At 35.5% G+C, this 72,089-nt stretch overlaps 4 protein-coding genes across 6 annotated transcripts; 1 reads left to right on the plus strand and 3 right to left on the minus strand.

The window, feature by feature from the left end:
* Positions 1-43,907: 43,907 nt before the first annotated feature.
* Positions 43,908-45,139, minus strand: LOC141685726 (uncharacterized). The gene is made up of 2 exons (XM_074490814.1): positions 45,133-45,139; positions 43,908-44,344 (listed from the first exon to the last, which is right to left on the minus strand). Exons 1-2 carry the CDS (start codon positions 45,137-45,139, stop codon positions 43,908-43,910), a joined length of 444 nt encoding a protein of 147 aa, XP_074346915.1.
* A 104-nt stretch (positions 45,140-45,243) lies between these two features.
* On the plus strand, positions 45,244-45,866 carry LOC141687271 (histone H3.2). The gene has a single exon (XM_074492478.1). It carries the CDS (start codon positions 45,318-45,320, stop codon positions 45,726-45,728), a length of 411 nt encoding a protein of 136 aa, XP_074348579.1. The 5' UTR covers positions 45,244-45,317; the 3' UTR covers positions 45,729-45,866.
* A 583-nt stretch (positions 45,867-46,449) lies between these two features.
* LOC141684399 (uncharacterized) lies at positions 46,450-52,289 on the minus strand. The gene is made up of 4 exons (XM_074489331.1): positions 51,693-52,289; positions 47,955-48,238; positions 47,526-47,753; positions 46,450-47,256 (listed from the first exon to the last, which is right to left on the minus strand). The coding sequence occupies exons 1-4, from the start codon at positions 52,156-52,158 to the stop codon at positions 46,774-46,776; spliced, it is 1,461 nt and encodes a 486-aa protein (XP_074345432.1). The 5' UTR covers positions 52,159-52,289; the 3' UTR covers positions 46,450-46,773.
* A 3,181-nt stretch (positions 52,290-55,470) lies between these two features.
* On the minus strand, positions 55,471-59,903 carry LOC141682647 (uncharacterized). 3 transcript variants are annotated; one of them, XR_012559875.1, is made up of 7 exons: positions 59,449-59,903; positions 58,131-58,286; positions 57,907-58,035; positions 57,130-57,246; positions 56,939-57,025; positions 55,756-56,386; positions 55,471-55,667 (listed from the first exon to the last, which is right to left on the minus strand). XR_012559875.1 is itself a non-coding variant. In XM_074487358.1 (7 exons), exons 1-6 carry the CDS (start codon positions 59,809-59,811, stop codon positions 55,838-55,840), a joined length of 1,389 nt encoding a protein of 462 aa, XP_074343459.1. In that variant the 5' UTR covers positions 59,812-59,902; the 3' UTR covers positions 55,471-55,667; positions 55,834-55,837. The 3 variants fall into 3 exon arrangements, 2 of the variants coding, with proteins under 2 accessions (XP_074343459.1, XP_074343458.1); XM_074487358.1 differs by having other exon boundaries at positions 55,834-56,386; positions 57,142-57,246; positions 59,449-59,902; XM_074487357.1 differs by having other exon boundaries at positions 55,834-56,386; positions 59,449-59,900.
* Positions 59,904-72,089: the final 12,186 nt, after the last annotated feature.

Genomic DNA, 72,089 nt, shown 5'->3' on the forward strand with positions numbered 1-72,089 from the left:
AGTTCTGCTTTAAGTTTACCTGAATGGGCATGGGCAAAGGAATCTACACCAGGACAATTTGAGGTGTCTTTGGTCAAACAATTAATAGCTATTCAACAGGCCCTTCAGGAAACTTCAGATGCTGGTACCAAGGCTGTTCTTCAAGCTCACCTAGACTCTCTACATCTAATGAAGATCCAGCACTTAAGACAGAATTTCAGTGTGGATGAATTGAAAAGAGATATAGCTGAGTTAAAGACCTATAACTTTGAGAAGCTGGATTCAGTAATGCCATATGGTACCATGCAAGATCTACTACTAAGATTGAGGAGAGAATCAGACTCTGAAAAGAAGCTAGCCAAGCCGAAAAACAGAGTTCAAGTTATTGAAGATTCAGTGGTTATTCTTCTTCAAAATCAACAGACTCAGACAAATCTTCTCATGCAACTGGCTAAAGCACAAGGCCTAACTCCTCAACTTGATGATAACAAAAAGGGGGAGAGAGAATCAAGTAAGGGGGAGAAAGGACCAACAGAGGGGGAGAAACTTCAAGTACAAATCAGCAAAGTAATTGTACCTTCAATTACTATCTCCAAGCCACCAGTTGCAGATGGTATAGATCTAATTAAAGCAGCAGCAGTAAATTTGAAAGTTGCTGAAAAAGGAAAGTTGAGTTTGATCAACTGGGATAAGATTGATGAGGAGATACAGAAAAAGTTTGAACTGGTCAAGGAGCCAGTTAAGTCAGCCATCCATCACTCTCATGTCAAGCCAATCAGTATGAATGAGATGAGCATGAACTATCTGGAGAAAGGACAATCTTCCTGCATCAAATCACAAAAGGCTGAAATAATTCTCAAACCAAGGGCAAATTATCCAAAGTCATCTTTGAAGAATCCCCTGGACACTGTGTATGAGACACCAAAGCCTGATGAAAAGAAGCTTCTGTCAAGATCCATTATCTTCTATAAAGATCCAGCTGATTCAGCTTCAAAAAGGAGAATTACTAAGATATTCAGAAATGGAAAGGAAATTTGTGTGGTAGCTGGACATCCACAGTTTGCTCAAGCAAAGAAAGAAGAGAAAGCAAGATTAAAGAAGGAAAAGAAGCAAGCTACTCTAGATGCTAAGAAATCTAAACAAAAGAAAGAGCAGATTGTCATCTTGGCCAAGCTATAGGCTGTAAACTCTTCTCAACAAATTCCCTCTCAACCATCTGAAGCTGCTGAATCAAAGAAGAAGATTAAAGAACAGAAGAAATCCCCAAGAAAGAAGGAATTGGCACAAAAAGGAAACTGGATGTTGTTGACAAGGAATTGGAAGATCAATTTCCTAAGGAATCCACACCAGCTAAAACTCAAGCATCAAAGCCCTCTGTGGTATTTGAAGACATAAGGGTGGTGGACCCCTACAGGAATATACATGGAGAGCCTATTGTGCCAAAGGATGAGCCAATAGAGTGGGATAAATTACCAATTCCTGACTTCAACTTGCCAATCCCTACCAAGCCAAAAAGGATAAAATCAAGGGCAGTCAAGAAAGTGAAGCTGTCACCTCTCAAATCCAAGTTAGTAGTTAAAGCTCAACCCAAGGTCAACAGGGGAGACTACTTGTACTTGTGTGACATCAAAGAATTCTCAAATCTAAACCTTTATCTGGAGGAACTGGATGAAGTAAGGGCAATTGATGCATACAGAAACCTACCTGAAAGGTTGGTGTTCAAGTACAAAGGAGGAAGGGAGATTCAGTGGCCTCTTCACAGGATACTTCAAGAAAGCCAAGCTGTGTTGATCAAAGTCTATTCATCCTTCAAGAAAAACTTTGGGTTCAATGTAACTACAAGAAGACGAGTATTGAAGAAGATTGAAGAGCTGAGGAGTGTTAGAGCTAAAGATGCACTCCCAAAGACTCTAATCATCCCATACACAGGGAGAAAAGTGCATCTAAGGCCCTACTGGCTGATGGAATTCATGGATGACAAGGGTGTGAGAAGATTCTTCAGACTAGAGGACCAATTGAGTATCTCTAGCAATGAGACTCTCTTGGAGATGCAAGAAATGCTAGATCTCTCAGAATCTGATGAACTAGAATTCCACAGGCAGCTCCAGAATCAAATTGAAGAAAACAACAGAAAGCTTAGAAGAAGATCCAGACCTTCAAGAAACTAGAAAAACCTGCTCAGGCTAGAGGAGCATCTTGAACTGACTATGAGCCAAACCTTGTACATTTTGTTTAATTGAAGCACTTTCAGTTTTATCTACTTATCTTTAAAGATATATGTTTAGGATGTTTTGTTATCATCAAGTATCTCTGAATTTATGGCTACAATTCCAGTAGACATAGATTGGGGGAGATTGTTGTGAATATGTTGTGTACTTGATGATCACTTAAACAAAACATCTAAGTAGATTTTACGTAGTGAAATAATGTAGCACTCGACGGATAAGAATTATAGTCCCGACGGATAACTCATTATAGTCCCGACGGATGATTAACTTATAATAAGTTTGTAGCACAGTGATGTATGCACCTTTGTATAGAATCTGTAGTAGCATATAAGTCATGTTGACTTTAACTAGATATGCAGAATAGGTTGATTAATTGTACATAAGTAATGTCTTGTAATTCTGTATAAGTGAAATGAAGTCAAGTGCCAAAATAGCTACCGACGGATGATTAACAAAGCCTTCGACGGATGATCAAATGACTATCGACGGATGTTTAATATAGCAGTCGACGGATGATCAATTAAGTCATTGACGGATGATCATATCAAGAATTCAAACATCAGTTGAACAGTGAAAGCTGACACACAGCCGTCGAGTTGGATACAAACACATTGTGGAAGCCCATTAACTGGGTAATAGAGAACGAAAAGCAGCAAAGATTAAGACTGTTAGATTTTATATTTGTTCAGTCTTTTTGACTTTATAATCTTGGTATTATATAAACCAAGAGAGTAGAAAATAGAAAAATGACTGAGATAGCTGAGAAATAAAAAAAACAGAGAAATCTTTGTAAGAATAATCTTTAGCATTTCATGTATTCTCAGCAGTTCCATTTGTAAGCAGCTGTGGGCATTTCTGCACATAGAGTCCTCTCGATATATTATATATATCTCTGGTGGAATTGTTTAAATCCACCAGAAAGTTTTTAAAGACTCTTGTTTTTAATTACTTGTGTTTTGATTCATTTAAGTTTATATTCCGCATTGTGCTAATCCAAACAAATATATCAATAATCGAGTTGAATATTTTTATTTCAAGAAAAAGGTTCAAGAATTCCATTCAACCCCCCTTCTGTAATTCTTGCTACATTGTTAATGGACTAACACAACTCCATTTTGCTGTGAAGTTCCAAGATCAGAAAATTCCTGCTTGATTCCATGGTCTTTGCAGAACTATTCCATAATCAAATTCTTGAACTCAGTGCCTGTTAGGTCACACACACACTGTAGAGGGGGTGAATACAGTGTATAGTACAATCAAATCGAACTTTAATAACTCAAGTAACAGAAAACAAACTTTATTGAAACAATAAACTCTGTTACAGTATGGAACTGTTCTCTCTCAGTGATGAACAAATATCACGAGAGCTGCTAGGGTTACAATGAATAATCTTCTCGATTGTGATAACACTTATAGTGTAAACCCTATGTCTATGTTTATATACTACACAGTTACAAGATAATCGCTAATTGATATGGAATATAATTCTGCTTCCTAAAATATATCAATCAGATATCTTTTCTTCCAAGTATTCTATTCTTCATAGAATTCCTTCTTCATGCATATCTCTTCTTATGTTTGTCTCGATCTTCTATCATTTAACCAGCTGTTTTCCTTATCTAAACGTCCTTCAGTACTTAAGTTATGATATCCATCTTCTGATGATTATCTCCTGATAATATAAGTACTGATATCCTTAAGTCCTAACTTCCAGTAAGTACTGATTTATCCTGTTTAAGTAAGATCTGAAAACTAAATATAAATCACATTAGCCATGACATTATCAAATATATCTAACAATCTCCCTCAACTTGTAAATTAGCATAATATACAAGTTTAACAGATATTTGATGATGTTAAAAACATTAAGTACAAATGCATGAGAATTTGACTAGATAACTACAACTTACAGTCCTTAAAGCTTTACCAATCTTTAACTTTTGATAACAACTTCAGTCTGTATTCATATCAAAATTTAAGCAGTTGTAGATCTTGACTTGGCTTCATCTTCTGATCTCTCTGATGTCAGGAGTTGTTCTGAGATAGTTCTTCAACAAACATCTCTCAGCATATCTGAGTTCATCAATCATCCTCCTTTTAGCATCTTTAAGTTCTGCAGTATCTTCACTAATTTGAAAGATTGCAGCCCTGAGATCATTAATTCTAGCTTTCTTTATGTCCTGATCCAGTCTGATCAAATATGCCTTGTCAGACTCAAGATTAAATTCCACAGCTCTGTAACCCAGAAAGGTAGTTATAATCTTGGCAGTGTTGGGCTTCATCTCAACTATATCACCCTTGTGATCTCTGTACTTTGGAAGATATGTGCTGTCAGACTTAACAGAATAAAGCTTTTTCTGTCTCTGAACCTGATTCTTCAAATAGTTTGCAGCACTTTCTGTTATTCTGTCATTCACTTGAAGTAAAAATAATACATGCTCCAGTTCTTCAAAATACTTCAGTGGAATGGCATTTTCCCTTATATGATAAACCCTACCATCTGTCATGAAGTACAACAAGATGTGTTCTTTCAAGTAGGTATGGTAAACCATTTGTACAGATTGCAGTTGATTCAATCTCTCAGGAGTTGCTCCAATACCTGGTTCACTTAAGGAAGTTGGATCATTGGTAGTGTTTTGTATTCTTCTTTCATCAGCACTTCCCAATCCAGTTTTATCTCTTGCTTCCTTTCCAGTAACCACTCTTGCTTCAAAACCACTTGCAACAGTCTTCAAAGGTTGAGTCTGTTTGGCTTTAGTGAATCCTGGTAGGAGTTTCTTTGAAGTAACATGAGCAATGTCAGAGGTTTCCTTTGATTTATCTTCTGATATCAAGTTAACTTGAGCTATGTCAAAGGTTACTTGCTTCTTCGAAATATCAGAACTAACTATCTCTTGACTCTGAACAACTTGAGTCATGTCAGAGGTTGTCTTAGAAACTTTTCTTGAAGTCAGAGCAAGATCATCATCTTCATCAATAATCTCTTCATTCACAGGAGGCACATAAACCTTGATAGGTTCACCAACTTTCTCTTTGCCCTTGGACCTTGGATCTATCTGCAGTTGTGATTTAACCATGGTTGCTTAAGGATTTGTTGTTTCTTTTATCACAATGCCTTTGAGTTTTGGAAGTTTCTTTTTACCAGAAGCTTCATATTTAGATTTGACTTTTTATGATTTAAGTCTGGCTTCTTCTTCCATTAGACCCTCCAAGTCCATTTCTGGATTTTCCTGAAGAAATAACTGTCTTGACATTTCTTCATCAAGATCTAAAAGTTCATCAGAACTTATCCTTTTATCAGTAGCAGAAGTAATTCTTTTTCCAGCATCAGAACTTGTCCTGTGACTTGTGATTTCAACTTTTCTTGATGAGAAACCTCTACCTTGACTATGACCTCCACCCATTCCAGAGTTTCCTTGGTCATCTTTTTCATCATCCTTCCCCTTCAGTGTCTTATCAGTTTTGCATTTGGACTTAATTACTTTCTCCCCCCTTTTGGCATCAGCAGGTAAGAGAAGAGAGACAAGCAATTCCACTGAGGCTTGGATTTCATTAAGTTGAGATTGCTGAGAAGCTTGATTTTTCAAAATTTCATCAATATGAGATTGTTGTTTCTCTTGAGTCTTCTCAATATAAGTAACTCTATCAAAGGTAGGTTGAAAGAATTTTTTCTTATCAAGTTTCTGAACTTGTTCTTGCTTGATTAATTCTTCCTGAATTTTATATAAATCTGCATGAGTAGTTGAATGGAGACCTTGTAGATGTTTAGTACTCACTGCAGTGACTCGAAGCTGTGTTTTGAAATCATCAGTAATTAACATCTCATCAGCTTTTGTTAAGTGCTCAGCAAGATGCTTTGCAGATGGAACACAGGTAACTGAATTCCATTCCTTAGTCCACTCCTGTCCTGCAGGAGTTTCACTCCAAGGCACCGGTGCTTCTCTTGTAACAAACTTCTTAACGAATTCACTTTTAGGAACAGTTTGTTGAGGTGCATGTCCTGAAGGACCTGCTTCATCAGCATCTGCATTTGGAGCAGCATCAACAGTATCATCAGCATTTGCAGCATCAGAACTTACAGAATCAGATTTTTCTGATAAAACAACAGTATGAGAAGCAATTGAGGCTTCAGCATCATCCTCTAAGTGCTGATCTGGTTCCAAGTTCTGATCAACAACCATATTCTGATGCTCACCTAAATTCTGATCATCATCTAGATGCAGAGAAGGTGTAGTTGATAATTCTGGAGTGTGAATAGCATCAATAACAGGTGTTGTTGATGGATGAATTGTTGTTGGAGCTTCTAAGTAAAGTACCTCAGGCACAACCAGGTTCTGAATATCAAGTTCAGCACTTGTGCCTGGATCAACAGGAGATACAGTCTTTTGAACAGGAGACATAGATGGTGTGTTGGCCTTTTTTGTAGCAGCTTCATGAGTTGGAGTCAATGAAGAAGCAGTGGCTTGAGCAAATTCTGGTTCTTGTGAGATCAGAGATTCCTGATCTCCTTCCTTAGCTGTTGCTTCCTCATCATCTGAAACTGGCCTTTTAGCTCTCTGTTTCTTGTATCTCTTTGAAGGTGGAGATTCCTTGGGAGGTTCAGCAGAAGTCATTCTTCTAAGCCTTTTGAGAATCTTAGATCCCCCAATTCCAGAATCCTTCTGAGAAGGAACTTTCTCAGCTTCTTTGACAACATGTTCTGATGTAGAAACCTGGTCCTCACTATCAGACTCATCTCTCAAAACAATCCTCCTTCTCTTCTGAGGTGTTTGAGGGACAGTCTTTGTCCTATTAGGCTTGAAAGATGAAGGCTTCACAGTAGGTGCTGAGGATGAAGGTTGAGCTGTTTTTAAAGTTGAGAGATATGATTTGAGATATGTTCTGAGGGATGGTTGAGGTATAGATGTATGAGTGGTATGTTCTGATGGTTGCTGTGGTGTTTGGGAGGTGGTGGTAGGTTGGACATCAGGATAAACAGATCTATAGGTTTGAGGATCAGAATTTACCAAGATCTATTTTACAGACTGAGGAATCTGTAAAGGTCTAACCACCTTTTTCTTAAGGTCAGCATTTACCAAGTCATTAAAGGCTCGTTTTGCAATTTTGAAAGGTGGATTTAAGTCAGTGGTAGGTTGGGGTTCATCAGCACAACAAAAATTATATATAAGCTGACAGAATCTAGCAAAGTAGACAACATTCCTATCCTCTGTCATCCTATCCCCAATAAAACCTATCACAACATTTGCAAAATCAAAATGAGTTTGGTGAATGATAGCATACCCGATGTGCTGACTCATTATAAGAATGGCATCAAAGTTGGAACACTTATTCCCAAAAGCTTTAGTGATGCAGTCGAAGAAGAAGCTCCATTCCTTTCTAATATGAGCCCGTTTCAACTGCCCAAGCTTTGCCAAACTCTGCTCATACCCCAAACTAGCCATTAACTCTTAAAGAGCTGATTCCTCCGGGGTTGAAAAAGTACATCCTTCTAGTAAATGTAGGGCCTTGCGAATTGTACCAGGAGTTACCACATGTGTAGAATCATCCACTTCGAAAATAATACTGGGAGTACCATTTGTACCACCATTATCAAAGTGCCCAGTCCGCCAAAACGTCAGAACTTGTTGGCTTGAAAAGATTGAAGGTTGGGTCAATGCATACCCAATTTCACTGTGTGCAAGAAGATCTTGCACAAAATGCAACTCAGACGGAGCTTCAGCATGATCAAGAATTGCAGCATAGTTATTTGGAACGAACTTAGCTCCATCAATGATCAAATCCTTAGGTGCCATGAGAAAAATTGAAAATTAAGAGTTGCCTGTTAGGTGTTTGAGAAAATGTCTGTATGAAAAACCAACGTCAGGAGATGAAAGAGAGTAAAAGCAAAGAAAGAGAGATAAAGTGTAAAAGTAAATAAAAGATTGGAAAATCTTCTCTCTGTCTTACTTATACTTGAAAAAAAAATATAACCGTTGGACACCTGTCAGACATGCAGTAATAATGAATAGTTAATGGGCATGGGAAAACAGTAATCATTACTTACCCACTTGCAGTTTTTCAAGGAAAACCCGTTCCACTTACCCAGTAATTCCATTAATCGAGGTAAATCAGTTTTAATTCAAAATTGAAACTGTTCCCACTTATTCAATTATTTTTCACTGCAACACCAATATTCTGAGAAGAAATTCAAGTATGAGAATGACCAAAATTAAATCAAGTAAATAAGTACTGATATTGTAAGATCGGAAATTAATTTAAATTAAAATGGAAATGGTCATCAGAATATGGATATATCAGGATTTATCAGTGCATTAAAATTACAAACATCTCAGAGACAAAAACTTGCAAAAAGTAGAAATTCCATTAATATATTAAGAGAATACATTCATGAAATTTAAATTACAGAACTTTACGAGATTGTCCTAAGATTCTAAACCTAACATCAACAGCCTTAGTCCTAGCTGAAGAAGCAGGGCAAGGATGACGATGAAGAAAAATAGGAAGAAGAAAATAAATTATTTCTTCTTCCTACTTTCTACAAAAAGAATAGCGAGTCTGATGATTCGCTCTTGCTGGCGAAGAGCTTCCAGCCTTTCCTCCTCCAATCGCTCCAGATGGCGATGGTAGTCCATGTAAAAGAACAGGAGGTGGGTGAGAACCTCCTGGGGAATCGAGTCCCAAATCTCATCAGGAATGGCAGTGATGTGCCATTCCTGTTGCCAGGCTTCACAGCTCAGCTTCATGTTGAATGTTTCATAGTTCAAAAACATGTTGTAGTTGACCATGGTTTTGTTGGTATGAAGAAAATGAAGGTGAGTTTGTGAGAAAAGAATTGATGTGTAGGCTATTGTGAAGTGTTTGTTTATATAGGCAAGAGAATGCCAGGAGACGCAAGGAAATTTAATGCTGACAGGTAGAATTAATTTTACCTCGTCTCCCTAAACTTGGAAGAAGAAAAACAGTCATTGGAAAGGTAAAGCAGGGTTTAATGCACACAAGAAACAAGTAAGAATTAATGTGCATGTACGTGGACCACTATCCCTAATTATAGTGACTGTTAAAATTCCGCCTCAATATATTCTGATTTAAAATGAGACTGTTTTTAGATTTTATCCACAAATAAGTCAAGTAAAGGATCAGAATTTAATATCAGAACTTAGACTTATATCAGAACTTAACAGTTATCAAAACATGATTTCTTAACTCGAAAAATGAATGCCTATCTTTGTAATTTTTCACACAAATTCTGATATAGATTCTTCAGAACTTAATCATCAGAACGTTCAACAGAACTTGTCCTCATAATTTATGCAATGTGACACATAAACTGTTCATCTAAAATAACATAGATCACCACAGTAATTTTCATCATTCATATGGAGTGTTTAGTGTGTGCATTAAGCTAAATATCAGATAAGGAGTAAAGTCTGAGTCACTTCAGTATATCTTAGAAATAAGGCATAACGAAAACTTTACTAAAAATCTGTCATTATTTTGAAACCTACTATTGAATGAGTTCATGCTTGAGTCCACCTCAACTGTTTTGTGCTAATTTTGTGCATCTTTTTAAATTCCATTTTTCAGTGGCTTCTCAGTGTAAGTGAGTCACGACTGTTTATCAGAATTTATGCTATTATCAGAGTATTTCTCTAGTAATCATAGAGTGTGAAAAGTCACCAAGAAAATATTTTGCTTTTCGGATGCATATTACTTAATACCAGCAATGCACTTGGGTCGTCCCTTCCACATTATTACTCTAGACCTCAAAGGAGTACCTGATTTTATTTTTTTTTCTTTTTCCTTTTTATTTTGATAAGTGAGGTTTATCAGCACTTAGTACATTCAGCAGATTTACTAACATCAGAACTTAACAGATGAGAAGCATTATTCTAGTTTGTGACTTAGTAATAAGATAGACAAAGTAAACTCAACTAAGCTCAATATCAGAATTTGCTTGTGTCAATGGATTTCCACATAAATAATTACTTCTAACATGGGATCTCTAGTATATTGAAGACTACTAGGTCAGCATCTAGCACAGGTATCCTTATAGGATAGAGTAGTTACTTAAACAGACATATCACTATCAGAGTTTAGAAAGTCACATCAGACACCAGTCAGTACTTAAGCAATTTTCAATTAAGCACAGAGCACACAAAGAGAGTAATTTCTGTAAATACTGATCATAAAGTCTAATGCATCAGAACAAAACTAAGCAGATTTAGAGAAAGAACCTGAAACCATTCCAAGTTCATTTACTAATCTTGTAAAAGTAGCTTCACACAGTGGTTTTGTGAAGATATCTGCTAGTTGTTGATCTGTTGGAACAAAGTGCAATTCCACTGTACCTTCATCCACATGTTCCCTTATGAAGTGGTACCTGATGCTGATGTGCTTTGTCATTGAGTGTTGAACTGGATTACCTGTCATAGCAATAGCACTTTGATTATCACAGTAAATTGAGATTTTAAAATATGTTAACCCATAATCCAGTAACTGATTCTTCATCCAAAGAATCTGTGCACAACAGCTTCCTGCAGCAATGTACTCTGCTTCTACAGTGGATGTGGAAATTGACTTTTGTTTCTTGCTAAACCAAGAAACCAATCTGCCTCCAAGAAATTGGCAGCTTCCACTTGTGCTTTTCCTGTCAATTTTGCAACCTGCAAAATCTGCATCTGAGTAACCTATTAGTTTAAAATCTGATTCTCTGGGATACCACAATCCCAGATCAGATGTTCCCTTAAGATACTTTGTAATAACCCCAATTTTTGGAAATTTTTGAAACCCTTATGAATAGTGTTTTTGCTGAATGAGAAAACTTTTCATGCCACACTATGTAGGGGTTCTGATATGGATATTCTGAGATTTTATTAGTACTTTATATGGGATATAAGTGTATGTAAAGATCGTCAGAATCCAAATTCAAACACTTTGACTTTTCCCGGAAATACGCTAGATACGGAGAGAATTGAGTATAAGGTAACAGGATAAAAAGGATTTAAATTAAAGGATTATAATAGAGGATCATAAAAAGGAATATAATGTATTGAGAAAGGTTAAGGGAACCTAAGTAATAAGATCCCGGGTATGATCCTTCAAACGATAAACGAAAACGAAAGTTAAGCGAACTGTATAACAGATAAGCGGTCATTAGGCAAACAATTAGGAAGTTAATCAAAGGGATTAGAGAGAGTGATGTCACCCAACCAATGAGAAGAGGACAAGGAGGGAAAGATGACATCACAACATGACATAGGCATGACATGGGAAGGAAGGAGATGTGGTGGATTATTAACCACACAAAATCAAGGTTAAATTGGTAATTAACCAAAAACAAAACAAAACCAAATCAACCAAGCCAAATAATTCATTCTTCATCAAAACAAAAAAGAAACCAAGGCATTATTCTTCAATTGCTCTCGGCTTTTTACTATTCCAAAGGCAAGAAAATTCAAAATCCAAGATCAAGGCTTCCTAAATTGGTGAGTTAATTCCCTAATCATCCTTATGCATAGTTAGGGCTATATCATGAGTTTAAGCCATCAATTCTTTCTCAATCTTCTTCATTAAATCAATGAAGAAGACAATGAATAGTGTTTTCAAGTTTTTAACTTGAAATTTTTCTTGTTTTCCTTTAAGATCCAAGCATCCCTAAGACTTCTCAAAGCTTCTTAAGGCTTCCTAGCTACTCCCACCACTTCAAGGAAGGTATATCATCTCCAAACCCTAGATTCCTATGTTTAATAAGATGATTTTGATTATTATGGTGATATTCTAGCTTAATGTTTGTGGTTTAGAGTTTGGGTTGAAGTGGTATTGAAATGGAATGGTAAATCTTGTTGTTTTGGTTAAAAGAATGTAGTATAGTTAAATTCAAGCTTAGGCATAAGTATGAATGTTAAAATTGAGTTGATTGGGGCTGTTATGATGTGATAAGGATGGATGTTGGTTGTATAATTGATTTGAGGTTGAATTGGGATGGTTTTTGAATGGTTTAAAATTGGGAAATCGCGTAAACATAGCCGTCGTAACGTCCGATTTTCTTTAGACTGTTTTTGTGCATAACATTAGGACCCGAGAACCCCCTGCTATATTATGACCATTGCCATGTCTAGATAGCTCGTGTTACGAGCTTCGTTTTGATATGTAGTTCGTTCGATTTCGATGCACGGTTTAGGAGAAACGACCGTTTCAAGTAACGGCGTTTCGCGAACGAAACTTTTCCCCTCGCCTTACTTTGAAACATAGGTTAAAGACCAAAAAGGGTTAATTAATGTATGAAACATTTATGGTAAGTGTGTTAGGCAGTTGGTAAGACACTCGCAAAGGAATCGCCTTAAAACTCGTAAAGGTTAAATTATTAAAAATGGTGGAGCCGAGGGTACCCGAGTGACTTAAGAGAATCAGTAAGCGCAAAACAAGCATTAGAGTCTAAGTTAGTTAAAGTATAGATTTACAAGTGACTTTAGTTTAATTCCAACTTACTTGTTGCTTATAGGTTACCAGACTCGTCCCGAGCCATTTGTAACCCCCAGTCGCTCAGGCAAGTTTTCTACCCGTTATACTGTTGTTGTGATATATACATATGTATATGCATTATCTTGTGATGATGCATGATGGTTAATTAGCAAATTCTTGCGATATATTGCTGCATGTGATATGGTATATATCCATGCCTGTTTCGTATTCTTGATACATATATCTGTTGATTCAGTTGATAATACCTATGCTAGAGATAAGCGGTATTTGAGTTTACCCTTAGTATAGGGGATCAAAAGGTGAACATATTTCTAAACCGGGAGTCGATGTTCCCGAGTATAATATATATATATATTTTTATATATATATGGTTATAGTCTTCAAAACTATTAATGGAATAAGGTTTATTCGATAATTTTAAGTTTATTTTATTATATGAATATTATTTCGAATATTCATTCGAGGGCTTATGACTCCTTTATTTTATTCTATCAATATTATTTATAATATTCATTCGAGGACTTATGACTCCTTTATATTATTTAATGAATATTACTTGAATATTCATCTGAGGACTTATGACTCCTTTTATTTTATTTATTGAATATTATTTTGAATATTCATTTGAGGATCTATGACTCCGATTATTTGCTGAGATATATTCTTTATTTTATTAAAGAATAAGGTGTCGATAATCAAACTTATTTTTGATTATTCAAATAAAGATAGAACTTTCGTATAAGTATATCTTTGGTTATTTAATACTCCTTTCAAGTATAAGTCTTACAACTTCTACTTCAATTATTTGTATAAAGATTATTCTTTATGGGAATATTATTTAAATAATAATATTCAGATATTTTCTAAAAATATTGGGACTGATTTACTTCATTAAATCAGCATTACTCCAAACACTCTTTAAAGTGTTTTCGAGTCTTCAAAATGATTTTTAAAGGTTAGAGCGGATCCCAAAACTCATTTTTATATTTAAGATCTTCCTTTTAAAGGGGATTTAAATACTCGCTCAAAATCTGAGGGATCCGGATCTATGGTGTATTTTATATTCGCAACAAGGTTGCAGTTTTGGTAAATGAATTGATTACTTACCTAACGTTCGGGAAGTAAGTCCATCTATTGAGTCGGCATAAGCAACATGGGCTCAGTGGGCGTCCATGATAGTGTAAGTGGCTCAGTGGGAGTCCATCAAATGCATAAGTGGCTGAGTGGTAGTCCAGCATAAGGTCCTATTGCGACCAGGGTGATGACCAGTGGGGAATTCGTCCATCTACTAGTAGAAAAGGTTACTTATTGGTATCTTTGCCTGATCATCAAGATATCAGGTTTATGCCAAAATTCTTTCCTTTCCAAATTTATTGGATATTGCAATTATGTTCATACTTTACATGACAGAGGTTTTCAGGAAACGTATGTATATATATAGGTGTATATATATATCGGGACTTAATGAAGTATATCATAACTTCATTTCCTTCAAAATATTTCAAAGATTGAATCTATACAAGTCTTATCTTGTAGTCTCATCAGTGTGATGAACTTTTGAAACTAATTATAACTTGAACGGTGGTAGTTCAAGTAGTATTTGGAAAAGATATAAGTATATTGGAGTATCTTGTAACTTCATCTTTTAAACTTATATCTAGTAAATGATTATCTTATGCATGATAAAGATTTCAGAAAAATGTTGAGACAAGGTTAGATATATGAGATCACCTTGCAACGATATTTTTATACAGTTATACACTGGAACTCTGTGTGTATTATGCATGGAAGAGGACTTCCCATATTTTGAAAAGTATATGTGTATATATATACTGAATATTTTGCGTCGCATTAAGATATCAACTTGGTTCATTTCTTTTGACCAAGACTTTCATGAGTACTATGAGAAGGCTCATATATTGTTAATCATTATACATATTATTTTGGTGGGCTTGTTGCTCACCCTTGCTTCTTCTTTCATCACACAACATCAGATAGATAAGATGAACAGGACCAAGCTCCCAATTCGCAAGCGGATAGGAAACGTACCGCAGCTTTCTGGAAGCGTTGAGGCCGCTGTAGCTGAGGTAGAAATTACCAATAGGCTAAGTTTTCAATTAATAATGTACCAGACTTATGTATATCATGAATTGTAATAATGGCAAAGAAATGTAAATTTATTCAGAAACCTGTTTAAGGTGCATTGGCATATAATTGTGGAATAAAACGACTTGTGATTATTTTTGGATATTCATCTCTGAGACTATAACTTGTGGTGTGTGTGTGTTTATTGTGGGGTCACAGTACAGAGTAGTTGATTATTTATTAAGATTGGGTGTTATTAAGGGAAATGGAACTCGTGACAACCCGGATCCCCGACCCCGGATTTGGGGGTGTTACAGAAGTGGTATCAGAGCTAAGCGTTATAAACCTCAGAGATGAAGTGACGTTAAGATAATAAGTACACTAAGATAAATAAGAACTCTTTCCAAGTTCATAGTCGGGCTACCTAACGTAGTATTGACGGTTAAAACCCTTACGGGAACCCTTATAAATATCGTGATAGTAACATAGTTCGTTCTCGTATAGGGCAGCAGGGCACCGAACCCTGAGGTTCAGGAGCATCAGCATGAGGATGTTTTATTACAAGCTGGAGATCAAATTGTGAATCCGATGGAGTACCCTAATGAGGGACCGGATGAGATTCATATTGAGAATGTTGCGGTTAAGGATGTTATTCCGGAAAGGATTGTGGCTGAGGAGGATCTCATGGAGGATCCTGATGAAAATGAAGAGAGGACCGCTGAGGAATTGATGACCGTAGTCAGGGCGACTACCAGAGCAAGAATGGCCGCGAGGGTGGCACTAGAGGATGAAGAGTTACCAAGGGCACAAAGGTTAATGAGGGCAGAAGGAGTGGGGCCTTCCACGACCCCAATTATACCAGTATCAGACCCTCTTCCAGAGGTTTCTGTAGACATCCATGAGGTTCCACCAATTCCTGTTCCCTCCCCTGTACAGAGCCCAGCACATACTGAGGAAATGCCACCTTTATCTCCTGCACCATTGTCACCTGATACCGTGCTTGGTTATCCGTTTGGATCTCCTGGGTCTGCGCCACCTGCACCCCATGGACTGCTAGATGCTACCACTCAGGCTTCTCTTATTGCCAATTATCATATGACTTTAGGTGGCCTGTCTGAGGCCCGTAATGTTAGGAGTGATCTGTTGGATCGACTTACTGCACCGAGGATTGAGGGTGGGGTACTTCCGGCAGGATTAGCTCATAGCATGGAAAGGATTGAGGCTACCACCCGTGTTATAGCTAGAGGCCATCTTGAGGGTCAGATTTATCCAGCTCTACTTGCAACTATCCTAGACCTCATCACCGCTTTAATGGAGCAGGTTAGGGATGTCGTGCGTGCTCGCATTTCTTGATCCATGGTAGTGTGCAGAGCCAGAGCAATCAGACAAGAATTTCATGCAGCACCGCTTTTGGAGGATTAGCCTAAGTTATGAATGATTAGTTTTAATGACGAGATGACTATCTATGGTAGTACTTTTGGGATAGGAGCGATAAGTTCAAATGATGTAATCCTCTTTAATATGTTCAGTTATTGTACCCTCGAACAAATGGTTATGTATATATTCGTTAATTTCAGTTCAGATCAGTTTGTTTGTGATAAAATCACATTGTTAATTGCTCTATTAACACTTAAGAGAGTGTCATGAAGTTTATCGAACTTGAGAATTCATAATTTGCAATCGTGCAAGGACTAAACGAGGGGAAGACTTAAGCAAAGTAAGTAAGACAAATATCCGGAGATTCTCAAAATTTTCCAAGTAATATGCCCCCACAAGGAATAAGATTAGGGGCAAACCTTGAATGTGATAATCAGGGAGGTCGCAATTAAGATATAAAGAACCCGGAATATAATAAAGTGGAAAATGAAGATTTTAAATTAAAAGATGACCCCAATTATGGGGAGTAGGAAGAAATATTTAGACTAAGAAAGCAAAAGTCGAGCGAGATAAGGAGACCCGAGACGGTACTCCTATACGGAAATTCATGGACCTGTCTAAACAGAACTTATATTTTATTCCCAACCACCACCTTGAGGAAACAATGTGGTGTGAAATTCTTTCAGGACCTCTAAGTCGCTAAGCTCTCAGAGTTCCAAGGAACAAGCTGACCCAGTCGAGGCAAGAGCCTGGCTAAAGGAAATATAGGAATCATTTGAGATTCTAAATGATTGACGAATCACAAAAGACTGTTTTTATCACTTACCCTCCTAAGAGAAAGACCACCCGCTGGTGAAAAACCAAGGAAGGCACGGAGCAAGAGATTATAATAAACTGATTTAAGTTCAGTCAATTGTTTTCAGGAAAGTACTTCCCAAGGTTATAGGGATAGAGTAAAAGCTTTAGAGCCAGAACAAAGGCAGACGAGTATGATGAATTATGAATCTAAGTTGTAAAAGTTGTCAAGATTCGTTCTGAGGACACGAATCCAGAATGACGGGATGTTTAAAATCGATGCTTATGTTGGGTTGGTTCATGAAATAATGATAAGAGAAAGGAAAATAAAAAAAGAAACTGAAGTGGAAAGGAATATAGAGGCAATAGAGTTTGAGGAATGATAAGGAAGTTGGGTATGAGGAAACCCTAAAGACTCGTAGCAATAGAAATAAAAAAGTATGTAATCGTCAGGATGAAGGTGATTCACCATGAGTTAAAATTGATGGTTGAGGGCATAAGAGATACATATATTTTATCCCCTGTAAGTTGGGAGGATTCGAGGAAACCTTGAGATAATTCGAAGGATAAATAATGAGACGCGGATAAACTAAAGAGACAAGAAAGTAAGAGATTAGGAAAATTGGATGAAGGAAGGACCTTCAAGAATATAAAGTGTAAGACCGGTGGCATGATACCCAGAAAGGGAGACGCCAGGTATGAAAGATATCCCAACATTGAGATGACTGTTGAGGTAAACAACAAAGGTAAATAAGGAATTATTAAGAAGAAGTTCGCGTTGAACACGACCAATATCTTCCAGAACATCCTTGTTATCGTTACCAAATTAGGCAAGAAAAGCGGATAACCGTTGTTATCTTTTGGAGGCCATATTGATTGACCTCATCTTGAATACAGATGTTATTGTGAAAATTAGGCATATACTATCGAGGTGGGAATGATTGAATAAGACACCCTTATCAGGGATATATGACTTGATTTATCCATGGAAGGATGCATGTATTTTTTTTAAAAGGTGGAATTAAGGATAGAACATCGGTAACTTAAAGCGAATCATAGGGGAATGCATAAAGGTTGGCATTTCACCCTTAATAGGGACATCATGAGTTTTGACAGTATGAATTAGGAAAGGATTAAGGTAATACGACCTTTAAGGATCAGTGGAATTTTTTTCCAGAAGTATATAGACTATGATTCTGGTATTAATAAATGGTATCTTGATATGCCCTGTGCCTAGGGTGTACCTGATAAAGGATTTAAGGATAACCTTAAGAGTTTTACAAGGAGAAAGGTAATATTCAAAATTCTCAAGAATAGAAATGTTGATAAAGGAAATATGACGTAATTATAATGATGCCAAGTGGGGCACGTGTTAAACCACGAGAAGGTATGGATCGAACCAGTAATGGTTGAAATTGTTCAGGGCAATTAGTACTTAAGATAAAAGATGTTCTAATTATGATTGAGAGTCAGTCATGACAGTGATTAACCTCTAAAGACTAACGCAATAACTTATGGAAAAATGGTGATTTTTTTTTACTCATCAGATTTTAAGGAAAACATCTTCACATAAGCTGTGATTGAAATGAGGTAGAAAATTTATTTGGAGGTGGTTAAAATGACATTGACTGTAAGGAAATTTTACTATCAGGAAAGGCCAAAGAGGTGGCCGACACTTTAAAGGTAAGAGGATAATTATAGGAGCTTGTGCCAAAGGAATACAGTGATGATGGTTAAAGCTATGAAGGTTGTATTATGGTTTGGAAGATTGACATTCCTTCTGATGACTGTGCAATACCCAGCCATAATAGTAGTTGGTAAAGGTTTAATTCGTGTAATCGCCATGAGCGGGCTATCTATCTTAGAAGATACTATCTTGAGAATGAGCCTGGATCATGTTTCAAAAGGACTAAACGAACCTTTGAGTTAAGTATTCTATCGAAGGCATATGATTAAGAATGGTATTAACCTGCTATCGTTACTTTGATTGAAACTCTTCTGCAATTTTATCTACTTCATGTCATGAAAGTACGTCAGAGTTTGGAGTGTTCTTCATGAATGGTGATTGGTGGTTATGTTAACTCCTTAGGAGAATTAGATACGAGATGTATGGACTCCGTATGGTTAGCTATTAAGACTTCATGGAAAATGAATGACTACAGTAGGTCAGTGGTGGACCATAGTAAGGCAGCAATGATTCTGCGAGTAATGAGCTGATTACAACCGTGAGAGTTGTATTGGAATGGGTGTTGAGATTGAGTACCACTAATCGGGTCGTGGTAATGTATAAGTTATCATTGATAGACTAATTAAGTAGAGTATCTACCTATTGAATATTATTCTTTCTTATCAATAGAGAGTCGTATTACTATACGAGGAAGGTTGCGGTGCAAGCATAGAATTCTATTAACGATGATGTATAAAATGAGATTCCAGATTCGATTTTCGATGTCGAGGGAGTTTCATAAGTGATTGGGTATAAGCTCGAGGAAGAGCATGGGTCCGTAGAATGATGGGTGGAATAATAAATATTTAGGCATGTGAAATACGATGCTATAATACTTGATGTTGATATAAATACATATATGTTTTGTTCTCCTATGACAAACCTCTATAATTCAGAGGTAGGTTCCAAGCCAGATATTTTATGGCAATATTTTTTTCATATATACAATTCTCTTCAGTTCGTTCTTTTCTCTTCTTTTCATTTCATATAACTGAGAAGAACAACCCTTCCAGAAGGGGAGGTATTGCCGAATGACTATCTATCTGTGTGATAGAAGCCGAGTAGGATACCAGCTATTGTTTAATTGCTTGTCAAGTACTAAAGGCTGGCCACCTTCTGTACTAACTAAGCAATGTAACAAATGTTCATGATCATAGTGATCTCTCAACAAATTCCTTTACTTCTATATGATTGATCAAATTTTGAAAAATAGAAACAACTAAAAAAGGAGTAATAAAGTGGTGGTAGTATGTGGAATGGAAACACATTCATGATACTAAGGTTGACGTGGTTATTAAAAGGTTAGAGAACGCTAACGAGCAGAATTATAACCAGTATAATATTAGAAACGGAAGGTAGTAGCGACTACGAACTGGAAAAGAATGGGTAGTGAGAAGCAAAAGCTATAATGCTAGAAGCTATAATGAGAGTCTGTGCAATAGACTTGAAAGAAATTGGAATGATCACATAACGCGGATTGAGTTTTCTCACGACAATAGATCATATGTCAGTATTGAGATATCGCCATATGAGATTTTTGAGGGAAGACAATGTCGATCTCCCTTATGTTAGGATGAAGTTGTAGAGCGCAAGATGCTCGGACCCGCAGTAGTCCAAAGGACCAGGGATATAATAGATCTAATCAGAGGACGGCTGGTAGTAACCCAAGATGGACATAAGAGGTATGCTGATTTGACACGAAAGGACAAGGAATGGGAAGTAGGGGACCTAGTGTTGTTATAGGTATTCCCTTGGAAGGGGTTAATGAGATTCGGAAAGAAAGGAAAACTAAGCCCAAGATACATTGGACCTTTGAGATATTAAGACGGATTGGAAAGTTAGCTTACGAGCTAGCCCTACCCCCGAACCTGTAGCAAGTCATAACGTGTTTCGCGTATCAATCTTAAGGAAGTGTAATTCGGATGCCAGACAAATAGGGGCATATGAGCACATAAACATGCAACCCGACGTAACCTATATGGAGTAACCAGGAAGGGTTATAGATTGAAAAAGGAACAAGTGCTTAGAAGAAGGATTATCAAACTATTCAGAGTTTGATGGAAGAACCACAATGTGGGAGAATTTACTTGAGAATTAGAAAGTGTAATGCTAAGAGAGTATCCCTATTCATTTTCTATCTGATTCCGGGACGGAATCCTTTTAAGGATGGGAGACTGTAATAACCCCAATTTTTGGAAATTTTTGAAACCCTTATGAATAGTGTTTTTGCTGAATGAGAAAACTTTTCATGCCACACTATGTAGGGATTCTGATATGGATATTCTGAGATTTTATTAGTACTTTATATGGGATATAAGTGTATGTAAAGATCGTCAGAATCCAAATTCAAACACTTTGACTTTTCCCGAAAATACACTAGATACGGAGAGAATTGAGTATAAGGTAACAGGATAAAAAGGATTTAAATTAAAGGATTATAATAGAGGATCATAAAAAGGAATATAATGTATTGAGAAAGGTTAAGGGAACCTAAGTAATAAGATCCCGGGTATGATCCTTCAAACGATAAACGAAAACGAAAGTTAAGCGAACCGTATAACATATCAGCGGTCATTAGGCAAACAATTAGAAAGTTAATCAAAGGGATTAGAGAGAGTGATGTCACCCAACCAATGAGAAGAGGACAAGGAGGGAAAGATGACATCACAACATGACATAGGCATGACATGGGAAGGAAGGAGATGTGGTGGATTATTAACCACACAAAATCAAGGTTAAATTGGTAATTAACCAAAAACAAAACAAAACCAAATCAACCAAGCCAAATAATTCATTCTTCATCAAAACAAAAAAGAAACCAAGGCATTATTCTTCAATTGCTCTCGGCTTTTTACTATTCCAAAGGCAAGAAAATTCAAAATCCAAGATCAAGGCTTCCTAAATTGGTGAATTAATTCCCTAATCATCCTTATGCATAGTTAGGGCTATATCATGAGTTTAAGCCATCAATTCTTTCTCAATCTTCTTTATTAAATCAACGAAGAAGACAATGAATAGTGTTTTCAAGTTTTTAACTTGAAATTTTTCTTGTTTTCCTTTAAGATCCAAGCATCCCTAAGACTTCTCAAAGCTTCTTAAGGCTTCCTAGCTACTCCCACCACTTCAAGGAAGGTATATCATCTCCAAACCCTAGATTCCTATGTTTAATAAGATGATTTTGATTATTATGGTGATATTGTAGCTTAATGTTTGTGGTTTAGAGTTTGGGTTGAAGTGGTATTGAAATGGAATGGTAAATCTTGTTGTTTTGGTTAAAAGAATGTAGTATAGTTAAATTCAAGCTTAGGCATAAGTATGAATGTTAAAATTGAGTTGATTGGGGCTGTTATGATGTGATAAGGATGGATTTTGGTTGTATGATTGATTTGAGGTTGAATTGGGATGGTTTTTGAATGGTTTAAAATTGGGAAATCGCGTAAACATAGCCGTCGTAACGTCCGATTTTCTTTAGACTGTTTTTGTGCATAACATTAGGACCCCAGAACCCCCTGCTAGATTATGACCATTTCCATGTCTAGATAGCTCGTGTTACGAGCTTCGTTTTGATATGTAGTTCGTTCGACTCCGATGCACGGTTTAGGAGAAACGACCGTTTCAAGTAACGGCGTTTCGCGAACGGAACTTTTCCCCTCGCCTTACTTTGAAACATAGGTTAAAGACCAAAAAGGGTTAATTAATGTATGAAACATTTATGGTAAGTGTGTTAGGCAGTTGGTAAGACACTCGTAAAGGAATTGCCTTAAAACTCGTAAAGGTTAAATTATTAAAAATGGTGGAGCCGAGGGTACCCGAGTGACTTAAGAGAATCAGTAAGCGCAAAACAAGCGTTAGAGTCTAAGTTAGTTAAAGTATAGATTTACAAGTGACTTTAGTTTAATTCCAACTTACTTGTTGCTTATAGGTTACCAGACTCGTCCCGAGCCATTTGTAACCCCCAGTCGCTCAGGCAAGTTTTCTACCCGTTATACTGTTGTTGTGATGTATACATATGTATATGCATTATCTTGTGATAGATGCATGATGGTTAATTAGCAAATTCTTGCGATATATTGCTGCATGTGATATGGTATATATGCATGCCTGTTTCGTATTCTTGATACATATATCTATTGATTCAGTTGATAATACCTATGCTAGAGATAAGCGGTATTTGAGTTTACCCTTAGTATAGGGGATCAAAAGGTGAACATATTTCTAAACCGGGAGTCGATGTTCCCGAGTATAATATATATATATATTTTTATATATATATGGTTATAGTTTTCAAAACTATTAATCGAATAAGGTTTATTCGATAACTTTAAGTTTATTTTATTATATGAATATTATTTCGAATATTCATTCGAGGGCTTATGACTCCTTTATGTTATTATATGAATATTATTTATAATATTCATTCGAGGACTTATGACTCCTTTATATTATTTAATGAATATTACTTGAATATTCATCTGAGGACTTATGACTCCTTTTATTTTATTTATTGAATATTATTTTGAATATTCATTTGAGGATCTATGACTCCGATTATTTGCTGAGATATATTTTTTATTTTATTAAAGAATAAGGTGTCGATAATCAAACTTATTTTTGATTATTCAAATAAAGATAGAACTTTCGTATAAGTATATCTTTGGTTATTTAATACTCCTTTCAAGTATAAGTCTTACAACTTCTACTTCAATTATTTGTATAAAGATTATTCTTTATGGGAATATTATTTAAATAATAATATTCAGATATTTTCTAAAAATATTGGGACTGATTTACTTCATTAAATCAGCATTACTCCAAACACTCTTTAAAGTGTTTTCGAGTCTTCAAAATGATTTTTAAAGGTTAGAGCGGATCCCAAAACTCATTTTTATATTTAAGATCTTCCTTTTAAAGGGGATTTAAATACTCGCTCAAAACCTGAGGGATCCGGCTCTATGGTGTATTTTATATTCGCAACAAGGTTGCAGTTTTGGTAAATGAATTGATTACTTACCCAACGTTCGGGAAGTAAGTCCATCTATTGAGTCGGCATAAGCAATATGGGCTCAGTGGGCGTCCATGATAGTGTAAGTGGCTCAGTGGGAGTCCATCAAATGCATAAGTGGCTGAGTGGTAGTCCAGCATATGGTCCTATTGCGACCAGGGTGATGACCAGTGGGGAATTCGTCCATCTACTAGTGGAAAAGGTTACTTATTGGTATCTTTGCCTGATCAGCAAGATATCAGGTTTATGCCAAAATTCTTTCCTTTCCAAATTTATTGGATATTGCAATTCTGTTCATACTTTACATGACAGAGGTTTTCAGGAAACGTATGTATATATATAGGTGTATATATATATCGGGACTTAATGAAGTATATCATAACTTCATTTCCTTCAAAATATTTCAAAGATTGAATCTATACAAGTCTTATCTTGTAGTCTCATCAGTGTGATGAACTTTTGAAACTAATTATAACTTGAACGGTGGTAGTTCAAGTAGTATTTGGAAAAGATATAAGTATATTGGAGTATCTTGTAACTTCATCTTTTAAACTTATATCTAGTAAATGATTATCTTATGCATGACAAAGATTTTAGAAAAACGTTGAGACAAGGTTAGATATATGAGATCACCTTGCAACGATATTTTTATACAGTTATACACTGGAACTCTGTGTGTATTATGCATGGAAGAGGACTTCCCATATTTTGAAAAGTATATGTGTATATATATACTGAATATTTTGCGACTTCATCGCATTAAGATATCAACTTGGTTCATTTCTTTTGACCAAGACTTTCATGAGTACTATGAGAAGGCTCATATATTGTTAATCATTATACATATTATTTTGGTGGGCTTGCTGCTCACCCTTGCTTCTTCTTTCATCACACAACATCAGATAGATAAGATGAACAGGACCAAGCTCCCAATTCGCAAGCGGATAGGAAACGTACCGCAGCTTTCTGGAAGCGTTGAGGCCGCTGTAGCTGAGGTAGAAATTACCAATAGGCTAAGTTTTCAATTAATAATGTACCAGACTTATGTATATCATGAATTGTAATAATGGCAAAGAAATGTAAATTTATTCAGAAACATGTTTAAGGTGCATTGGCATATAATTGTGGAATAAAATGACTTGTGATTATTTTTGGATATTCATCTCTGAGACTATAACTTGTGGTGTGTGTGTTTATTGTGGGGTCACAGTACAGAGTAGTTGATTATTTATTAAGATTGGGTGTTATTAAGGGAAATGGAACTCGTGACAACCCGGATCCCCGACCCCGGATTTGGGGGTGTTACATACTTAAAAATTCTTTTCACAACTGTTAAGTGAGGTTCTCTTGGATCTGCTTGAAATCTTGCACAAAGACAGGTAGCATACATGATATCATGTCTACTAGCAGTTAGATAGAGTAGTGAGCCAATCATACCTCTGTAATCAGTAATATCTACTGATTTACCAGTATCCTTGTCCAGTTTTGTTGCAGTGGCCATGGGAGTGGATGCACTTGAACAATCTTGCATTCCAAATTTCTTCAGCAAATTTCTGGTGTACTTAGTTTGACAAATAAAAGTGCCTTCTTCATTCTGCTTGACTTGAAGGCCCAGAAAATAACTAAGTTCCCCCATCATACTCATTTGATATCTTGATTGCATCAGTTTGGCAAACTTCTTGCAAAGTCTGTCATTTGTAGAACCAAAGATGATATCATCAACATATATCTGGACCAGAAGTAAGTTCTTTCCATGGTTGAGGTAGAACAGTGTTTTTTCTATAGTTCCTCTGTTAAATCCACTTTCCAGAAGAAACTGAGCTAGATTCTCATACCATGCTCTTGGAGTTTGCTTAAGTCCATAAAGTGCTTTATCAAGTCTGTAGACATAATCTGGATATTTGGAATCTACAAAGCCTAGAGGTTGTTCAACATATACTTCTTCCTCCAATTCTCCATTGAAAAAAGCACTTTTCACATCCATTTGAAAGACAGTAAACTTTTTGTGAGCAGCATAAGCCAAAAATATCCTTATGGCTTCCAATCTAGCAACTGGTGCAAATGTTTCATCATAATCAATTCCCTCCTATTGAGAATATCCTTTTGCAACCAGCCTTGCCTTATTCCTTGTAATTATGCCATCACTATCAGTTTTGTTTCTGTGTACCCATTTTGTACCAACAACAGATCTGTTCTTTGGTCTTGGTACTAGGGTCCAGACTTTGTTTCTTTCAAATTCATTTAACTCTTCCTGCATTTCTTGCACCCAATCAGCATCTTGAAGAGCTTCTTCCACTTTCTTTGGCTCAGTCTGAGAAAGAAAAGAATTATAAAGACATTCACTTGAAGTAGCTGTTCTAGTTCTGACACCAGCATCAGGATTTCCAATTATCAAATCAGGTGTATATGATTTAGTCCACTTCCTTGCAGATGGAAGGTTTTCTCTAGAACTGGATGCTCCCCCATGATCCATGCCGTCTTCATTAACATTTTCTGATGCTCCCCCTGAAACTATGCTCTCTGAGTTGGACTCTTCAGAATTTAGATTTTCAGAACTATCAGTACTTGGCTTATCAGAACTTGAAGAGCCAGATGTATGTTCTGATGCTTCTTGAGATGTGGTTATATCTTGAGTATGCTCCCCCTGCATAGGTGCATCTTCCTTTGGCGTAGTTACCACAGTTTCAATAACATCAGAGTTTGATCCATCAGAGTTTGTAGTATCAGGATTTAGATTGTCAGGATTTTCAATATCAGAATTTGAGTCTTCATTTTCAAATCTCAGCTGATCATGATCAATAAAATCTTCAAGTCCAGTAATCTTCTTATCATCAAAAGAGACATTGATAGATTCCATGACCACTCTTGTTCTCAAGTTATAGACTCTGAAGGCTTTTGTGGAAAGTGGATATCCAACAAAGATCCCTTCATCAGCTTTTAGATCAAACTTGGATAACTGTTCAGGATGAGTCTTAAGAACAAAACACTTGCATCCAAATACATGAAAATACTTCAGATTTGGCTTCTTTTTCTCCATCATCTCATGTGGTGTCTTTCCTTGCTTGTTGATGAGTGTTGCATTCTGATTAAAACAAGCAGTCTGCACAGCTTCAGCCCAGAAATAGGTTGGAAGCTTTGCTTCATCAAGCATTGTACGTGCAGCTTCAATGAGAGTTCTATTCTTCCTTTCAGCAACTCCATTTTGCTGTGGAGTTTTAGGAGCAGAGAATTCCTACTTGATTCAATGGTTTTTGCAGAACTCTTACATTATCAAATTCTTGAACTCAGTACCATTATCACTTCTTATTATTTTCACTGAGTCCTTGACCAATTTATCCAGTTGCTTGACATGATCAATCAAGATAGATGATGTTTCACTTTTGGTGTGCAAGAAATACACCCATGTGTATCTGGTGAACTCATCCACTATGACCATAGCATATTTCTTCTTTGCAATAGACATGACATTCACTAGACCAAATAGATCAACGTGTAGTAGGTGATAAGGCTCAAGAATTGATGATTCGGTCTTGCTCTTGAATGAGGATTTTCTTTGTTTGGCCTTCTGACAAGAGTCACAAAGGCCATCAGGAGCAAATACTGACTTTGACAGTCCTCTCACAAGATCTTTCTTGACCAACTCATTTATATTGTTGAAATTTAAATGAGAGAGTTTCTTGTGCCAATTCTAGCTTTCTTCAATTGATGCTCTACTCATCAGACAGATTGCAGAACCATCAGTACTTGTTGAAAGCTTGGTTTCATAGATGTTACCACGCCTGTATCCTTTCAGAACAACTTTGCCTGTAGATTTGCTTACAACTTCACAGTGTTCTTCAAAGAAATCTACATGATAACCTCTGTCACAGATTTGACTAACACTCAGCAGATTGTGTTTAAGTCCTGAGACCAGAGCTACTTCTTTAATGATGACATTCCCAAGATTGATATTGTCATATCCCAATGTTTTTCCAATGTTGCCATCTCCATAAGAAACACTTGGGCCAGCTTTCTCCACAAAGTCTGATTGCAGGGCTTTATTTCCAGCCATATGTCCTGAACATCCACTGTCCAGAACTAGGATATTTTTTATGTTGCCCTGCAATCACAAAGACCACTAATGATTAGTTTTAAGGAACCAGACATGCCTGGATCCTTTGGCCTTATTAAGTCTATTAACATTTGCAGCGGATTTAGCATCAGAGTTTATGTTAACATTTTTCTTATCAGAATTTAAACTATCAGACTTTGAATCAGAACTTATACTAGAAGGAACAATGGAAACTTTCTTTAAAGAAGGTTTTATTTGATAATAATCATAGTACAAACTATGATATTCCTTACAAGTATAAATGGAATGCCATAAACTACCACAATGAAAACAAGGATTTTGTGGCTTATATCTAACAGACTGACTCTTAACTCCTGACTTTGAAGGTAAGGAGTTTATGTTCTTATTCTTCCTGCAAAAAGAAGCCAGATGGTTAGAACTTCCACAGTTATGACACGTTTTCCTAGGAGCTTCAGGAACAGGCTTATAATCATTGCTTTTATTCACACCTTCCTTTCCATTCCTATTTTTCTTAGGTGATTCTACCTTGTTTGCATTCTTAACATCTTTCAGCTTATGTTTAAGTTGTTTCTTTGTCATTAAGCCTATGTTTACTTCAGTTGTCTTTTCATGTTTTAGTTTGTCAAAAGTTAATTCCTTTTTAACTTCTGATTTCTCATTTTCAGACTTTACAGCTACAAACTAAACAGGTTTTATCTTTGGCTTTTGTTTAACAACTACAGGCTTAATATCTACAGTTCCTTTATCATTCTTATCCTCTCCATAACCTAAGCCCTCTTTCCAGTTTTCACTACTTAACAGATTCTGAGTTGTTCTGCCAGAGTTAGTCCAAGTCCTGATAACCTCTCTTTCCTTTTCTAACTCAGCTTTTAGAGATTCATTCATTTTTAACACTTCATCCCTAACATAAAAAGCATCATCTCTATCTTTCTGAGTTTGATGGAACATAACTAACTCCTTTTCTAAGAAATCATTTCTTTTCTTAAAAGCCAGGTTTTCAGAAGTTAATCTTTCACATGTTAAAGTTTGATCTCTATAACTTATAAACATGGTTTTAAGATATTTTCTCAACTCATTAATATCATCAGTATGAAAAGCATAAGTAGTTTGAGGTACCTTTGATTCAGCAGCTTCAGAACTGCTTTCAGCACTTGCTTTATCAGCATTTGCCATCAAGGCATAATTCTCCTCACTTTCAGAATCTGAAGTGTCTGTCCAGCTTTTCTTCTTTGTGACAAGAGCCTTGCCTTTGTCACTCTTCACTTTCTTGCAATCACGAGATATGTGGCCTTTCTCACCACAATTGTAGCATTTGACATTTGTATAATCTCCTCTGTCAGACTTTCCTCCTCTGCTCTCAGATTTTCTGACATTCTTCTTATCAGAACTTGTGCCTTTCCTGGAAAACTTATTTCCCTTCCTGAACTTCCTGTATGCGATATTTGTGATCCCTTTCACCATAAGAGCACACAGCTTCATCATCTCTTCATCAGCATCCGTCTCAGGCAGGCTTTCAGATTCTGAGTCATCATCACTTTCAGAACTTAATGACTCGGTATCAGACTTTGTGAAAAGAGCTTTACCCTTGTCTTTCCTTGAGGTAGCTGCTTTGGGGGATTCTTCTTCAGCCTTAAGAGCAACTGTCCTTGACTTTCCTCCTTTCCTCTTGCTTCTTTGTTCCATCTCAAGTTCATGAGTTTTGAGCATTCCATAAATTTCATTAAGAGTTGTTTCATCAAGACTATAGTTGTCTCTTATTGTTGTTGCCTTCAAATCCCAGCATTCAGAAAGAGCTAACAGGAATTTAAGGTTTGAATCTTCAAGATCATACTCCTTATTAACCAGTGACAAATCATTCAAGAGTTTGACAAATCTATCATATAAATCAGTCAATGACTCATTAGCCTTTGAGTCAAAGTGTTCATACTCTTGAGTGAGTATTGTCTTCATGTTCTTCTTAATCGTATCAGTTCCCTGACATCTTGTTTCCAGGGCATCCCATATCTCCTTTGCAGTCTTGCAGTTTATTACCCTGTTTGACATTACATTATCAATGGCACTATGCAGTAAGTGTCGTACCTTAGCATCCTTAGCAATTGATGCGATATCTTCAGCAGTGTAATCACTCTTCTCCTTTGGTACAGTCTTTGCTGCTTCACCTGCAACTGCAACTGCGAGCTTGGTTGGTTTGTGAGGCCCTTCCTTGATTCTATCAAGATATTCTGGATCTGTAGCTTCCAGAAACATGGTCATCCTCACTTTCCATATGGCATATTCAGATGGTCTCAATATGGGAACTCTGATAGTCTCATATCGGCTTTGAATTTGTGTCTTTGGAGGTTCTTCAGTTTTGGTGGGCTTAGTTGGAGTTTCTGTTTCAGACATGATTGTGTTTGGATCTTAAACTGTTTGTGCGTTAACAGATAGGCTCTGATACCACTTGTTAGGTCACACACACACTGTAGAGGGGGTGAATACAGTGTATAGTACAATCAAATCAAACTTTAATAACTCAAGTAACAGAAAACAAACTTTATTGAAACAATAAACTCTGTTACAGTATGGAACTGTTCTCTCTCAGTGATGAACAAATATCACGAGAGCTGTTAGGGTTACAATGAATAATCATCTCGATTGTGATAACACTTATAGTGTAAACCCTATGTCTGTGTTTATATACTACACAGTTACAAGATAATCACTAATTGATATGGAATATAATTTTGCTTCCTAAAATATATAAATCAGATATCTTTTCTTCCAAGTATTCTATTCTTCATAGAATTCCTTCTTCATGCATATCTCTTCTTATGTTTGTCTCGATCTTCTATCCTTTAACCAGCTGTTTTCCTTATCTAAACGTCCTTCAGTACTTAAGTTCTGATATCCATCTTCTGATGATTATCTCCTGATAATATAAGTACTGATATCCTTAAGTCCTGACTTCCAGTAAGTACTGATTTATCCTATTTAAGTAAGATCTGAAAACTAAACATAAATCACACTAGCCATGACATTATCAAATATATCTAACAGTGCCATTATCACTTCTTATGATTTTCACAGAGTCTTTAACCAATTTATCCAGTTGTTTGACATGATTAATCAAGATATATGCTGTTTCACTTTTTGTGTGCAAGAAATACACCCATGTGTATCTGGTGAACTCATCCACTATAAACATAGCATATTTTTTCTTTGCAATAGACATGACATTCACTGGACCAAGTAGATCAACATGCAGTAGTTGATAAGGCTCAAGAATTGAATATTCAGTCTTGCTCTTGAATAAAGATTTTCTTTGTTTTGCCTTTTGACAGGAAACACAAAGGCCATCAGGAGCAAATATTGATTTTGGCAGTCCTCTCACAAGATCTTTCTTGACAAGTTCATTTATATTGTTAAAATTTAAATGAGAGAGTTTCTTGTGCCAATCCCAGCTTTCTTCAATTGATGCCCTGCTTAACAGACAGATTGCAGAACCATCGGAACTTGTTGAAAGCTTGGCTTCATAAATGTTACCATGCCTATTTTCCTTTAGAACAACTTTGCCTGTAGATTTGCTTACAACTTCACAGTGTTCTTCAAAGAAATCCACATGATAACCTCTGTCACAAATTTGACTAACACTCAGCAGATTGTGTTTAAGTCCTGAGACTAGAGCTACTTTTTAAATGATGACATTCCCAAGATTGATATTGCCATATCCTAGAGGTTTTCCCATGTTTCCATCTCCATAAGAAACACCTGGGCTAGCTTTCTCCACAAAGTCTGATAGCAGGGTTTTATTTCCAGTCATATGTCCTGAACATCCACTGTCCAGAACTAAGATGTTTTAAGGACCCAGACTTGCTTGGATCTTTTGGCCTTATTAAGTTTGTTAACATTTGCAGCGGATTTAACATCAGAGTTTATGTTAACATTTTTCTTATCAGAATTTACAGTATTAGACTTTGCATCAGAACTTACACTAGAAAGAATAATGCTAACTTTCTTTAAAGAAGGTTTTATTTGATAATAATCATAGTACAAACTATGATATTCCTTACAAGTATAAATGGAATGCCATAAACTACCACAATGAAAACAAGGATTTTGTGGCCTATATCTAACAGACTGACTCTTAACTCCTGATTTTGAAGGTAAGGAGTTTATGTTTTTATTCTTCCTGCAAAAAGAAGCCAGATGGTTAGAATTTCCATAGTTATAACATTTCTTTCTAGGAGCATTAAGAACAGGCTTATAATCATTGCTTTTATTCACACCTTCCTTTCTATTCCTATTTTTCCTAGGTGGCTTTACCTTGTTTACATTCTTAACATCTTTCAACTTATGCTTAAGCTGCTTCTTTGGCATTAAGCCTATGTTAACTTCAGTTGGTTTATCCTGTTTTGGTTTGTCAGAAGTTAATTTATCTTTAACTTCTGATTTGTCAATATCAGACTTTACAGCTACAAACTTAACCGGATTTAACTTAGGCTTAGTAGTCTGTTTAACAATAACTGGCTTAATTTGTTCAGTTCCCGTTTCACTTTTATCATCTCTATAACCTAATCCCTCTTTCCAGTTTCCACTACTTAATAAATTCTGAGTTGTTCTTCCAGAGTTAGTCCAAGTCCTGATAATCTCTTTTTCCTTTTCTAACTCAGTTTTTAGAAATTGATTCAATTTTAACACTTCATCTCTAACATAAAAAGCATCATCTCTTTCTTTATGAGTTTGATGGAACATAACTAACTCATTTTCTAAATAGTCATTCATTTTCTTAAAAGCCAAATTTTCAGAAGTTAACCTTTCACATGTTAAAGTTTGATCTCTATAACTAATGAACATGGTTTTAAGATATCTTCTCAACTCAGTAATATCATCAGTATGAAAAGCATAAGTTGTTTAAGGTACCTTTAACTCAACAGTTTCAGAACTGCTATTAGCATTTGCCATCAAAGCATAGTTCACCTCACTTTCAGATCTAAAGTGTTTTTCCAACTTTTATTCTTTGTGACAAGTGCCTTGTCTTTGTCACCTTTTTCTTTCTTACAGTAAGGAGATATGTGGTCTTTCTCACCACAATTGTAGCATTTAACATTTGAGTAATCTCCTATGTCAGACTTTCCAGCTTTGCCTTTAGATTTTCTGAATCCCTTCTTATCAGAACTTCCACTTTTCCTGGAAAACTTCTTCCCCCTTCTGAATTTCCTGTAAGCTATCTTTGTGATACCCTTCATCATAAGAGCACACAATTTCATCATCTCTTCATCAGCATCCATCTCAGATAGACTTTTAGTTTCTGAATCCTCATCACTATCAGAACTTGATGACTCAGTATCAGACTTTGTGATGAGAGCCTTTCCTTTGCCTTTCTTTGAGACAGCCACTTTAAGGGATTCCTCCTCAGCCTTAAAAGCAATTGTCCTTGACTTTCTTCCATGCCTCTTACTTCTTTGATCCATCTCAAGTTCATGAGTTTTGAGCATACCATAAATTTCATCAAGAGTAGTTTCATCAAGAGCATAATTATCTCTTATAGTAGTTGCCTTCAAGTCCCAACTTTCAGGAAGAGCTAAAAGGAATTTAAGATTAGTATCTTCAAGATCATATTCCTTATCCACCAGTGACAGATCATTCAAGAGTTTGACAAATCTGTCATATAAACTAGTTAATGACTCATCAGGTTTTGAGTCAAAGTGCTCATACTCTTGAGTGAGTATAGTCCTCTTGTTCTTCTTAATTGAATCAGTTCCCTGGCATATTGTCTCCAAGGCATCCCATATCTCCTTTGCAGTCTTGCAGTTAATTACCATATTTGACATGACATTATCAATGGCACTATGCAGCAAATGTCTTACCTTTGCATTCTTTGCAATAGATGAGATATCTTCAGCTGTATATTCACTTTTCTCCTTTGGTACAGTCTGTGCTGGCTGATCTGCAACTACAAAAGAGAGCTTGGTTGGCTTATGTGGTCCTTCATTAATTCTGTCAAGGTATTCTAGATATGTAGTTTCCAGAAACATAGACATCCTCACCTTCCATATGGGATACTCAAAAGGTTTTTAGTATGGGAACCCTAATAGTCTCATATCGATTATGGATTTGAGTCTTTGGAGTTTCTTCGGTTTTGGTGGGCTTGGTTGGAGTTTGTGTTTCTTTAGACATGATTGTTTTTGGATCTTTACTATATGTATGTTAACAAATTGCTCTGATACCACTTGATAGGTCACACACACTGTAGAGAGGGGTTGAATACAGTGTCTAGCACAATCAAATCGAATTAAGAATACAAGTATGTAACACATAATAATCTTATTAATAAAACAGTATTACAATGGAACCGTCCTCTCTTAGTGATGAATTGTGTTTATATAGACACATAGTTACAAGATAATCTTCTAACTGATATCGAACATAAGTCTGCATCCTAAAATATATCAACTAGTTATCTTTTCTTCCAAGTATTCTATTCTTCATAGAATTCTTTTTCATGCATGTCTCTTCTTGTTTTAGTCTCGATCTTCTTTCCTTCAATCAGCCGCCTTCCTTATCTGAAAGTCTCCTTAAGTCCTGATATTATCTCCTGATAAATATCTTTTGATAACTTAAGTTCTGATATCTTAAGTCCTGACTTCAGTATAAGTACTGATTTCCAGTTAAGTCCTGATTTGTCCTGTTAGTTAAGATCTGAAAACTAAACACAAATCATCATTAGACATGACATCACAAATATATCTAACAATTTATAAATATATGAATAACTAAATTAATACATATATAAGAAAAAACGTGACAAAAAATCTTATTTCATGAATTACAATAGAAAACTGAAATTTTAATTTTTAGTAACACACACATATATTAAGTGTTTGATTAAACACTTAAAAGACATAGTAGCATAGTAGTATAGTATTGTGAGAACTAGTAGGGAAACTGTGGTTCGATTCCCTACAACAACAGTGTTTTAATCATTGAAGATACGGGGGCAAATCCATCATTTCACTGAGAATAAAAGGTCTCACTATTTTTATCCCAGTGTTCTGCTATTATATATATAAGAGATAACATCACAATCATTGTATACTTGTATAGACTTTTTCTTTTTTTAGAAAAAGGTTATGAGAAGAACAAAACTTATCTCAGAAAAAAGTAGAAGGACAAAACAAGCCTCTAGTACTAGGGGTGAACAAAAATTCGACTAATCCGCAAAATCGACCCAATCATGCCCTGTATTTCGGTCGAACGTGTAGAACCATCCAAAATTTGATGTTTAATTGGGTTAATTTTTTGTCAACCCGAATTTAATGGGTTGGGTCGTGGTTAAACAAATTTTAACCCTTATCAAATCCAACAACCCGATTACAAATATACAGGTAATAGGCTTATTACAATAGTTTAGTCCAGTTTATTAGCATCTATCTAATCCAACGGCTGAGAGAACGTGTGTTACCTTTCGATTTGAACATTGGAGAAAATCATGAGATGACCCCGACCCATTGATTTTAAAGAATGACAATGTTAACCATGAGTTTTTGTCAAAGTAGCATTACATCTAAGGAGCAGTATGATTATGTCGTTGAAGTGATGGATCCAGAATTACCAATTCTCGAAAGAATGAGCGTCGATGGAATTAATTCTTACAAAAATAATTCTCATGCTCCAAATGCAAGTGCTCACGAACAACCAATTCTTGACCATGTTGTGTCCCAAACTAAATGGAGGAAAAGGACGTTCGTTTCAAGAGTCTCATGGAATCGGTTGGTAAAAAAAAGAAGCTCAAAGGAAGTGCACATATTGTTAGAAGGAATGCCGTAATAAAAGAAAATGTGCTACTAGACTAGAAGATCTTAAAAATGATCAAGAAGAGCATATTAATTAGTAGTGTAGAACATAGGTGGTCCTGACCCCATGCAGGGCGTGCGATCACACTGGGCCCATAAATTTTAGGGGCCCAAAAGTTTATGCAGTTTCTTATATTTATATACAAGTTTATGTGAGTGTAAAATATTGTAATCAACTTGCAATCTTATAATCTTAACATTTCTCAATTTTTAATGTTCTTCGGCTATACATAAAAAATATTTGTCAAAGTTTGAGACTTTAGTGCAAAACTAGATCTCATTTGCATCCGAATTAAAATGGACAATATCTTTTAAAATACTTTCAGACTACGCTAATTTTTAAAAGGTATTTTTAGACTACATTAATTTTTTTAAACTAGTATCACAATAGAAGTTTCTAGCATTTAGTAACTTTAAGATTCAAGAAATTCCAGTAAGTGCATTATCAAAGTTCCTACTTCGAAAATAATAACCGACACTTAATACACGGAATAAAATTAGTAGTATATTTTTTGATTGTATTAAATTGTAAGTATAAAATTTACATATTTTTGTAATTATATGATTTTCAAGTGATTGAGTAGAATAAATTGTTGCTTACTAATTATGTATTAATTTATTTCATTCAGATTTCTAAAAAGAACTTGATTTTCATACCATTTTTTACAAAAATTTGAGTAAGGGCCCATTAAATATTTTTGCATCGGGCCTTGAAACTCTCAAGACCGGCCTTGGTGTGGAATTTGTAATGATTATTGTAATTTATAAATATATTTACCATTAAGTATTTAATTTTGCTTTCTTTTTATGTTCTTTTATTATAGGTTAAATGGATAGAGGGTATAATGGAGACAACAACTTCGATCATAGTTGTGATTCTGTATCTCACGTTAGCAACACATTCTCGGACTCCCAACCTAGCGACTCGTGGTATAAGGGAGAGGGAGTTGGGGTCTCATCAACCTTTAGTGAGATAGAAGAGACATGTCGCAAGTTGATGCCCTTGTGGACAATGATGAGTCGCCCCATGTGGAGAAAGAAGAAAAAGACTTGTACCTGCCCGAGGAGGAGGCTTATAGGGCCAAAAATTGGACCGAAGCAAGTCATTGGATGGGTGGTATTGAACAAAAATACTTGGTGATCTATTATCTGAATCCCTCCTTTCTTCCGATCTTGAATTTGGGAAACAACCCGATGCCTAATGGAAAACATCCAGATGTAATGATAGTGGTCTTGTTGAATGTGGTCGGATTGCCAATATTAAAAAGCTGAGGTCTCGTAAAGGTTGTAATCGGGACCAAATGCACATTGAATATGTGAAGGGTTGGGTTTCACACCCACTACGCCATAAGTGGGCTATTTTAATGCCTAAATAGTGTTACAATAGGCCCAAAACATGTCACATTAGGTCTATTGTAACACCACAGACGTTACGTATATGAGCACTACAATAAACACCCTAATGTAATACTTCACTGATCTATTGTATCAGATAAGAAAATGTTACAATAGGCAACTACTGTAATACTAAAAGGCCCAAATGTAACGGAAAAATGAGTGATACATTAGGTTCAATCAAAATTGCAGTAGTAGGCCCACCTATGGGTCCCACATAGCCTATTATAACAGTATGTTCTATCAATTGTAACACCAAAATTTTTAATTAAGTAATAGTACTATTTGTAATGTAACACTATATATAAAACATACATTACACTATAACAGGCAAATGTAACAGTTAATTTAAAAAATTTGAAATACATGCTTTGTTTAAAGAACAAACATATTACCAATATTATCAAAATAAAATCTACAATACATATCCAAAAAAATTACAAAAATCAGCTAAAATCACAATAATATGATCGATCAATAAACCATATTCCAAGCATATCCAAACTACACTTGATCTTCTCCATTGATCTTCTTCTCTTTACTACACTTTAAATCACCAAACAAACTCCTTTGAAAATAACCTCTTAGTTAAAAAGATAATAATCTAATTCAAGCATAAAAAGGCATAAATACAAAAAAATTTTAAAAAATAGTATAAAAGAGAAAATTGAGTTGTCCTTTATTGTACAATTAAATACACTACCATTAAATCTTATTCATTTATTCTATTAAAATTTAAAACAAGATGCGCAAAAACATAGAGATACTAACAATATATAGGTCAAATCCAATTAAGAATCGAAAAAGTGTGACAAGGGCATATAAATACAATAAGAAAAATAGTCCATACTAACGACATGGAAACATTTAAATTAAATTAAAAAAAAAATCAAGATCTAAATAATTAAATCAAAAAATAATTAGAAACAATGTAAAAGAATAAATGGGGCAGAGTGGATAACATACTTTGCTGGACATAGTTTTCCTAATTTATAGTTTTTATTAGCTTGTCATACTTACCATTGTACTATAATATTACAGGAACTTTTCTTGTTTAATTTAAGATGGAAAAGAATATCCATTGACTCTATGTGCTGCAATAGTTTAAACCACAAATCAGAACATGTATCATATACAAATAATAGATCCTCTTAGAAAAACTAGAGATATGGATAGAACCTGAGCTGCTGAAGTCCGCGACACAAAAATCTTGCAAGGGATTGGGTACATTAGTTATAGAAATGAAGCACTCGAACCTATCTATGTGTCATGTAGAATAAATTCATAGAAAAACAAGAATATAAGCTAATATGAGGAAGCTTGTTTGAAGAATACACTTAAAGAATGAGACAACCACTAATTACAAATTTAATGCAAATAACATAAACTTCATGATATTTTGTGATTCTCACTCTTGAGAGCTTATTTGATCTTACAATGAAACTAGTACAAAAAATAAGCAATTTCCATAAATATCATTGTAATTTCACTATATCTTACGCTAATATACAGATACACATATTACGTGACAGAAAAATTGAAAGAGAAATTTTAGAAGTTTATATCCTTGAAAGACCAAAAAGGTTACCATTGCAAGGTTATATGGTAAAGAAGATGCAAAACTTAGGCAAAATGAATTGTCTAATAGGAACCAGAAGCATGAATATCAATGGGAATAAAACCCCAGCAAGAGGAATCCAGGTAATTCCACAAGCGATTAATAAGTAAGCAGCCCGGAAAATTATGAAAATGGAGATTGTCTTGAAAGGTACAGTTTACACAAAAGTTGTGTGGTTATTCTCCAGTATTTTGTTAAACATAAACAGATGCACCTGGTTAGTTGCATAAAATCATTTAAAAATGTACAACATAACTGAATTTGTAATTCTATTTATATTGGAACGTAGCTAATGATATATTCTACTTGGAGCTGCAAATAGCAGTAGGATCCGCTTCCAAAAGGTTTCCGTCCTCAGAATCAGCAGAAGAGAGCACTAGGGATCTTCTGGCCAATTTTACAATATTTCATACGTAACCTTTCTGAAAATCTTAAAGAAAAACTTGGATTTCTTGCATAACATCTGATCACGGGAGCTTCACTCCGCACCACTGTTCCATCCACATACCTTTTTACTAATTCTTCAATAGAATCACTTTTACTGATAGAGAGAAAGAAAAATAGAGAGAAAGATAAAGAGAGATAGAGATAAATAGAGAGAGAAATAAAGAAACAGACCGACTTCGTTATACGCCACTGATATTTTAATCGCATTTCAATCCACTGTCGCTCATGGTAATTTCATCCAAAAGTCTTACTTTCCATTGACCATGATAACTCATCTCAACTTGATTGGCATACCTTCGAGTATTTGAGATAATAAAATCATGGAGATCCAAAGAGAAAAGAATTTCATATCATAACGGGACCAAAATCTGATTTTGTGAGAAAGTATTGTTGATATGAAAGAATAACTGAGAGATCAATATGATCAAATGAACTTGGTGTTGCGTGCCCAAATTAAGACACTACTAAAGGTTGTTAACCTTCTTGTAGTCACAACGCACATAAGTGATGGCGTCCTATCCAACTCATGTCACACAGACATGTGTACCTTGTGTCTTCTGTAGTTAGAGTTGTTCATCTCAGTCAGAATAAAAGAATATGAAATGAATTCAAAAACAAATGAATAATAAAGGATTTCTAATAAATGACTTGTTAGGGCAATCCTCGGATCAAAACTAAAAATGTTTCAAAGCTAATATTTCTGGAGAAAAATAAAATCCTGATAATAATAATAATAATAATAATAATATTTGAATATGTTTATGTGATTTTCAGAGCTATCAAAACCTGAAAATAGGCTTCATGACAGCCTCTGGCACATTACGTGATTGAAAACGGGTGTTATGGATTATATCCTCCAACATATACCTCTTTTTGAGAGATGTCAAAATAAGTTATAGAAATAGTAGGTATTGCTAAGGTCTTAATACTTATTTCTATTTGAACTCTTCTATTGACTCACCATCCGATTCTTGACACTTCTTCATGTTCTAAAGATACCGAAAATCTTTATCGTCGTCGAATCGTAGTAGCCTCAGAAGATTCCACAATAGAATTTTGCAACTGCTAGGAGTTTTGTCCAGCTCAACATAACCATCTCAAACAAATGCGCCTATCTTAGCTTACTCTTTGGTACTATGTCCAATAGTCCAACAGGAACTCGATATGAGTTCAAGCGTCCTTACATACCTATACATACTCCTACACACTCTCGTTTCTAGTTTACTATAACCTCGGCTTTGATACCAAACTGTAACGCCCCCAAATCCGGGGTCAAGGGATTTGGTCGTCACTATGAAATCTCAATCCAAAATAACCTGTTTAATCGATAAATAAATGCCAGAAACTCAAATATAACATCTGTGACCCCAAACTACACCAAGATATTTTTAGGTTATAGTTCTAGAAACAAGATATCCAAATTTCCACAAATAAACTTTTCTCTTTGTTTTAAAACTCTTTTCAATATTTCCAAACTCACAACTTAACCCACTAGTACAATTTCAAAAAGAAGTATACTAGACCAACGATTTAATACATATATATAAACACAACTTTATACAATAGAACTTACTCTAGTTCCGCAAACCCTGACCCAACCACCATCCAAAAGCTTCTTCTTCGCTTTCTCGAATTACGCAGCTAAACAACGCAAGTCATTCCTCACTAGAAGGTTCAATTTAAAATCAGGAAAGTATGAGCGAAAGAAATGCTCAACAAGTTTATTATAACATATATATGGTCTTTTGATATAAAAACTGACATCTGCAATAGAGCAGAACATTTAAAATCATAATTGTTGAATCAAAAAATTTAGTTAATGAATCCCAGAATTGGTTCCTCATTTGTAGTCAAAACCCTTTAGATATTTTTTGAGCACAAATGATTTAGCAATACTTTGAATCTTGACGAGGATAAACTCGTAAAACAATGTTTACGGAAATATCGCAAACAACATGAAATAGTGATTATGGATTGAATCATAAACTTTATATCCAATTTACTCAAAACCCCAATCATGATATCAATACTTATTTTGTTGTCACATCAAATTAGATATCAATACTAACTTAGATGCTCACAACATCCCATATTGAAGTCAAAATCAATCATATATATTAATACCACCTTTGATATTTAACAGCAACCTAAGTATCAACATTAATCAGAAACTGAATTTCACATTTTATCCGAAACAAAAACACTTGACTTGATACATCATATTAGTTATGATTATCAAAAACAATTTAGCAATTTAGATTGGAACCAATTTTGCACTATGTTGTTCCTGATGATCAGTCATAAAACAACACCGGTATCCCGCGACCATGCCGTAGATATAAGCATTGGTATCCCGCTGCCATACAGTACCTATAGGATATCTGCAAAAAGGCATATATTCACCTTGCAAGATATTACACTTCCGTATAATAGCTCACGCTGGACCGGTGCCTCGACCACTTACGCTGTAACCAGTAACCATCCAATCTTAAAAACCAATTTATGAAAAGGAGCAGAATTAATCGACATCCTAAATAATTTTATTCCCCCATTCACTTGGGCAGGATTACTCGCAACAAAATCATTTTATTCTCAAAGTATATAATATTTATAAATTCGGTATTTGGATAAGTAAAATCATTTAACTATTCTGAACCTAAAATAGCATAAGAATACTTACATAAACAGAATCAATCACTTTGATATGTAAAACATTTAACTATTCTGGAATTAGAATAATATAGATAAATTTGCATAATAGGATTCAAAATAAATATCACTTGAACGATAAGTGAAACTAGGGATACTTGCCTTTGGTTTTTAGCAGCTAGTCACACTCGCAACAATATAATTATCTCAGTCTGACATCTTATGACCTTGCTGTCTTTCTATTTCAACAATTCACTGATGTGCTGCTCCTGCGATTGTTAGAAGCCAAATATCCAGTACCATCCCATTTCATTCTTTCCAATGCCTGGTCCTGATCAACTCGAACGATCCGCATCAATCGTTTGATGATTTTGATGATGGATGATGAAAGAGGAAGTCGAGAGCTTCAATTTGGTTACTCATACTTGTGATTTGGAGTTCAAAATCACCTTCAAATTGGAGTTTGATTCTCAAGAACGCGAAAAACGAATATTAGAAGATTTTTCTATTTTTCTGAAAATTAAATTAAAAAAACTAATTTTTAATAATAATTAACAATAAAAGAAAATCTACTTATACTTACACAAAAATATCCCTAAAATAATTTGGGCCTAATTATACCATTTAATAAAAATAATTTGCCTAAAATGAATAATTAATAGGGAATAATATTTAATCCAATAAATACAAAATTTATGTCAAAATTCCCCAAAAATTACGAATATTCCAAAAACACAAAAATATTGAATATTTGAAAGTCCCACGATTTTCTAAAAATAAAAATACAAATTTTGTGGGTTTTGACGTCCCGGTAAGGTCCCGGTCCGTTGATTTTGGAGAAATCGAAATATTTTCTAAATTAACAGAAAACCCCGAAAACTCATATAATGTATGCAAACGCACACGAAACGAGATAAAGAAAGTAAATCGATAAAAACACACTTTGACAAGAGTCCAGATTGCGTATAATTTCATACAAATGTATTTTAAACACGTAACGAGTATCCGAAAAATACTCTGGTCCTTACAGGATCACACATAAATCCACCGCACGTTAAATCGTGGAAATACACATTTTTAAATAATATTAAACACATAATAATTCATTTAACACATAACAAAATAGTTGTAAAATATTATTTTTAAATGTTTTCGAACCTCACTCTATACCCGGGTGAACACAGATAAAATACCAAATAATATTTCTGACATCGATAAAATATTGAGGCAAGGAAAAATATCCGCTCGATCCCCAAAACTGGAAAATACACTCAGCTTTACCGATATTGATCCAACGATCGACTTTCAAATAAAAATTTGGAAATAGTAAAAGTATTTAAATACTTTCACAATTCTGACAAAAAAATGATACCAACTATCAATTAGCATATTAAGCCATTTAATGACACGATCTCATTAAGAAAAAAATAAAATATCCACCATTTTATTCCTTCTAAATCTGAAAAACACATAAATATATTCAAATAATAATAATAATAATTCTAAAAATACGAGATATCACACCAACAGTCCTTTATGGGAAGATCAAGGAGCCGGTTGCAAGGAGCAGTGATTCCTCCTCCGAGGCTAGTTCAGATGAGGAAGAGGAGGGGGAGGAGAAAGATGGCCAGGGAGCGGGGAATGGTGAGGAAGAGGAGGGCTCTTCTGACGAGTGACTGATATAGCCTTGCATGACTTTGATTGCCACATGTGGCCTTGTTTTTTGAACTTGCTTATTCTAACTATATTGGTTTGTAACCTATTGGTCCTTCGGGACTTAACTCATGATTCTTCAGGATCTTTATTTATGTACTTCATTTGATTTCATTTCATATTTGCCATTTATTTTCGCTATTTGGTCCTTCGGGACTTGCATTCTTTAGATACTCGTACTTAAAAAAATTGGTAGACAAGATGATAAAAATAAACTTGCATAAATAGATAATATCTCCGAGAAATGGGTTCAACCCTTACATAGGATGGTTTCGTAGACCTTATTTATAAACTTAATACTAAATACTAGGAACACATCACAAGTTTCCTAAACATAATAAATCTTCACGTTTGAAGCGTGCCAAGTGCGGGGAACTTTATCACCGTCCAGGGTCTCCAACTTGCAGGATCCTTGTCCTAATGTCTTTTTGACCTTATAAGGTCCATCCCAGTTAGGGGTTAGATTTCCTCTCTCCTCGACTCCCGATGCCTCAATCTTCCTTAAAACTAAATATCCTTGTTGAAAGAACCTTTCTTTAACCCTTCTATTGTAATAGAGGGAGGCTTTTGTTGATGACCTGTATTGCGGGCGTTGGCCTCATCTCTGACCTCGTCAATGAGATCGAGAGCGAGCCTCATGCCTTCTTCATTGGTCTCTGGCTCATAAGCTTCGATCCTAGGGGATCCATGAGTGATCTCGAGGGGCACCACAACCTCGGCTCCGTAAGCCAGCATAAACGGGGTAGCTTCAGTAGTCACTTTGCGGGTGGTACGATATGCCCATAGTATAGGGAACAACTCATCTACCCAAGTGTTCCTTGATCGTTCAACCCTTTTCTTAAGTCCATCAAGGATGATTCTGTTAGCAACTTCCGCCTGCCCGTTTGCTTGCGCGTGAGCAACCGAGGTGAATCGAAACTTTATGCTGTTATCATCGCAGTACTCTATGAATTCCGAATTATCAAATTATCTGTGACAATGATGCGTGGGATCCCAAATCGACATATCACATTCTCCCAGAAAAATTGAGAAATTTTCTTGGTGGTTTTCTTGGCTAGTGCCTTAGCCTCAATCCACTTCGTGAAGTAGTCTATGGTTACCGCAATGAACTTCATTCGTCCCGATGTCTATGCTCTTTTAGCCGTATTGGGCCTAGTCCGTGAATAGATTGTGTTTGTGTACCTCGACGATCTCTGCTAGTGGGGCTTGTGTACATGAGCCGTCTTGAGTCTGCTATGAGTTCAGATCAGACAGGTCTGTAGTGGAATTCAGACAAAAAGACCCAGTGTAATTAATTCGATATTTAATGTGTCTTTATGATGTATTTTCTATCCATATCATGTACACATATTATATTTTATGTTCATTTAATACAATTAATATTGAAAAAATTACAATTTATTTAAGCAATATTCAGTTTTCCTAATATGCAGTAAAATTTTGAAAGTGAACCTATATTTTGTTGAAACGGAGGGAGGAAGTATTATTAGTTTATTACCGATAAAAATATTCATTAAAAACAAAAATTAAAATTTAATGTAGCATTGCGGGTTTGTGAAGAAACACAAAGCCCAGTCTTAAATCTGAACCGTTAAAAATGAACATCCATCCAACGCTTGGCATAAGCACTTGTACTTTGACGCGGATTGAGGAAAGCCAATGGAGCGCTCTCATTGGCTCTTCTGACAACACACGGATCGCAACTCTCAATCACAATAAAACACAATCTAACCGTCCATTACTCACCAATCTAACGGCCAATAACCATCTCCCACCAAAACGAAATCAAAAACTCAAAATTGCCGCTCATAAAAATCCCAATTCTCATCTATAAATACCCCCACCCCTCTCATCAAAACAACACACAAACAAACCAACACAATTTTTGTGTCTCTGTTATAATTTTATTGAATTGCAATGGCACGAACAAAGCAAACAGCGAGAAAATCGACAGGAGGAAAGGCACCGAGGAAGCAACTAGCAACAAAGGCAGCAAGAAAGTCGGCACCAGCAACAGGAGGAGTGAAGAAGCCACACAGGTTCAGGCCAGGGACCGTGGCGCTACGAGAGATCAGGAAGTACCAGAAGAGCACTGAGCTTTTGATCCGAAAGCTTCCGTTCCAGAGGCTTGTGAGGGAAATTGCACAAGATTTTAAGACTGACTTGAGGTTCCAGAGCTCTGCTGTTGCAGCCCTTCAGGAGGCTGCTGAGGCGTACTTGGTTGGACTGTTTGAGGATACCAATCTCTGCGCAATTCATGCCAAACGGGTTACTATTATGCCTAAGGATATTCAGCTTGCTAGGCGTATTCGTGGAGAGAGGGCTTAGATTGCTGGAATTCAGGCCTTAGATTTGGACAAGTTGGGTTTAATTAGATTGCTTTTGTTTAGTTGGTTGTTGGTGCTTAATATGATGTATATCTTTCTCATGTTTAGTGATGATGAATGAAAAGTTTGGTTTTAAATATGTGTTTGTTTTAACATTTCACTTGTTAATTTTGTTTAAGATCCAATTTCTCTGGCATTGAACCTACATACCATTCTGTTTGATAAAATGTGTGAATGAACTTTATTTATTTATTTGTATGAATGTTAATGAGAAATATTTGTGTTGATACTGTTTTAAATGAGGGACCAAAAATGGTAAATAATATATATTGAAGGCCTGTGTTTTATGTAAGCCTTGTTATACAGTAGATTTTAAGATGTTTAAATTAAAGCTTGTTTGGTGAAAATTAAATCAATTAAATGTTGTATTGCTGCTGCAGGATTGGTATATGTGTTTGTTGGTTTAGTATGTGTCATGTGAGATGTTTTCTTTATATAAGTTCGTATTGTACTCTGGTCTGTGCAAAATTGTGTATTTCCTGTATGAATAACCCGGAGCATGAAATGCTTATCAGCATTGTTTCAGCATAACTGTTTATTTATCGAGTCTGAAACTCGGGGAGTACTCTTCATAGTTTCTTGATTAAGTTTCGATAGTGGATCTTTTCATAGGCATGCTGTGGAATTGGGGACACTTCAGAAGCATTGGACTATAATTTGAATTATTGATTAAAATAATATATAGAGCTTGATATAGAACTGAAGTAGCTGCACTTATCAAATGTTTTACCATACAAATGTACAACTCAGTTTCACAATACCAAATTTAAACTCAAGGGCCTAGGTGACTAACAAGCAGACTCACATGTTTTATGGAGTTACAACAAATACAATTAGCATATATTTTTTTATTTGAAGGGCAAGCAAACGATTGAGGGCTAAACTACAATTGATGTATCTCTATATACAAATCAAGATGTAGCATACAAGAAACAATTCTAAAAACACATCAAAATATTATACCCGGTAGCTTGGAACTGTAAAATTTAGAACCGGAAGGAGGAATCTGCTAACGCGTTTCTCTCGGGTCCGAGTCGTGGTCCATCTTCGCTCCGGACACTGCTCTGAGTGCTCTCATTTGATTCGTCATATGTGAAGGATGATATCCTGTTATCATTTGCAAGTTGTGCTGTTTGTGTTTCAGGTGGCAAAGCCAATGCGGCTGGAGCCATGGCGCCAAATCCCTTTATTAGAGAAGAAACACTTGAATCCCACAAGAAGGTGTGAAGGCGTATAGAGACCTTTGCATGCCGGTGCAGTGAGAGCTTCTGGCTAAGGGAGACAGTATCATAACATCGAATTTGTCCTGTTGGAGAAACAATCCAGGGAAGGACTTTCTGATTTGATACTCTTGAAACCACCAGCAATTTACCTGCTCTGTTTGCTTCTTTATACATATTGCAGAGGCCTGAACGTGTTGAAGATGCATCATCGTCACCTTCAGCTACAGAAGATATGTAAATAAAGCCCTGCGAAACAAACAACAAAGGATAAATCTTTAGAGCAAATATACATGTTAATTGGGAATTATAGACACATTATAGACACATTAGTGTGATTTACTAATGGTGATTACTCCATCTGTATGACGATGAATGTGATGATAAGGGGTGTCATGATGACGACCCTCATAATTATTAATCTTAAATCAGAACCATCTTTAACACTTGTGTGATGCCTGATGCATTTTTTCTGAGGTTTGTTTTATGTAATGAGAAATTAACTATCAATTACAAACCTCTTCTGTGCGGCTAATTGCAAAGCCAAGCTTTGTGTCACTTTCTTTTATTTTGATTTCAACAGGAACTTCTCCTTCTAGAGGAGAATACCATAATCGAACTGCTCTAACAACACCAATGTCCACCCCGTGGTAATCCTCAAAGCCATACAAACTTGCATTGGCCAGATTCGACAAATCCGACAATGACCCAGCATTTACAGTAGAAGATGCTGTCTCTCCTGATATCTGGCTCAAATAAGGAAAAGAAAGAAAAATAAAATCAGCTAATTGAAATATGTGGTTGTAACATTCTCCAGCTAACTGCCTCATTCTGCAATTGGAACTTGATTTGAGACTTGCATTTGGTAAGGATATTGCTTCCCTTCATATTATCTCTGTACAATATTTGTTAATGATAAATTTATGAATGTTTCGTTAGAATTTTACCTTGGTAAGTAGGGATTCAGTCTGGATGTTCATGAATACAATAGGGACTCCTGATGCCTGAGAGGCGGTCAGCCATGCATTAGATCTAGCAAGCGTGTCCTCCAAATCATTGTAACGAGAAGGGTTTTTATCTGAGGTTCTGGGAAGAAAGAGTATCGAAAGAAAGAAGCTTGAGTTAGGAACTGATAGCTGCTCCTGCATTCTCTTCTCCCATGGATACGAAACCTGTCCATCTTGAAGTGGAGTCTTAGCTAATGCATCCACCATCCTAGAGTTTCTTGAAGCTGCGTGGCATTTACATGTAAGATTGTCATTCATATCAAGGACAAATTGACTAGGAACTAAATTATTGCAAGTTTAAACAGTCCGACCTTAACAATATATATGATATGAATCAAGTATGAATTATATGTAGCCAAGACTATATACAAAGATGCAAAACAATATTGACGAAGATTATTTAATATATCTTGTAGGAAAAACAACAGAATTTGAAACTGGTAACCCTGAATCCTCCATTAATAATGTTTGTAATTCAAACCAGCCAAAACATTAAAATAAAACATGATTAAAATTTGGCCCTTATGTCTCGAATGTCCTTGTGCTCACATCATTTACCCTCAAAATAATATAAAAATCATGGATAATCATGATGGCCTCTAAACTGAACTTAGAGGCTTGTCATCTTGTTTTTAATTCCTACCCTGATACACTACACAAGAGAATTAAAAAATGGAAGTGTTATTACATGGCTGTGCAAGCGAGAGTAGCTAACAATAGCTTGAATGGAGTATTTTGATTCTAGGGAAACACATTTGAAGTAGCATGCTCTGAGTATATTATGCCAAGTAAGCGAAAATTATCTTGTTCAGAACTTATTCTATTTGATAGACATTCTTTGGTGTTTTCTTAACCAGATGTTTAATATGTATAAAAGTAAACCATTAATTATACAGTTAAGTGGGAAGTGTCTCCTACATATAAGCAATTTCAACTTGGCAACATCATCAAACCTTCCACCAAAAAAAATACATGAATGTTAAAATCAGCATTTGAGTATAGTTGGGTTTATACATACCTACATTTTTCTTAGTACAATTAAAATATGTAAGTTACAGATGTGTTTCTACAGGCCGATGCCTATTCTCCAACAATCTATTTTTAGTTTGCAATTCATGGAACTATATGTAGTTCTACTTTTTGATAAATGAAAGACCTACTAAAAAAATATGGATTTAAAGATGTCTGAAGTGTCAATGCGGAAACGATTCTTACAATCATACAGCGAATGTATCACACACCTAAGACTGAAAGTTTGGGAATTATTAGGCATATGTGATGCAATCAAGTGTTTTGATAAGGCTACATATATTCCATTTAATGAGACAAATTTGCATTTTGAAATGTTAATTTTACTACACTAGACATTTGGTAATTAAGAATATCTGACAAACAAATTTGCTAACCTCACAAGAAAATTCCAGAATTATACATTTTCTCCGTAATTAGCTTAGCAATTCATCCGTAACTTGTTCCAGATAAATTTTCTTATTCATCACTTCTTGCTCTTTTTCCATTCAAATTCTAAGATGTATTGTGCCATCTGATCTTCCCTATCTTTTAATACTTAAATAGGGATATTAAGGGAGCGGAGATCTCAATTCTCAGATGCCATGCCAACTTAAATAAGAATTATTGGTACGCATAATATTTAAGTAATTATGATATAAATGTTATACATATTGCTAGATGCGCTTTCTGCACAGTGATTACATATTTGTAAGGTTCCCGCAAATGACATGTACAATTCCTTATGTCCATATCCTGTTCCACGCACATCTTAACGAGGCAGAGCTGCTCCATTGGAGAATTGGAGCCTTAAGAGAATCCCCCAAGTGCTCTGCCACAGTACCCACATAAGAAAAGGTTTTATATCAATTGTCAATATTATTGCAGGAAATGGTTTTGTATCAATTGTTAATATTATTGTAGGAAGGAAGAAAGGGGTAATATAAGTACAAGTTTATTCTTATCTGGATTCTTGTCATCAACATAGAATTTTATGAATAGACAGCTATAATGTATCAAAGAGTGGCAAGTGGGTGGGTGGAGAATTTAGCCTGGAACAGAAAATGTGATCATAGCTGTTGAGAATGACTTTGATAAGTCAAAGTAAGTTTCATCCTCAACAGTGGTTAACTTTGGGCTGCTAGATTTATGTATAGTGGGCAAGTGGGTGGGTAGAGGATTACCCCTGATATAAGAAATGTGATGACAGATTGAAGAACGACTTTGACAACTCAACGTAAATTTCATCCTCCGCGATGGTCAACCCAGTAATCATTAGGCTGCTAGATTTTTATTTGTGTGTTGCAAGAACAAGACCAGGAAAAATACAATTACACAGGGTTATAAATTATGATACTACCATTGAGAAATAGACAAAATAATTTAAACGAGTCTGAATTGCTAAGAAAAAAGGAAGAAGAAGAAGGCCTCAACAGATTAAAGGCCTATACATTAGTGATACAGGAGGAATTCACATTTGTATTATGTGATTAGTATTAAAAAATACTGGTAAATTGTGTGTGACACATCAAAGAAAAAGGAAAAATACTCTCTTCCAAGCATGCCCTCATTGCCAACAAAACATAGGCATGCCAGGTAAATAAAGAAGAAAAGAGATTGATATTTAGAACAGAAATTGTGTATCAGTACATAATACATATATTCTCCCCAAGAGGCAGAATAGGCAGAATTCTAATTAGAAATGTGCTCTTACATTCATGGATCTGACCCTGTTTGGATCCATTAGAGCCTATGTACAGGCTTAAAACTCATACATATATATGTATATATCCAACTTTTTGTCTTCACATTTATGAATTACCAAATTTTATTGCAGACTACTACCTTTATCTTTCACTTGAGCTAGTCCAGTGATGAACTCCCCTTGTTTGACAATTTTAGTACTCCCCCCGTTTTACAATTTTACAAACACGTTGAAAATTGTTATTAGTGGACAAATTTCCGTTTCAACGCTCAATACTTTTTACATGTATTGATTGGTATCTACTGGTGTGAGTCCGTGAGTAAACAGAGTTTCACATTTTCTCATTATAGTATAGTCCTAAAGGCCCAGCATACAGAACTAGCAGAAGAATCTCTCAGCCTATGTAAAACTAAATTTGATCAGATAATAGAGTTGATTTACATATACTTTCAAAATATGCCAATTACTGTCTAGATTTAATAATTTTTATACAATTATTTACAAGTTTAGCATTTGTTCAAAGTTTGAACTGCAACTGTTTTGTTGAGTACCTTGTGAATTACACACAACACAACTAAAAGACACCACTAGACTTAGTTTATGATTTTCAAGTTTCAACCACCAATACTGACTTGAATCAATGCCCATCTAGAACATACAGATAAGCAACCAAACAGTTCTATCTATAGTAGTTGTGTTCACAAGTATGCCTAAAGTCAACTAAATTTCACAAGAATAGTCAACACAAACATATACGGTTTCAGACACAACACTAACATTGATCGCGAATTATGACTTATAATTTATGTTTATTATCCGCGCTAGGTAAAATGTTATAACACGATTTATTCTAATGTAATTAGTTTACTACTTTGCACGCATAATAAACGCGAAAAGAGATATTAGGTCCCAATATTTTTTGCAGATAATAAAAGCGGATAATAATATGAAATCGGACTACATACCTTGCATATTGAAGCACTCAGCCTCGGTCCGATCAACAAAGGCAACAGCATAATTAGGATCAACAATGGACCTCAACATGTAGTGTTTCCTCCCAGCGGAGTCATTAGGCACAATACAAGCCATCAACTCCGCAAACTGGTCAGCTCCACGTCTAACTCTAACACGAATGGAAGTATCTTTGGACTTGTAACACTCATGAAGTATCTTCTGTACACCAGACTTTCCGTTCTTGAATGGAGATCGGACAGTGAGATTACCAATAGTAATGATTTCAACAATGTCTCCGGTCTGTAAAGTGTCAGCTGTCCATTCCTCGGACTTGGAGCTGGACTTTAAGCATTGGATTGAGAGGATTGGGGTGTTGTTGGGTGAGTTAAGTGGCGTGGATCGACGCGAAGAGGCTGCTGATGATGAGGAGGATGAGAATGAACCGCTGATTGATGAAGTTGATCGATCCATGATCATTTCTAAAGCTATTTGTACATGTTATGTTAGATCATGCTTTTAAAAAAGAGAGGGATTTATGAAATTTGTAAGGAGAAAAAATTGGAAGGAGGATATATAGAGAAAGGTAGGTATGAGCGAGATAACAACAGTACACGCGTAGGTATTTTACATGACATATCATTAAGAAGACAAGGTGGTAGAAATTTAAGACGTTGATGACTAGTAAGTGGGCTCCACAGAATTCCGGTCTGCGTTAAGGAACCAGTTACTCTAAAACCTTAGGGTGTTAGAGAATGGTCCTTTCCGGGATCTTATATTATTCTAACACTCCCCCTCACTCGAAAGCCCATTTATGGGTCGAAGAGTGGATCACGGGCGCCCATCTTTGGGGCATAACTTTACCTTTCGTGTCCCTCATAAATTGTGAGAAATATTGGGGGTGGCAGGGATCGAATCTGAGTCCTCTGCCAGCCTGAGCTCTGATACCATGTTAAGGAACCAGTTACTCTAAAACCTTAAGGTGTTAGAGAATGGTCCTTTCCAGGATCTTATATTATTCTAACAGTCTGGAGCCGTAACCCGGATATGACCGGATCTACCGGTCCAAGACCCGGACCGGATCTACCGGTTCAAGATCCGGATCGGACCGTACATACCCGGTCCAATCCCCGGTCATTATAATTGAAAAAATCCGGTTTTCGTTTCGGTCCAAAACCTGAAAAAATCTTGTCCAGACTTGAATGAACCTCAATTCATATATATAATTATTTTACCTTTAATTGATGTCTCATAAGATTATATATAAATATTAAATATTCACCCATATCATATTTTATTGATCCATATTAATAAATAATAAATTCATATAATAAAATAGATCGATACTACACTTAAATTACTAAATTTCGCACTTCATATAATAAAATATTGTTATTCATACAGTTAAAAATTTATATTTACTTTTAAAATATTAAAATATGTATTTACTTTTAAATTTTTATTGACGTACAAAGTAACAAAATTTTTAATATATATAAATTTGAAAGAAAAATTAAACTAAAATTATATAAATAATTTTTTTATATAAATATTAATTAAACCGGTCTGGTCCCGATCCCATCCGGGTTTTTCTGGTTCGGTCCGGTCCCAAGACCGGATAGAAAAATATCCGCTCGATCCCCAAAATTGGAAAATACACTCAGTTTTACCGATATTGATAAAACGATCGACTTTCAAATAAAAATTTGGAAATAGTAAAAGTATTTAAATACTTTCACAATTCTAACAAAAAAATGATACCAACTATCAATTAGCATATTAAGCCATTTAATGAAAGTATTTAAATACTTTTACTATTTCCAAATTTTTATTTGAAAGTCGAACGTTTTATCAATATCGGTAAAGCTGAGTGTATTTTCCAGTTTCTGGTCCGGTCCGGTTTTTAACCTTTGCGCACCCCTAACTTGGAATATTATTTTATTTATCTAGATTCTAGAGTTATTTGACTTTCTTATTAATAACTAATTAAATTAACTATACATTAATTAATCAAATTAAACTTTCATATGTTGACGGTTAAGTTATCGATTTATAAGGTCTTACGATGTTAGAAAAATATTTAACTCAATCATATATTATTTTTTTTTTTTTTGAAACTAATCATATATTATTTTTAATATTCCTTTCGCTTGAAGTTTCACTTAAAATTGAACAAGTAACAAAAATAATTATGGTCTTAATCGATGGGTGGCAAAAGACAGGTGATAGTTGAGCAGCCGTTGTTAGTTCTTTTTGACCATTACTCAAATCAACTACTCTTCACATTTTTTAATTCGATTCTTTCTATACTCTATTTATATAGACTTTTACACAGTTTCGAATTTGGGAAAAAAAATGAATTTTTTGAATAAAGCATCTTTTAGTGAGTTATATATATTTTATTTATGGTCGAGTTGATCGAGATTCTACTAGAATATTCCTCCATCTTAAATTAATGGTCCCGTTTGATTTTAATGCGTATTTTAAGATGATTAATGGTCTAGCTTCTTTGATTATTTTTAATTTTTTTGTGAATAAAAATTTAAGAATCTTAAAACTTTATTCAAAAAATAAATAACGAAAACATGTTGTGAAGGCACCTTAAATCTTAAATTACTAGTAAAATTTAAACTAAAAAACTAATTTGAGACGTTGAGAGTAGAGAGTATAATTTATAATTTTATACATACACAAGTAGGCGGTAACTATGGGGACTCGTAGGAGGAGAGAAAGCTGCTCACTGCTCACCCTTTCACATACTAAAATATGGATGAAGCACTGCAGTTGTATCGGAAAACAATATGGAAAATTAGAATATACAATTTAATAAGGGCATTACCAGTTTATAGCTAAAGCTTGTAACGAGTTCGAATTCAAGTTTATTTAACTCGAACTTTGTTTACAGCTCTAATTTATTGTGATGGGCTCAATATCCTCTTTTAATAAAATGATTTATTGAATGCTTTCACTGTGTATATTTGAAAATTCTTGTGTAACCAATCATCTGGAAGAAAAGAAGGAATGGAACATGCATATGTAGATCCAGTTATGTAACGTATTCAAAGTTCAAACATGATACATATTAACTAAACTAAGAAAACAAAGTAATAAATTCATTGATGTTGGGATCTAAAAGACCTTTCTTCCACCAAAGGAATTTAACAATCATTCAGCTCTTTTCACCTAGGAATTTAACTATCATTCAGCTCTTTTCACCTAGGAATTTAACTATCATTCAGCTCCTGTAAACAACCCCTTCCTAGTCACGATTATATCGCTTGAAACTGTACATTACATCCTAGATGGGTCTTCAACGAGTCACCGTGATAGAAATTATGTCATGGATTAGCTATCAAATTTAAACAATTGCATATGCAGTAGGCAATTAAAATTACTAGTCAAAACAAAAGCTTACCTTAGCAAAGGCAAAAATGGTCTATAACATATGTATGCTACAACATACTTATCACGTTTATTGGGTGGTAAGGCAAACAAAACTAAATCTTAACCCTGGAGTGATAAGGCTAACTCGGCCCCATATTATAGAAAAACAACTTTCCTATCTTAACCTCATCAAAAGGCTTCTAAGTTCCAATTAAACAAGAAACAAATTTGTGTGCAAGAAGTTAGTGAAATTGCAAACGGCACAACTACCAAATGAGCCTTAAGTTAGTTATCAAATGCATAGAAAGTCATGAAAAATATTTGCTAGAAATTTAAAGCAGCAACATCCATCAAGTCTAAATGTTGGCTATTTGAGCATCAAATTATTAACAGTTATAAAACCTCGTCTATCCTAATAATATGATTTATATATATGCAGTTAGTTTCCGGTTTTTTTAGACGACATTGCAGGATATATGACAGTTAGCCACAGCATAATTTCTCAACAAGCTATAAAACCTGCTGACTAGCTCAGGAAGAACAAAAAGCCAACTTTATGTAGTTCTTGTTCCAAGGGATTTGACATCACATATATCACAGAACACCTGTAGACAAAATAAAAGGAAAAGCAGTTAGAAGATGGCGTTGACAGAACACAGACCAGCCAATTAAAAAGATACCATTAGTAATTACTTTTTTCAAAGCCACAAGACCGTCAATAGAATAATCGGTTCAAGTACACATGATTTAGATTATCTGTAAGATACTCACTAATTCATCTCATCTTTGGAAATGAATTGTTAAGATTTGTTGGTGGCCGTCTTTGGGATTTCAGATTTCTTCCAGACATCATCGGCTTTGATCTTGCAACAGGTGCCGAATCAAGAATCTGATTTAATGATTTTTCTTTTAGAGGGCCTACTGGTTGAGACACATGATGTCGGCCTGTTGATCTTCTTAACAGGGTAGAAGTTTTATTATGTTCGGCTTTCTGGTCTCCCATTGATGAGCAGCTGCTTTTCTTACCTAAGATTTTCTGACTACTAGCTGATTGAGGACTTCGAAGTTTATCAGCTAATCTCAAGGATTCGGTCGAACTGCTGACTTTACCTGATTTCTGGTCTCCCATTGAAGAGTAGTAGCTACTCTGAACTTTGCTAATTTGACTTGCTGGGGCACATGCTTGATGCTTGACTCTAGAGGGAGAATCTGAATCAGAAGATGATGGACTAGTTGTATTTGCCATATCATATAACATGTTATCATTTAGGAGAGGAAGCTGTCTTGTCCTTCCACTTGAAGATAACATTGTGAGACGGGACACCTGTTTCCAGATATGGTTGTAAAAATCATACATTCAGCAGCACAATATAAGGCCAGAAATCTTAAATCTATAAGGAAATATCCCCCAAAGGCATATCTATCATATATGCATACATGTCATAGCCTGGCTGTAAATGAGAGAATCTACATCAGCAGAAGATATTATACAAGTATACCAAACAATAACAATATGATTTTCTTAAGTAAATGAATCTGGGTAAAGAGTATAAGAAGGTAGTACTTTTAGGTTGCATGAAACAGGTCTACTTGTAGTCCTTTCTCTGTTACTTTGCCAAAACATATGTTAGCATGCTAATACCATTAAATAATGACTACAAAATTTTCCATTGAATGCTAGTGATCCAAATGCAAGTACACATTCATGCATCTATCTTTACATCAACCAAATTCCAGTAAAATAAAGAAAAGGAATAACATTATTACTAAAATAATAAAAATAAGTTGGTAATTTTGCTTGATAAATATCAAAAGAGAAGACGACAGTTCGCTGAAAACTAAAAAAATAGGATTACTGGGATGAAAGCACACTCACTTTCTGTTCAAGAATCATCTTGTCTTTCTTTAGCTTTGTAATAAGCGTGTTCTTCCTACGGATGATGTCTTCCAGCTCTGAAATCATCTGTACATAAAAAAAATAGGTGAGCTAACTGAATATATGTATGCCAAGTCCAAGGAGCTTTTTAGATGCACGAACAATCTGGTGATAATTAGGTAAATCTAAACCTTTGAACTAACAAGTTTGGATGAGTCAAGAGAGGACGAGAGCTCATTTATAGTGGCATCCTTCTCTTCACATTCTTTCCGAAGGTTGTAGATGTCTTGCTCATTATCCAGTTGTAACTGTAGTAATACAGAATATTAGTTTTAAAATGGTAGAAGTCTAGAGTTGCTTATTCACTTATCCAACAACTAATGAAAACCACCAAAGAGCATTTAGTTAACGGCAGATCATTATATCTGCACTTTAATTGTTCTTGAGCGAATGAAGCATAACACTGCATGGGTGGAATGTTGTAACAGTCAAGCAAGTGTAAACTTAATAGGATATTAAATTATTTCGTCTGTTTGATTCAAATGAAGAAGAGTGACTAGGTTCCCTAGTGCTCGAATTTGAAACCTACACATTCGAAACATTCTACAACTTTGTCTTAAGCAGCATTATTAAAGGCAGAGGTGTAAGGTCCTCGTGGAGACTGGTAACTGGAGCCTAGGCGCAAGGATCGAGGAAAACACCATATAGAGTTCATTGAAACCTGCCATTTTATATAATGTTTATGATGCAGGACAGGGGACTGATCCCTATCAGCGTTGATTCAATAAGTTGTTTAGGAAAGGAAACATCTAACATAAAGTTTGAATATATTAAAAGCAAATTGGATCAGAAGCATGCATCACTAGCAAATGAGGACTTGCAAAATAGTCAACTCTAATGACCATCACTATTACTTGCATCATCACAGAAACCAAAAGAAAAGACTTCAGAGATCTAAAAAACATAACCTGGATATCTATAGTAGAATTAACACTTGGAGCCCAGTCTGACAAATTAGACATACGACGCTCCTCTGGCTGACAAGACTGATACTTAAAAGTATCCTCCCATTTAGAGAATTCACTAATTGCACTTCCCTGCTAACACAGTAAAATAGATTGATAAGCACCAATCTTTGGTTTTCACATGTAAAAAAAGAAATGGGCGGATGCTAATTAGCATAGCTTGTTACCATCATATCGTCATATGGAAGCTGATGAAAATCACACGGTCGACAACCACAACCACCAGAAGATCGTTGGCACATATCATCAGACTTATCTTTAAAATAATTAATTTGCTCACATAAACTGTCAAGCTCCTCCTGCATTGCTGAAAGCACTTGATCCTGGAATTCAAGAACAAAAATAAGACCATGTCAGCTTCTTCATAGATTTGTGTAGCTGTGTAAGAAGACAGGTTATTTAGATGATTTAGGTGGAAAAACACAAAATCTAAATGATCTCATAAGAAGGATTACAGGAGCATGTTGAATTCATGAAACAAACTGTGAATTTAGACACTTCTGAATGACGCTGAACATTAGATGAAAATTAACATCATACGGAGAAATTATAAATTGCATACGAAAAATACCACAAGATCTATCAATATATAGAAATAAAGTTTCATAGACACTCAAATCAATGAATCAATTATCTGCAGTATATATATATACATGAACTGAACTGAATTGTATAATGAAGTGCAAAACAAAGACAACAAACGTACCTTTATCATTAAGAATACATGAACAATAAAGCCCCATATCCCAGCTCCCAAAAATTGAATGCAATGCAAGTTCAGAACTAAGCCCACAACTCACAATCAGTAACAAGTAATTACTACACCTAATAACTACAGAAAAATGTTACAAGTTACAACCAAATTCAAATTTTAAAAATACCCATTAATAATTAATAAATTCAAAACAAATGAATAACGTGCTGCGAATTTACAGCAAAAGTGTTAAATTGACAAATCTAATTGATATTCAAATCCAATAATTCCATCATCTATAATGTGTACATTTATATAATGCTTGCATTTGAACCATTTTGTAGTATCATGTACCATCGTTACACAAGCCCTAATTTCTAACAAAATAAGCAATTCAACCCCAAATCCCAGCTCTCAAAAATCAAACACAACAGAAATCAGAACCCAACACTCACATTCACTAAAAAATCTTTCCTACCCATAATAAATACCAAAAATCTAATAAAGAAAATCCAAATAAAAAAACCCCATTAATACAAAAAAAACACAAATAACTCATCCAATGAATAAGACTCTTAATTAACCAAAAATCAATAATCAAGCCCGTTACTCTTTTAAAAATTAAACACAACATTATATCAAAATTAACCCATAATTCACAATTACTAACTACTCCTCACTACACAAATAAAAAAAACTAACAAATAAAAAAAACCATTAATAACAACAACAATTAAATAAACTCAAAATCACTAAGAACCCATTATTCAAAAACAAGAAACAACACAAACCCTAATTTGAACAGAGCTCTTAAGCCTCAAAATCTCCTGATTCTTCTTAGAACTAGCAACAGCAACACCAATGACAGCAACAACCAACACTCTCTGCATTGGACTAAACATTGCCCAGCCCATTTTTTCTTCTAAGCCCAGCCCACCACCAATGGCTTTAGCCGACGTGGCTTCCTCGGCTCCAATAAGCCGACCTTGAAAAGACAACCAAGATAGCTGCTTAGCGGCTCGTACTGGCTCATTTGGTGGCACGAAGCTGCTGGAGAGCCGCCGTGGAGCCGGAGATGATGTAAATGGGGTTAGAGAGATTGATGATGGCGGCTTCAAGTCGGCTGCACTGAAGCCGAACTCATCGGCTTCCATTGCGAGATTATAGTTGCTGCACGAGAATTAATTTTTGTGTATTTATTTTAAATTTATGCAAGAGAGGGAAGGTAAAATAAAAATATCAAAAGTGAATATATGGGATATTAGCTATTTTATTTTTTTTTTTAAAAAATAAATAAATGGATATATAATAGTTTAAGATTGTGACAGTTGTGTTGTTTTTGGATGTTAATGTGAAGAATTCAAAATTTAAATTTGTGTAGTTTTGTATTTTGTGTAATGGAGTGTTGTTATGTAGCTGCCCTGGTTGTATTTGAATTTGGGGATGTCTTTTTTTGTTTTTTGTTTGGTGACAACATTTCTTTTTTGGGACAATTTTCTCAACGGCATGAACGTTGCAAAACTAAGCCGGCCAATATGGTTTAATTGTGAATAACGCCCGGTTAATAAAAAAAATTCAGATCGAAGGTGATTGTAAATCATGATCTTTGACGGAGAAATTTAAGGTTTTCTTTAAGTTTACAATTGTCCTTCCAAATCACAAAACACGTGGTTCAGTTATTTTAAGACTGAATTGCATTTAAAGTTGTTACCATCGCAAATTCATCACCAAATTTACAACTATTTTACTACATTTTAACTAAAGTCTTGTCTTATAACATGGTTGTTTGTTAAGGTTTATTCCTGGGAATCTCATTGTTCTTTATTCAGTTCTTCAAGATTTTGTGATTGTTTCAACCCTTTACGATGACATCATCCCGTAATGCTGTTGATGAAATGGAAGAGAGCTTCGCTAAAATCCGCATCGAAGAAGCAGAGGAAGGTGATTTGGTGTATAGGGAGGCTAATGACGAGCAATCAGAGATTGACCTACGTTGGTGTTTGGTAGTGTTAGGTCCCAATTTGTTTGTAGAAGGGGGGGTTGAATGCAAACAATACCGTTTCGTCTAATAAAATGCGGAATAAAATTGTGAAACAAAATTCAAGTTAAATAAAACTTTTATTAAACTTGAAAGGTGTTACAACTACGGTATCGATTACAAGGGATTAATCTCAAATCAATTATTACAAATTTAGAATAAATTCGACATGAACTTTTTCTATTTTTGTAATTAAAAGATCAAATGCTAAAAGCGATTTGAGATTAAGTTCTAGGGATTTTAATCCGCTAGATTGATATACAGGAACAAGATAAGTAATTCTAGTGGTTTGGATTTAACATTAACAAACTAGAATATTTGATCTTGAATAAGCAGATGGATGATGAAATATTTTTCTTTTGTTCTCTGCTTTTATCTTGTTCTGTATGTTGCTGCTCTATTTTTGGATGATATGATCTTCTGCTTCTTTTTCTCTTTTGAAGTAAACAGCCGAATGCAAATGAACTGCAATGACAATCCTTTGAACCAGCATGACTTTCGGTATGACAATTGATTGTCATACCGATTGTTACATAAGTACAATTCAGATTGTCTTGCAAAGATTAATAACAGATTTTTAAACTAATAAAAATTCTAACAAGACAATCAAATGAATTAGCATGACTTTCGGTATGACTATTGATTGTCATACCGATTGTCATACTAATACAATCAGTTTGCCTTGTTCCAATTTAAATAGATTTTAAACCAATTAAAATTCTGTAATTCCTTAATATTAATTCTAAATTAATTAATCAATTTAATTCAATTAATTAATAAATTAATCCTTGCAGATATAATTTATTTTCTTAATTAAATTATATGACTTAATTAATTAATGGAGAATTAATACTAACCCTGAGCAGCAACCATTCTTCTGACAATCTTCTGAAAGTCACTGAGACTTATGAATCAATTCCGTCACTTCAATGCTGACACTCGATGTACTGTCTGGTTCATGAGTGACTAACTTTCGTGACGTTTCTTCATGTCTTGACTTTGTTGTTCTGATTGAATCCTTGTAATAAATGATACCTTGACGAGATCTCTGTCACTTGATTAAATCCACGATCTTGATTTATATCACTGAGGCATGATCAAATTCTTGAACTTCTTCCAGTGAATCTTCAAGTCTGCAGATGAACAATGTTTCTTTATTCTTTGACAGATGTTACTTTGTGAGATCTCTCTGATGCTTGATCCACTATTTACTTATTACATTCTTATTTGAGTTGAGTTAAATACTCGAATAAACGAGTAGGCTATGACATATGCCTTTCAATCTCCCCCTATTTGCTTGTTAGACAATAACAACAAATACCTAGAGGATAACTCAACTAATCAAATAAGAAAAAGATATGAACAGTAATGTAAAGTAAATAGCAGAAAAGTTCTGGATTATATTTAACATTTTCCAGATTCCAAATGAAATTTACAAGTGAATACAAGATAGATGTTCCTCTAGCCTGAACATATAACTACATTAGACTATCTTGATTCATAACGCTCTAATCATATTACATTGAGTTTTGAGCTAATTGACTTTAGTTGTCTTCTCTTCTGACTTCACCTTCTTCTAAATCTTGAAGCAATTCCTTGTCAAAAACACGATCCTTTTCTGAAGTGAAGCTTGCAGGTCTGACTGGTTGAACTCCAACTGTCTTCAACTTATTCTTGAGTTGATTGTACCTTTTAACATTCTTCTCACAATAAGCTTGAATCAAGTCAGCAGCTTGAGTCTTCAACATGGATGAATATCCAGCAGTTCTCAAATGATGTTCCATCCAGACCAGATGCTTAGCTGAGTAGTCTTTAAGAGATTGTACATCCAGCTGACAGATTTGAAGACAATCAGACTTAAAGAATCTCACTTGATGAGGATTGTTGACCACTTGAGGACTAGCCCTGCTGGCAAACTCTTTAAGCCTTTCCCGAAGAACTTCATTCAACTCAGAGCTTCTTTTCACTTTGTTTAAAAGAACCCAAATCTCTGACAACGAACGATTCTCGAATAGATGAAGTGACACCTTGAATGATCCTTCACTCTGACAATATACAAAAATGCTCATCTCATTTAGGGATCTATCAAAAGCAGCTGTGATCCTTGAGACTTCAGTCTTGATAGCATTCATGTACATGTCATTGTTAGGATTTGATATTTCCAGCTTGTCAAGAAGATGTAAGAACTGCCTATCATTGTTAGTGCATAGCTGAGGCATATCGAGTACTCTCCTAGCTTCATCCCACTTTACACCCATCTTCAGTCTGACATCTCTTCTCCTTTCTTGAGCTTTAATGTCATGAAGATGTTGCTTCTGAAGAGTTTCTGTCCTTTGTATGTCTTTTCTCCTATCAATGATCTGTGAGACCTTCTTGAGTTCAGCTTCTTTTCTTTGCATTTCTGACTGTTCTTTCTGAAATTCTTTCTCAAACCTAGGATCCACTGTATCTTCTTCTTCCCAATCTTCAAAATCACTTTCTTCTTCAGCTTCAAATAACCCATCTTTATCTTCCTGAGCTGGTTCAGTGGGAATGTCAAAAATATCGAAGTCATCCTGTTCTCCACTGTAGTAGGCATCATCAGCCTTTCCTTTATCTCCAGCAGAAGTATCTTTTTCTTTCCCTTTGGAACTACTCCCTCCTTTCTTCTCCCCCTTAGTTGAGGGATCCTCTACAGACTTTCCTTTGAAACCTCCACCACTTCCAGAGCCTGATCCTCCACCAGACGGTCCTTCAAAATGAGCTCTTTGTTCTTCATTAGGGCAATGAGAATTCTTGATCATGTAATATAAGTGCTTCATGCCTTCATTTAGATGTTCCATGCCCGTCTCTATCTTTACAAATCTTGAGTTGTCCAGTGAATGATTCATCTCAACGAGGTCTTCAAGAGAAGTCATTCTTGTATGTAGGGAGCAGAAGTTGGATATGTCATCAGTTGATAAGTTTGGAGTGTCCTGAATAGAATTGAGCTTTGGTATTACAGCAGTCTTTAAATCTGAGATGTCATTCCTTATGATCGCAAGCTGATTGTCGACAGAGGTGGAAGAAGAAGACCGTTCAACCACTTGTGCTTTGAATGCTTGAGCTTCAGCTTGACTTTTGGCAAGTTCTTCTTTCAGGGCAGCAATCTGAGCTAACAGGTTGACAGTATCAGTGTTTGTGTGTGCTCTCACCTGAAGTTCACTCATATTTGGTTCACTCATCTCACGTGCATGTGTTTCTCTCAATATGATTGCTCGTGAGGAGTCTTCCAATTGCTGTCCTTGGGTACCTGCATTAAAAATCACCCTAGCCTCTTCAAGAGAGGTCAGTGGTGGTGCAATGGGAATTCGCGAGTCCCGATCCTCAGTCAATGCTATCAAATCTTTTGGAATAGATGTCTGAATTGCTTCAGGGATAGATTGACCGAGTTGCCCTCCACTTTCTCCAGATAAATCTGCGAGTGGAGAATCCCATAAGGGAGCCAGAGTTGTTGGATCTGGGAGGGGAGAAAATGACTCTATTAAAGATGGCGGAGAGTCAGATTTTCCCTCTGAAGCATGTGAATGCTCTTCTGCCGTAACTATGGCAGGCACTGTAACCGACTCGACGTGCACTCCTCGCTGGGTGTCCTGAGTTTTATCTGGGGAAGTGTATGGTTCCATTGTGAGTAATGGAATTGTGCTTGACTCAGTACAAGATGCCATGGCCCGATGGCGAATTTCAATAGATGCATCCTGTTGAGAGAATGCCTCTAGTAACTGTTCATTGGCCATTTCAAAGTCCATGTCCTGTTGGGAGGACAAGGATGGGCTTTCAGATGCCTCAGAATAGGTTTTTCTTTTCTTAGGAGGAGGCAGAGCTGAGGGTTCACTCATATTTAACATTGTACTACTTCCTAGTAATCTTCTGGGTAACATTTTAGACAGTGGGGGAGAGGGTGAGATAGAATGAGACTCTGTGTTTGGCTCTATGACCTGGGATTGAAGCTGTGGTTCTACAACTTCATGGTCAGCCCTATCAACCACTGAGGGTCTGTTAACAGAAGTAGGAAGAGAGTGAGAGTGAGAAGTTACTACCTGTAATGGAAGAGCCTGGGTGGCTTGAACCACTGGAGGTTGAGGTTGCTGTTCATGGCCGGGAAGATTAAAAATAGGCAAGGGAATATAATTGGCCATGAAAGCAGATACAAGTACTGGTACTTGCATAAATTTGAAGGTTGTGTCTTGGCGAGTGTAAATCTTTTTGCTAACTGGTGGGGGTTCAGTTACAGCAGAGTTAGCAAAAAGTGCTTTGTGTTCAGGGGTGAGTAGATGATCTGCTATGAGCATAAGAAAACGAGCATAGTAACATGATACCCTACGATTTGTAGAATGATCACGTAAAGCAGAAGTTAGACGTCTCAGGAGAATGGGAAAAAGTAGTTTGCCAAAATTGATCCTTTGATTGAAAACAACCGCAAGACCAATATACTGCAGGGTGGAAGTAATGTTATGAAAATTAGATTTTGTGCAGTTGGCAAACACTTTGGAAAGGGTATCGAAGAATATATCCCATTCAGACACCAAATTTGATTTAGAAAGTTTGGTTAAATTGATCACCCCCTGATAGTGAATGGCATTGAAAAAATTTGTGATATCATTTTCAGAGGGTAAATTACAGAAATTGTCTAGTGGAAAATTTAAAGCACGATTGACGACTGTTTCATCAACTACATACTGTGTGTTTGCGATGGTGAATGAAAAAGATTTTGAATCAACAGCCACAGTAGAAGTTGTGCAAATTAGTCTAAGTAGATCGACGTTTAAAATCACATTTGATTTAATAGCAGAGCTAACAATCGAATGATCATTTAAAAATCTAATCCAAGGCTTAAATTTTTCAACATCACATCTTTCCGGATTGAAATAACCAACTTGATTATGCGCGACAATTTGGAAATTGAGAGCCATTTTTTTAAAGAATAATAATAAGACACAAGCTTATCAGAATTTTAAGAATAATATTAAGAAAATTCGAATTAATTAAATTAATTTAATAATTCGAATTAAATTAATTATAATCGAAAAATTTAGACAGAAATGTATCTCGTTAAAATTCTTAACTCACAAGCACAATTTTGATACACCAAAAGACACAAGTAAGAAATTAAAATTAAAATGGAATTTGAAGGGGTAACTTGATTTATAATAATTTTTATTTATTTAAGAAAATTTCAGCAGCACTTCTTTATGTATATACTTGTATGTATATATCACAAAGTGATGATTAAGTGTGCTGAGTAAAAACTCGAGCAAAGAAATGAATCAGATTTTTGGTTTGGTTTTGATCTTGTTCGAGGAGAGAGAAGAGAGTAAAAGAGAGTAAACTGTTAGAAATTTTTAAAGAAATGAACTGCTATATTGAAAATGGTTGAAAACAAAGCAGTACAAGCCTTATATAACAGCTGGTATGACAATCCGGGATTGTCATACCGATTGTCATACCAGGCAAAAAGAAGGAAAATAAAACAAATAAAAAGAGTATTAAAAATATAACTGGTATGACAATCTGATAGTCATACCGATTGTCATACCAGTACAAAATAATTCTGATATTAATTTTATTACTGGCATGACAATCAATAGTCCTACCGATTGTCTTGCCAGTTATAAAATTAATCTGATATTTTAAAATAAGCAATCATTATATACTAAAATGATTTTCAGCAAGACAATTTCAATTGTCTTGCCGATAGTCTTTCTAGTATTAATATAAAATAACTATTAACATATTTATATTTACAAGAATACTGAAATGATTTTCAGCAAGACAATTTTAATTGTCTTGCCGATAGTCTTTGCAGTATTAAAATACAATGAATATGTACAGACATCTAATTAAATACTGAACCTTCATTTCAAAAATAGTAAAACTGAAATAGTAAAACTTATAATTTTTACAGAAACAAAGATAATATATCAGAATTAATTATTTTTATAAAAAATAGATTTCTGTTGAATTTTAGCAAATAAAATTCATAGAAAAATATTTTTAGAGGAAATAAAATATTCTGAGATATTTTCAATTAACAAGTAGAGTAAATAACCATAGATAAGATAATATATATTACATAGAAATAAGCAAGAAATATGATAAAATGATAAAATAAATTTGCAAATGAATTTTTCATTTATGAAAAAATTTATTTGTAAATTCATTCAAGAACAGATTCCAGATATTAATTAAGTTAATCACTAAAACTATTTAACATGCCCAATTTACCAACTAATCTGGTAAATGTGGATTCGTGGTTTAGTGAAAATATCTGCTATTTGTTCTTCTGTTGGAACAAAAAATAGTTCAACAGTACCATTCATGACGTGCTCTCTAATAAAATGATACCTGATGTCAATGTGCTTTGTCCTCGAGTGCTGCACAGGGTTGTTGGTGATGGCTATTGCACTTGTATTGTCACATAAAATAGGAATCTTGTTCAATACAGAGCCATAGTCTCGTAGTTGGTTCCTAATCCACAAGATCTGAGCACAGCAGCTTCCAGCAGCAATATATTCAGCCTCGGCCGTTGAGTTGGAAACTGTTTGCTGTTTCTTGCTGTACCATGAGACTAGCCTGCTTCCTAAGAATTGACAACTTCCTGAGGTGCTTTTCCTATCAACAACACTTCCTGCATAATCTGAATCTGTATATCCGACAAGGTTAAAACCAGATTCTTTAGGGTACCAAATACCTAGATTTGGTGTTCCCTTAAGATATCTTAAGATTTGTTTAACAGCAACGAGATGAATATCTCTAGGATCCGCTTGGAACCTTGCACATAAACATGTAGCATACATAATATCTGGTCTACTTGCAGTAAGATAGAGTAACGAGCCAATCATACCTCTGTAGCTTGTGACATCTACCTTAATGGAGTTTTCACATGGTCCAAGCTTGACAGCTGTAGTTGATGGAGTCCTTGCTGATGCAGAATCCTCTAGATTGTACTTTTTGAGGAGTTCCTTGAGATACTTGGATTGACAAATAAATGTTCCATCTAACCTTTGATTTACTTGTAATCCAAGAAAGAACTTCAGCTCTCCCATCATGCTCATTTCAAACTTGCTGTGCATTAACTTAGCAAATCTCTTACAGAGATTATCATTAGTAGACCCAAATATTATATCATCCACATAGACTTGGACTAATATAGTATCATTCTTATGTTTTTTAGAAAAGAGAGTTTTGTCTATGACACCTCTAATAAAGCTATTTTCAATAAGAAATTCAGAGAGAGTGTCATACCATTTTCTTGGTGACTGTTTTAGCCCATAGATAGCCTTGAAAAGAAAGAAGACAAAATCCATATGATCTGGATCTTCAAAACCAGGAGGTTGCTCTACATATACCTCTTCATCCAGCTTTCCATTCAGAAAGGCGCTCTTGACATCCATTTGATAAACTTTAAAGTTTGAAAATGCTGCGAATGCCAGAAATATCCTGATGGCCTCAAGTCTAGCCACTGGAGCATAGGTTTCATCATAATCAATACCTTCAGCTTGAGAATACCCTTTAGCTACCAGTCTTGCCTTGTTCCTTGTAACCACACCATCTTCATCCAGTTTATTCCTGAAGACCCACCTTGTACCAACAGCTTTCTTGTGTACAGGCCTAGGTACCAGTTTCCAGACTTGTTGACTTTCAAACTGATTGAGTTCATCTTGCATAGCAATCACCCAATCTGGATCAGTTAGTGCTTCTTCAATTTTCTTAGGTTCTATCTCAGAAAGAAATCCTGAGAACAGACACTCATTTTGAGTAGCACGTCTAGTTCTGACTCCAACATCTGGATCACCAATAATCAACTCAAAAGGGTGAGCTTTATTCCAGACTGTCTGTCTTGGAAGATTTGATCTTGATGATTCGCCTTGAAATTCATTGTGATGTTGTGTCCTACTAGATGATCCTTCAGCATCTCCCCCTGAGTTGTTGCCATGTTGACTTGAAGATTCTCCGTCAGTAGCAGTGGTATCTCCATTGTTTCCAGAGTTTCCATCACTATTACCTTGAGTATTATCAGGATTAACAGGTTCTTCAACAGCAACAACCTCAGGTTCTTGACCATGTTCTGACTCTGAATCTGACATATCATCAAACTTCAGTTTCTCAGAAGGATCTTCAGTTTGGATACTAGGGAGTTTAGTGTCATCAAAAGTAACATTGACACTTTCAGTTACTTTGTGTTGATCAATGATATACACTCTATATGATCTTCTTCCATATCCAACAAAAATACCCTCATATGCCTTTGCCTCGAACTTACCACGACGATCATCTCCATCCTTGAGCACGAAGCATCTGGCACCAAATACATGAAAGTATTTGATAGAAGGTTTCTGTTCATTCAAAATCTCATAAGGAGTTTTCATGAAGTCTTTGTTGATTAGAGTTCGATTCTGAGTATAACATGCAGTATTGACAGCTTCAGCCCAAAAGTACATTGGAAGACCTGATTCATTTAACATCGTTCTTGCAGCTTCAATCAATGTACGATTCTTCCTTTCTACCACTCCATTTTGCTGAGGGGTTCTAGGAGCTGAAAATTGTCTGGTAATCCCTTTGTCTGTACAGAATCCATTTAGAAGTGCATTCTTAAATTCTGTTCCATTATCTGACCTTATTGCTCTAACAGGGACGTTAGAATCTAACTCAATCATCTTGATATGATCAATCACAACTTGTGGTGTTTCATCCTTAGAGTGAAGAAATAAAACCCACGTATACTTGGAATAGTCATCAACTATCACAAGACAGTAACACTTCTTTGACATAGAAAGGATATTAACTGGACCAAATAAATCCATGTGCAATAATTGCAGAACACCAGTTATGGAAGATGTGTCAGTGCCTTTGTGACTTGCTTTCTTTGACTTTCCTTTCTGGCAAGCCTCACATAGTCCTTCTGGAGAGAATTCCAGCTGAGGCAGACCTCTTACCAATTCTCTTTTGACAAGAGAATTCATTGTCTTGAAATTGAGATGGGAAAGTCTCTTGTGCCATAGCCAACTCTCATTTGACGATGCTTTTGCATAGAAACAATTGACTTCAAGATTGCTTCCAGAGTTCATGTCAGCTACGAACAGATTTCCTTTCCGTATTCCCATTAAGGAGGGTTTTTCACTTTTCTTGTGCAGAATCTGACACTTCAGCTTGTCGAATAAAACATTGTAGCCGTTGTCACAGAACTGACTAATGCTAAGCAGATTGTGTTCAAGTCCTTGCACAAGATATACATTTTCAATGATAACATTTCCAGCTTGCAAACAGCCATATCCCTCCGTTAAACCTTTGCTGTTATCTCCAAAGGTAACCACTGGGCCAGCTTTCTCAACCACATTTGATAGCAGGGCTCTATCTCCGGTCATATGTCTTGACGATCCACTGTCAAGAATCCACACTACCGGTTGTACCTGTTTAATGCCCTGCAATACAAATGGATTAGAACTTCTTCGGAACCCAAGCTTGGCTGGGTCCGGCATACTTGTAAAATTGGCCTTTATCAGGCAAAACAACATTCTTAATTTCACTATTCTCAACATTCTCAATGACTGAACATTTGACCTTTAAAACAGCCTTATCAGATTTATGTTTAGGCTTAGGCACAAATGTCTCCTTTCTAACTTTAGGAGGACTAGCAGTCTTAGACCTATCATGCTTTCTATTATTCACATGCTGACGAGGAGTAGTCTTATCATTAGAAGCATGCTTACCATTAAAATAAGCAAACAACAGATTAAAAGCACAAGACATACAATCAGGAACACCACATGCTTTATGAGAAGGATTAACAATAGGCAACTTATGCATGGTAGACATGGCATTTGTGCTATCCAACTCATGTGTGTCTGAGTTAGTCTCAGTTGCTTTCACAACCTTGACTGGAACTTTTGACACACTTGACTTGGAGACAGTTTTCCCATTAGCATTATCTTCAGCACGAATTTCTTCTTGAATAATAAAAGAAGTCTCATCAAATGGTTCAGCAATTGATTCCTTATAGAGGGGTTCATCAACACCCTTAAGCACATGTGGTACTTCCCTGCCTTTAGCACATACATGAGGAGGGGAGTTTATGCCTAATTTTCCAATAGCAGCATTGTAATCATAACCTATTCCATGTGTTTGATTAACAGCTTGCTTATTGTAAAACTCTTTGGACTTCGAACAAGAATTAAAGTAAGCTTTAACCTTAGCCTCAAGACCGGTGATCTTGTCTTTGAGAATAGTTTCGAGTTGTCTATAACAGTCAACTCTATTCTCTAGAAAAGATACTTGGTCTTTAAGTTTATCTTGATTAATGTGCACAAGTCTTAATTCATTGACCTCTTTCTCAAGGTCTTTGATTTGTTGATTTAACAATTCATTATCACGACGAGCACAATCTAAGTTACCTCTTAGATGATAAACCATTTCAGCATCAGAAAGTTTTACCTCTTTTCTTGACGATGAGGTGCTTGCATCACTAGCCATGAGAGCAAGATTCCCAACTTCTTCATCTTCACTGTCAGTATCATCCCAACTTCTTCCCTTTGCCAGGTACGCCCTTTCAGATTTACTCTTCTGATTAGAATCATAAGAGTTCTTCCTTGCCTGTTTTGGCTTTCTGCATTCTGTGGCAAAGTGTCCCAACTCATTACAGTTGAAGCATCGGATGGTGCTTCGATCAACCATCCCTGTTTTATACCCACCACTGCTGGTGTTAGAGGATGAAGATCCACCTTTCTGGAATCTGTTGTAGTTGGACTTGTACTTGAACTTGGGATTCCTTTTGAATCTGACATTTGAGAATCTCTTGACAATCAGGGCCATTGACTCATCCTCCAATTGCTCCAGTTCTTCCAAGGAATAATAATCATCTCCTGATTGATTGGTAGTAGGAGAATCAAATTCTGCTACTATAACATTGTCTTCAACCTTGGAAGACTGTACCATTCTGTCTGACTGTTGAGATTGTTGTTGATATAATGGTTGTTGTTGTTGTTGTTCATCAGCTACCAGAGCAGTAGACGTGCTGACCACCCTTCCTTTCCCGTAAACCTCCTTCTGCTGAATCTGCTCCAACTCATAAGTCTTTAACACACCATAGAGCCTTTCCAAAGAAATCTCACTCAGATCTCTTGCTTCTCTTATGGCAGTGATTCTATGTTCGAGATGAGTTGGCAGTGTCAAAAGGAACTTTTTGTTGACCTCCCTGATGGAATAGTATTTACCATTAATGTTCAGGTTATTGATCAATGCATTGTACCTCTCAAACACTTCAGTGATTCCTTCTCCTGGATTGGATTTAAAGTATTCATACTCAGAGGTTAGGATTTCTAGTTTGTTCTCCCTAACTTCCTCTGTGCCTTCATTAATAATCTCAATAGTTTCCCAGAT

Source organism: Apium graveolens, chromosome 9, assembly GCF_009905375.1.
Source record: "Apium graveolens cultivar Ventura chromosome 9, ASM990537v1, whole genome shotgun sequence".
Lineage (NCBI taxonomy): Eukaryota > Viridiplantae > Streptophyta > Magnoliopsida > Apiales > Apiaceae > Apium > Apium graveolens.

Excerpts from the sequence above, each read along its gene's own strand:
- LOC141684399 (XM_074489331.1), bottom strand. The coding sequence starts at position 52,158 with ATGATCATGGATCGATCAACTTCATCAATCAGCGGTTCATTCTCATCC. Across the intron at positions 48,239-51,692 it reads TGAGTGCTTCAATATGCAAG|CTTCAAGAAACTCTAGGATG; the intron begins GTATGTAGTCCG and ends AATGCCACGCAG. Across the intron at positions 47,754-47,954 it reads CTGAATCCCTACTTACCAAG|ATATCAGGAGAGACAGCATC; the intron begins GTAAAATTCTAA and ends TATTTGAGCCAG.
- LOC141687271 (XM_074492478.1), top strand. The coding sequence starts at position 45,318 with ATGGCACGAACAAAGCAAACAGCGAGAAAATCGACAGGAGGAAAGGCA.
- LOC141682647 (XM_074487357.1), bottom strand. The coding sequence starts at position 59,811 with ATGGAAGCCGATGAGTTCGGCTTCAGTGCAGCCGACTTGAAGCCGCCA. Across the intron at positions 57,026-57,129 it reads CCAAACTTGTTAGTTCAAAG|ATGATTTCAGAGCTGGAAGA; the intron begins GTTTAGATTTAC and ends TTTTATGTACAG. Across the intron at positions 56,387-56,938 it reads AGATGATTCTTGAACAGAAA|GTGTCCCGTCTCACAATGTT; the intron begins GTGAGTGTGCTT and ends ATCTGGAAACAG.